This window comes from Bombina bombina, chromosome 5, assembly GCF_027579735.1.
Source record: "Bombina bombina isolate aBomBom1 chromosome 5, aBomBom1.pri, whole genome shotgun sequence".
NCBI classification, from domain to species: Eukaryota; Metazoa; Chordata; class Amphibia; order Anura; family Bombinatoridae; genus Bombina; species Bombina bombina.
The window spans coordinates 1037179515-1037251603 of NC_069503.1; positions in this window are offsets into that span (position 1 = coordinate 1037179515).

Below are 72089 nucleotides of genomic sequence, written 5' to 3' on the forward strand. Positions count from 1 at the left end.
ATCTTGAAACTCATGATACCATTTTTTTAACATTTATACAAATTAATGTTTACATTTGACCAACATGTCTAAAGTAATGCCACTGTAACAGCAAACTCATGTTTACATCTCTGCGCAATAATTTTATCGATGAGCATTGGGCAAAAATTGAAAGCGTAATTGTGCATCCATGATTATGAATTTTTTTGGATCTAGTAGTGTGATGAGTATATTTTCGCACTTTTTTTAATATGATAACAACTGTGTGTATTATGATATTCGAATATAGTGTTTGTAAATATTTAATGATGCTAAATAATATTTGCAAGTTATGTAGTTATCAATATTCAATGGTTAAAATGGTGAAGGATAGGGAGTTCATAGATGCGCACTTCCGTTTTATCTCTGTGAAGCATAATCGTGATTGCACAATAAATATCATTATTCCTATTTGATGTTTGATGAATCTAAATTCATATGTATACCATCCTAGTTAACATCTGTTGTGAATTTGAGATATGTTGAAAATATGACTGTATACATATTGCTTAAATATATACTCAAATATTAAAATATTATATGAAGTCTGATCTTTACCTTGTTCAGCCTCTATTCTGCTTTCTCCCAGGTCACCGATTGGAGGTGCACTGGCCTCCGGGTCGGGAGTTTCATGGGCAACGCTGGGGGCTGGGAGGGGGTATAGGACTTTGGTGCTGCAAATTTGCGGGGGAATTGGAGGACAAGTTTCCGTGGGGATGGGCCTGGATCCTCACCTCTCCGAAGGGCACAAGTCCACTCCTTTATGAGACAGACTTTATTCCGCAGATGCAACCTCATATCCCCGAATCACCTGCACATTTGCAATGCTGTTCTCTGGACAGCTGCCACCCCATTAAAAGAGATGGCGACAGACGCCCAGATGGCTTTTTTTACTGGCAAAGTCGTCAACCTCCTCTGAGCCCCATAAAGCTGCAGATAAAACTCCAAGACCACATACACCAGTGCAGCACTTTCCTCTCTGGTGAACCTGGGAGTAGACATCTTGCCAAACAGGCTTTAGAGAACTGACAAAAATGGATACGTGTAATGGACTTTTATATGGTTAAGTAAACATGAGATACACCATGGGACATGGTATTCGTACATCTGATTGGATAAAATAATGTAATTTTGTTAGCATGTCTGTGAGGCCATACTGACTCAAGTTATGTTTGTGTGATGAACTCTGATTGGCCATTACTTAATGTTTCATGGATTCATATCTTTGTAACTTACATACACATACCTCCTAGGGATGCTATCACTACATTTGGCATGTAGACTTTTCTTTAGAATTTATGAGAATGTAATGCGTATGTGACACATATGTAATATACGGCATCCAAATTAAGCAATTTTGTTTACATTTGACAGTTGAAATATATTTAAAATTCAGAATGTAAATATTATCCAGTCACATTAAGAAAAGTTTATTGAAATATGTCAAAGTTTAATATTGATCAATAAATGTGTAACATTGTTCAATGAATTCTACCAAATAAATATTTACTTTATTAGCCATTGCACATTTTGGCATACTCGACCCTAGATAATTGTGAACAAATTGAATTTGATAAAAATATGAGTTAACTGTCCCTTTAAATGACTCCACTAGAGTGAACACTCTCATCAATATGGCATACAAAAACCAACTCTGTCTGTGAAAATAAACTTAGCTAATAAAAATAGACTGTCACTTTAATCTAGCAAGTTCACCCTACACATTTCTTAAAAGTGACATAACAAAAGTTGTTATATAGACAACATATAATAATATGTACAGATTTAAGTTTAACTTCTAAATTATATTGCATAGCCTCGCCATTAACCCTTAATTAACATTTTCTGATTTGTACATCTCTAAATCACACAACCAAAATCCATTATATGGCTGTATCTAACTCCACCCTCACTTTGGTAAAATACAAGACTTTAACACTCATTATCTGATGGAGCTGTGTTGATATTTTAAAGTAAAATATATATAATAGCAGGCAGGTGCTTGTAGAATCAATCATATTCTTTTCTTTTTATGTCCTTCTAATATTAGAAGGTTTGTTTGTTAGTGTCTTACTTGGAGGGATAGATTATATATATATATATTATCTGATTTTAAAAGATGTATGTAAATAAAAATAAAAATGTATAGTATGTAAAGATATTTATTTAAAAAATAAAATACACTAACAATAACTACAAATTATTTTGTGAATTTAGCAAACTTGAAAATCTGTAAGAAAAAAGAATCCAAATAATTAGAATATGAAAGCAAGTATGTTATTTCATAACAGATTAATACATTTGTATCTGTAATTATAATAATTCTAAAGTCATCTTCTGTCTATGCTATAAACTTTAGTGTTTTTTCTGATATTAGAGCCAGGTTCGGACTGGATATCTATACATACATAATTTGAAAGAAATAACTTTAGACTGGCTAATAAAAAGTCGACTTACATATTAACGTTTAAAATTAGACAAATGACTGTCTAATATCCTATTTTGGGCAAATATTAATTAATTATTCAATTGTATGAGGGACATAATTGAATGTAATATTTCATGTCCCTTCAAAAACTAAAATATATAAATGTAACCTATGAAATTATTTCACATCCAATGTATCGCTTTATCTGTATGATCGGTCACAATCTGAGAACTCTATAGCACAAAGTAGGGGTAATGTATATGAAATAAACTAGAACATTGTGAAAACTAATTGTTAGACAAATTCAATTTATTTATCAATAATTCCACCATTATTCCTCCTATGATTCTTCTCAATAGCATGCATTGTGCAAACTAACCTGATGTATGATGTTTAAAAGTCGATTCTAGTCAAAATTTTAGTTTATCTGCATTATGTGTCACATTCATCACTTTCAAAATAGAGGATTGTGAAATACCATCTAAAATAAATAAATGGAAACTTAAGTGTTTCCCATAGAATGTATCCTGCCCCCCCCAGTCTTGTTCAAGACATTGTGTACACTTACCATGTGAAGATGTCTTTAGATGTTGTAGAAGTCAGCACAGTTGAAAGACAATGCTACATACATGATCACATATGTAGTCTTCACTTTCAGTCTGTAGATTAAGTAAATCTCCCTAATTGAAAATAAAGTGTAAATCAAATATCTAATAAAGTGGTACATAGTTCTGCATCTCTCCCCCTAACACTAACTATTCCTATATGTATGTAGCCTCTTTTGTGTTATGTTATAACAATCAAATGTGAAGCTGAGTCACATACATTGTGCATACTCAACCTCTGATGTATGACTTTGTCAATTTGATGTGCTTCAGAGTATCCTTTTATCTGCTATCTGTGGCATTCATCTCTTTCAGACTATCTAAAATCTAATAATGTCTAAAATGAATAATACATGTAAACTAATTGTGTGCCATATGATGGATCAGTGGCCCAAATCCCTCCCCCCTAGCCTTGGTCCATACATTGTGAAGGTCTTTAGATGTTGTAGAAGTTAGCACAGTTAAAAGACAATGCCACAGACATGATCACATTGGTATTCTTCACTTTCAGTCTGTAGATGAAGTAAATCTCCCTAATCAAAAATAATGTGTAAATCAAATATCTAATAAAGTGGTACATAGTTCTACATCCCTCCCCCTAACACTAACTATTTCTTAAATGTTTCTTAGCAATAGCTTAATAAGCATATGTAACCTCTTTTGTGTTATAGCAATCAAGCGTGAAGCTGAGTCACATACATTGTGCATACTCAACCTCGATGTGCTTCAGAGTATCCCTTTATCTGCTATCTGTGGTATTCATCCCTTTCAAAAAATCTATTAATGTCTAAAATGAATAATACATGTAAACTAATTGTGTACCATATGATGGATCAGTGGCCCAAATCACCCCCCCCCCCCGTCTTGGTTCATACATTGTATATACTTACAATCTGATGTTGTCTTTTAAAATCAGGTGGCAAAGTCATCACAGAAGCCAATGCCAGAGACATATGATGTATAATTTATCTATGATTATAAAATATATATTAGATTTTGATATAGTAATTTCTTGAACAATCCTAACATGTTCGTACGATTCTACTTTCATTTTACAAAAAGTGTTACATTTCACAATGCTCCTATATAACTTATAGTATTTACCTTCCGAAGTGGTTGTTAATTATGTTGTCACTGACATTGACCCCCTCGTCCCGGAATGGCCCCGCTACGACTTTGTTGCCCTCCTCATCTCTTTGGAGGGCTAGGGGCACCTGGATATCCTGCAGCATCCCTGCCTGTTGAGCTATGTTATGAAGCATGCTGAAGGCTATAATGATCTTTGCCACCTTCCTAGGGCTGTATTGGAGGGCTCCTCCAGACCTATCCAGACATTGAAAGCGCATTTTGAGGAGCCCAAACATCTGTTCAACTATAGCTCTAGTTTGCTTGTGCGCCCGATTGTAGCGCTCCTGTGCCTTGTCGGTGGGGTTAAGTAGAGGCGTAATTAACCAATTCTGGCTCATGTAAACCGAATCACCTATAAATAATTAACGAGTCTGCAGGGGGCGGCGTTGCTCTTGTGAGCTGCTGGTGCAATGCTGAATACGGAGAGCGTATTGCTCTCTGCATTCAGCAATGTCTGTCGGACCTGATCCGCACTGTCGGATCAGGTCCGACAGACATATGATAATTCGACCTCTATGTGTTAAATTGACAGTGAATCAAATAATACAATATTTTTATTCAAATCCTTAATTTGATTTCTATATTTTACTTCAAATGGAAGGTAGTCTCACATGTTATTTTATTATAATTTGAAGTGTGCTTCTTATGTTAAAGGGACAGTTTATTCAGAATCAATCCTTCATTAATTACATAGGGAATGTAATTGTGACATAATGTTAAGTTCACTTGTAACATCATATTGTGTTTGATCTCTTGTTATTCTTTGTTGAAAGCTAAAACAAATTCTGATCATATGCCATTATCAATATCCTTGAAATGGAAATATTTCAATGCATTTTGCACTTTTGAACAGCTAGAGGGCGTAAGTTAAGGTGTGCCATTCAGATAACATTGTGACCACGCTCATGGTTTCACAAGGGAGAGGGCACTGATTGGCTAAATGCAAGCCTGTACAAAATAAATAATTAAGGGGTTAGTCTGCAATGGCTTAATTACAAGCTAATTACAGAGTTTAAAAGTATTTTATAATAAATGTTATTTTATATATAAAACTGTATTTAGAAATAAATGGATCATGTATGTTTTCAAGAAATAATTTATGTTGTTGACTGTCCCTTTGAGTCATTTAATGTATTCTTGCATTGATATCAATTGTCAGACATGTATCTGTCATTATTTAACTTTAGATTCATGGTATAGATAATTTTATTTTTACTCTTGAAACTCATGATACCATTTTTTTAACATTTATACAAATTAATGTTTACATTTGACCAACATGTCTAAAGTAATGCCACTGTAACAGCAAACTCATGTTTACATCTCTGCGCAATAATTTTATCGATGAGCATTGGGCAAAAATTGAAAGCGTAATTGTGCATCCATGATTATGAATTTTTTTGGATCTAGTAGTGTGATGAGTATATTTTCGCACTTTTTTAATATGATAACAACTGTGTGTATTATGATATTCGAATATAGTGTTTGTAAATATTTAATGATGCTAAATAATATTTGCAAGTTATGTAGTTATCAATATTCAATGGTTAAAATGGTGAAGGATAGGGAGTTCATAGATGCGCACTTCCGTTTTATCTCTGTGAAGCATAATCGTGATTGCACAATAAATATCATTATTCCTATTTGATGTTTGATGAATCTAAATTCATATGTATACCATCCTAGTTAACATCTGTTGTGAATTTGAGATATGTTGAAAATATGACTGTATACATATTGCTTAAATATATACTCAAATATTAAAATATTATATGAAGTCTGATCTTTACCTTGTTCAGCCTCTATTCTGCTTTCTCCCAGGTCACCGATTGGAGGTGCACTGGCCTCCGGGTCGGGAGTTTCATGGGCATCAGCTGGGGGCTGGGAGGGTGTATAGGACTTTGGCGATGCAAATTTGCGGGGGAATTGGAGGACAAGTTTCCATGGGGATGGGCCTGGATCCTCACCTCTCCGAAGGGCACAAGTCCACTCCTTTATGAGACAGACTTTATTCCGCAGATGCAACCTCATATCCCCAAATCACCTGCACATTTGCAATGCTGTTCTCTGGACAGCTGCCACCCCATTAAAAGAGATGGCGACAGACACCCAGATGGCTTTTTTTACTGGCAAAGTCGTCAACCTCCTCTGAGCCCCATAAAGCTGCGGATAAAACTCCTCGACCAAATACACCAGTGCAGCACTTTCCTCTCTGGTGAACCTGGGAATAGACATCTTGCCAAACAGGCTTTAGAGAACTGACAAAAATGGATACGTGTAATGGACTTTTATATGGTTAAGTAAACATAAGATATACCATGGGACATGGTATTCGTACATCTGATTGGATAAAATAATGTAATTTTGTTAGCATGTCTGTGAGGCCATACTGACTCAAGTCATGTTTGTGTGATGAACTCTGATTGGCCATTACTTAATGTTTCATGGATTCATATCTTTGTAACTTACATACACATACCTCCTAGGGATGCTATCACTACATTTGGCATGTAGACTTTTCTTTAGAATTTATGAGAATGTAATGCGTATGTGACACATATGTAATATACGGCATCCAAATTAAGCAATTTTGTTTACATTTGACAGTTGAAATATATTTAAAATTCAGAATGTAAATATTATCCAGTCACATTAAGAAAAGTTTATTGAAATATGTCAAAGTTTAATATTGATCAATAAATGTGTAACATTGTTCAATGTATTCTACCAAATAAATATTTACTTTATTAGCCATTGCACATTTTGGCATACTCGACCCTAGATAATTGTGAACAAATTGAATTTTATAAAAATATGAGTTAACTGTCCCTTTAAATGACTCCACTAGAGTGAACACTCTCATCAATATGGCATACAAAAACCAACTCTGTCTGTGAAAATAAACTTAGCTAATAAAAATAGACTGTCACTTTAATCTAGCAAGTTCACCCAACACATTTCTTAAAAGTGACATAACAAAAGTTGTTATATAGACAACATATAATAATATGTACAGATTTAAGTTTAACTTCTAAATTATATTGCATAGCCTCACCATTAACCCTTAAATAACATTTTCTGAATTGTACATCTCTAAATCACACAACCAAAATCCATTATATGGCTGTATCTAACTCCACCCTCACTTTGGTAAAATACAAGACTTTAACACTCATTATCTGATGGAGCTGTGTTGATATTTTAAAGTAAAATATATATAATAGCAGGCAGGTGCTTGTAGAATCAATCATATTCTTTTCTTTCTATGTCCTTCTAATATTAGAAGGTTTGCTTGTTAGTGTCTTACTTGGAGGGATAGATTATATATATATATATATATATATATATATATTATCTGATTTTAAAAGATGTATGTAAATAAAAATAAAAATGTATAGTATGTAAAGATATTTATTTAAAAAATTAAATACACTAACAATAACTACAAATTATTTTGTGAATTTAGCAAACTTGAAAATCTGTAAGAAAAAAGAATCCAAATAATTAGAATATGAAAGCAAGTATGTTATTTCATAACAGATTAATACATTTGTATCTGTAATTATAATAATTCTAAAGTCATCTTCTGTCTATGCTATAAAATGTAGTGTTTTTTCTGATATTAGAGCCAGGTTCAGACTGGATATCTATACATACATAATTTGAAAGAAATAACTTTAGATTGGCTAATAAAAAGTCGACTTACATATTAACGTTTAAAATTAGACAAATGACTGTCTAATATCCTATTTTGGGCAAATATTAATTAATTATTCAATTGTATGAGGGACATAATTGAATGTAATATTTCATGTCCCTTCAAAAACTAAAATATATAAATGTCACCTATGAAATTATTTCACATGCAATGTATCCCTTTATCTGTATGATCGGTCACAATCTGAGAACTCTATAGCACAAAGTAGGGGTAATGTATATGAAATAAACTAGGACATTGTGAAAACTAATTGTTAGACACATTCAATTTATTTATCAATAATTCCACCATTATTCCTCCTATGATTCTTCTCAATAGCATGCATTGTGCAAACTAACCTGATGTATGATGTTTAAAAGTCGATTCTAGTCAAAATTTTAGTTTATCTGCATTATGTGTCACATTCATCACTTTCAAAATAGAGGATTGTGAAATACCATCTAAAATAAATAAATGGAAACTTAAGTGTTTCCCATAGAATGTATCCTGCCTCCCCCAGTCTTGTTCCAGACATTGTGTACACTTACCATGTGAAGGTGTCTTTAGATGTTGTAGAAGTCAGCACAGTTGAAAGACAATGCTACATACATGATCACATATGTAGTCTTCACTTTCAGTCTGTAGATTAAGTAAATCTCCCTAATTGAAAATAAAGTGTAAATCAAATATCTAATAAAGTGGTACATAGTTCTGCATCTCTCCCCCTAACACTAACTATTCCTATATGTATGTAGCCTCTTTTGTGTTATGTTATAACAATCAAATGTGAAGCTGAGTCACATACATTGTGCATACTCAACCTCTGATGTATGACTTTGTCAATTTGATGTGCTTCAGAGTATCCTTTTATCTGCTATCTGTGGCATTCATCTCTTTCAGACTATCTAAAATCTAATAATGTCTAAAATGAATAATACATGTAAACTAATTGTGTGCCATATGATGGATCAGTGGCCCAAATCCCTCCCCCCTAGCCTTGGTCCATACATTGTGAAGGTCTTTAGATGTTGTAGAAGTTAGCACAGTTAAAAGACAATGCCACAGACATGATCACATTGGTATTCTTCACTTTCAGTCTGTAGATGAAGTAAATCTCCCTAATCAAAAATAATGTGTAAATCAAATATCTAATAAAGTGGTACATAGTTCTACATCCCTCCCCCTAACACTAACTATTTCTTAAATGTTTCTTAGCAATAGCTTAATAAGCATATGTAACCTCTTTTGTGTTATAGCAATCAAGTGTGAAGCTGAGTCACATACATTGTGCATACTCAACCTCGATGTGCTTCAGAGTATCCCTTTATCTGCTATCTGTGGTATTCATCCCTTTCAAAAAATCTATTAATGTCTAAAATGAATAATACATGTAAACTAATTGTGTACCATATGATGGATCAGTGGCCCAAATCACCCCCCCCCGTCTTGGTTCATACATTGTATATACTTACCATCTGATGTTGTCTTTTAAAATCAGGTGGCAAAGTCATCACAGAAGCCAATGCCAGAGACATATGATGTATAATTTACCTATGATTATAAAATATATATTAGATTTTGATATAGTAATTTCTTGAACAATCCAAACATGTTCGTACGATTCTACTTTCATTTTACAAAAAGTGTTACATTTCTCAATGCTCCTATATAACTTATAGTATTTACCTTCTGAAGTGGTTGTTAATGATGTTGTCACTGACATTGACCCCCTCGTCCCGGAATGGCCCCTCTACGACTTTGTTGTCCTCCTCATCTCTTTGGAGGGCTAGGGGCACCTGGATATCCTGCAGCATCCCTGCCTGTTGAGCTATGTTATGAAGCATGCTGAAGGCTATAATGATCTTTGCCACCTTCCTAGGGCTGTATTGGAGGGTTCCTCCAGACCTATCCAGACATTGAAAGCACATTTTGAGGAGCCCAAACATCTGTTCAACTATAGCTCTAGTTTGCTTGTGCGCCCGATTGTAGCGCTCCTGTGCCTCGTCGGTGGGGTTAAGTAGAGGCGTAATTAACCAATTCTGGCTCATGTAAACCGAATCACCTATAAATAATTAACATTACAAAATGTCAATGTTATAAATATATGATAAATAATAAGATTAAAAAATACATTTAAAGAAAGAAAAAGAAAATGATACAATGCATTTGTGTATACGAAAATTTCATAAACTTATAATTAAAATGAGGGTTAAACGTTTACATAACCTAGCTAAAATGTCTATATGTAATAAACTTTAATTGCTCTGCTAGTAACTTTGAAAGACTCTGTAAAATCAGCAAACTGCTAAACTGTCGTCTACGTCAGTTATGTTTAAAGAGCTACACCGTTACTTTACAATTATTGTCAAGGCTATGACCTGCTACATATCTGTTTATATAAATCTAGACATTTGCTGAAAGAGACAAGTAAATGGTTAAACAACATTATATGGGGCCTATTTATCAAAGGCCTGTCGGACATGACCCGACATTGCGGATCATGTCCGACAGACCTCGCTGAATGCGGAGAGCAATATGCTCTCCGCATTCAGCATTGCACCAGCAGACAATCGGAATCTAAGGGACGCCATCTTGGATGACGTCATTTAAAGGAACCTTCATTCGGGAAGAAGACGTCGTAAGAAGAGGATGTTCCGTGTCGGATGGAGCAGCTCCACGACGGATGGATGAAGATAGAAGATGCCGTCTGGGTGAAGACTTCTGCGGGTTTGGATGAAGACTTCGGCCGCTTGGATGAAGACTTCTGCTGGCTTCTTGGAGAATGGATGTCGCATCTTCAAAACTGTAAGTCGATCTTCAGGGGTTAGTGTTAGTATTTTTTAAGGGTTTATTGGGTTTATTGGGTGGTTTTTAGTTTTAGATTAGGGTTTGGGCTGCAATGCCCATCCAAATGCCCTTTTCAGGGCAATGGGGAGCATAGTTTTTTTGAGTTAGGTTTTTATTTGCGGGGGTTGGTTGCGTGGGTGGTGGGTTTTACTGTTGTGGGGTATTTGTATTTTTTATTTACAGGTAAAAGAGCTGATTTCTTTGGGGCAATGCCCTTCAAAAGGCTCTTTGATAATTTATTTTTTATTTTGTGTAACTTAGATTTTGTTATTTTTTTGTAACTTAGTTGTTAGTTTTTTGTAACTTTGTAATTTTTAATTGTAGAATTAAATTTTAATTGTTAGTTTCATGTAATTTTAGTATAATAGGGTAGATTAATTATTAGTTTAATATAGTTTCATGTAATTTTAGTATAATAGGGTAGATTAATTATTAGTTTAATGTAGTTTAATTTAATATTAAAGGTAAGTTTAAATTTATTATAAAATAGGGATGAGTTAATATTTAATATAAAGTTAGCAGGTTATTAGATTTAGGGGTTAATAGGTTAATTTAGTTTATGGCGATGTGGGGGGCTGGCGGTTTAGGGGTTGATAACTTTATTTAGTTGCGTTGGGCTCCGGGAGCAGTGGGATAGGAGTTAATAACATAATGTAGATGGCGGCAGTGTAGGGGGCAGCATATTAGGGGTTAATAACATAATGTAGGTGGCGGCAGTGTAGGGGGCAGCAGATTAGGGGTTAAGAACATAATGTAGGTAGTGGTGGGCTCCAGGAGTGGCGGAATAGGGGTTAATAACTTTATTTAGTTGCAGTGGGCTCCGGGAGCAGCGGGATAGGGGTTAATAACTTTATTTTGTTGCGGCAGGATCGGGGAGCGGCAGGATAGGGGTTAAACAGTTTAGTATAGTGGCGGTGTTTAGTGACAGTATACAAATAAAGCTGTGAAAAAGCCGAAGAGCAGCGAGATCGATGACTGTTAGTTAACAACAGTCCGCTGCTCATCGCCCCATACTTGGTGCGCAGCTTTTTGACAGCTTTTTTGTTAAATATGGAGAGCATATTCAGGTCCGCGGCTGCGATGTTATGCAATGTCAGGTGAGCGTATTAGTGCCGTCGAATGCAGCACAGTTGACGGCTTGATAAGTAGGCCTCTAAATGTGGTAATAGTCTGGCAATAAAAGAATCTCTCAAATAGAAAGCTTGGTGATGACAGCTAGTGGAATTTATAAAATGATTACTATCATTCCACTAGCTGTTATCACCAAGCTTGGAAGGATAACATACCAAAAGGACAGCTAATGAGGGTAAAGAAAAATTGCAGTAAGGATGAGGATTATTCTAGCCAATCACAAATATTAAAATCTTAATTTACCGAAAGAGGCTACAACAACCTTTTTGTGGAAATTGTCAGACAAGAAGTGGGAAATATGGAAAGAAACTCCTTATTAGTTAAAAAACAAAAAGAACAGAAAATGAACCAAGTAAATGAAATTAGAGTCCTGTTAGTGACTAATTTTAATAGTAACCCATAAATTAACAGAGAAAATTGTGAGGAAACACTGGCATGTGTTAAAACAGGACAAGATTTTAGGACCGCTGATCACTACCAAAACCTCAATTTGTATATAGAAAGGCCATTAATTTGAAAATAGACTTGCACCTACTTTTCCCAAAAAAACCAAGGCAGAAATGATAAAGATCTGATGGGAAAAGAGATAAAAGGTTTTTTTTCCATGCTAATATGCAAATCTTGTAGACATTCAAGAAAAAGCAAGTACAATATTTCTAATGTGAATAAGAAAGAATTTAGAATTTATGACTGTATAGATGCACAGATAAAAATATTGTATACGTCATTCAGTGCAAATGTGGGATGCAATATGTAGGCGAATCTGAGGAGGCCACAAAGGAAGAGAATTTGTGAACATATTTTTGTCAATTGAGAATATGGACCAAGAAAGAAATAAAGATCTACCCATCCCAAAACACTTTAAACATTGTAATGGGGGTAATCTTAAGTCTTTTAACAATATGGGCATAGCCAAACCGCTGCCACACTTACGGACTACTTTCACTTGGAAGGCCAGCAGGTCTGACGTCATCCCGCTTCTGTGGGCGTGCTTAGGAGAGTATGGCTCAGTTGACATCGATCCACACATGTATTCAGAAGTAACTACTTTACAGAAGGTGTAAGGCAAACCTGGAGGAAGTATTTACTTACAAGTAAGCAGATATATAACTGAACATTATCAATTTGGAGTTTTTCGACTAATGCACTTTGGAACGGGTGTTAACTAACACCGGAGTGGAACTACACTTACTTTTGGCTTTTTGAGAGTTACAAACTCCAAATCATTATTTAAAACATCATAATTTACAGAGACTGCTAAAAGGGTGAATGTGCACAAAAAATCCTTTCCCCCAAAAAACTTGCACAACCAGCATTTTATCAAAGTTTAAGTTTATATAACTTATAGACACTACATTTTAGGTAGAATTGTGTTGTTTTTATTAAGTAGAATTGATTTTATTGGACACAAACAAACGACTGCAATATTGTCTCTATTTGAGAGATTCTTTAATTGCCAGACTATTACCACATTTAGCACTGAAATTCATATTGGTACCAATATGCATAGGTGTTTATAATTTTATCAGGCTGTTTGAGACAAGTGTTTAAAAATTTATGTACATTAAATAAACTTTCACAATCAATTCAATTTTTTTATATAATGAGCATTTATAATAATAAATTCATCTGAAGAAATATGTATTGATAGATTCATTAATATTGCCATCTTTGAGAGCTTTAGTCACTGGTGAACAGTAGGCACTGACATTTACTGTTTTTTGTATTCTAAGTTTTTCTCAGGTTTTGGGATTGCCTGTTTTTAATGTGCAGTTTGATCCAAGTCCAGCGCATAATTTTTCATATAAGTCTTTTTTAGATAATCTGATTGAGCAATGTTGCTGCAATATTGTTGCAAAAAGATAAAGTAACGGCTGACATATATAATATTATATATATAAGTGATTGGCGAGATTTCAATATTTTACGTGTACCATTGAAATAATAATGAAGATCTTCCAAACCTCTTGTCTACGTATATGTAATATTTAGTGAGAAACTGATTAAAGAGGCAGTAAAGTCCTAATGCTATACTCTGTATGGTTGAAGCGTAGAATGATGCAATCATATTAGCTACATGCCTGTCTACTTTCCAAATCTCTGTTCTCTTGTTCTACTTTATTATTGTGTGATGATTAAAAATATAAATGTGTGCTATGTTGTTGTGTGATGTGTGTTATGTACATATATGTATGTATTGTGATTCTCTCCCACATACTGTATGTTCATTTATATAAAGCAGTATAGCATTGTTGTTCCTTCCAAAAATGCAACAAATAGAATATTTTATAATGATATATTTTAATAATACAAAATTCCTAATTGTATATTATGTTTTTATCCTGATCTTAAAGGGACACTAAAGACATAATTTATCTTTCATGATTCAGACAGAGAATACAATTTTAAACAACATTCCAATGTACTTATATGATCTAAATAGCTTCATTGTTTATATATCCTTTGTTGAAGAAATAGTAATGCACATGGGTGAGCCAATCACCCAAGGCATCTATGTGCAGCCTCCAATCATCATCTACTGAGCCTATCTAGATATGCTGTTCATCAAAGGATATGAAGATAATAAATCAAATGATATAAGTAAATGAAAAAACTGCATACTCTTTCTGAATCATGAAATATAAAATGGTGTTTTATGTCCCTTTTAAATATGTGTTAATTCTTGAAAATGATTTCCTATTTGTGATGATACAATTGATTGTGATTATAGTTTCCTAAATGATTGGACCTTGTACTGATTGTCACACATGTAAAACATATTAACTACAGTGCCAAATAGTATATTTTGCAATCTATTTGTCATTGCATGACCTACGCAAGAATGAATGAATTAGTGCAAACTGTAGACCTACAGTATTACGAGTTTTAAAAGAGAAAATTATTGCGTGCGTTACTGAAAGAGGCCGATCACATGCACGAGCATGTTATTGCTTATAGAAGTCGATGGAGGTGAGAAATAGAAGGAAAAAAAATCCAACACTCTGTTAAGCGCAAGTGAATGACGTCATGTATCTGTGAAACAGGTACATGAAATCGCGATAATTTCATATTTCAAAAAAATTTGTGTACGTAATCAGCTGTATATTGTTTGTATGTAGATAATTATGTATGCATGTGATGATATTTGTACAAATATATAGCTAAATGAGTGTATGTTCATGTATGTCTATGTGAGTCAATGTAAAAGGCTTTGTATGTATTTTTTTCTAACACCCGAGATCTTGTATCTTTGATCCGTTATAATGTTTTTAAAAAATATTTTATTAAAAATGTATTTATTGTACTGTGTTTGTATGACTGTAAGTGTACTTTGTATAATATTTTTGAAGTGATTAGTGAAGATTTTTGGTTGCAATATATCAATAACTACTGCTCTTGCAAAGTGTTATGGATTTGTGCGTAGATGGGGATTTTTGTTGCGCTATGGGAAGATTTTTCAAATTTGAGTCATAATGCACAACTTGTAATCTAGCTGATAGTTTGTTAAATGGAAACCATGATGTCAATCAGACCCCTAGACTAATTTAAAAACAAAACATAGCAGTAATCAGAATGGGAAAAAAAAGAAAATTGCAAAAATTGAAGTAAATTTAAAATTACACAATAAATGTATACTTCTTCACAGAGCACCATATAAAACAAGATGAACCATATAAAGAGTAACACTGTGTTAGCCGCTTTTCTTTGCCATCTTTGGAAAAGATAGCTCAGACTAGTTAGTCCACCACGTGCTCTTTGAAGGGCAGATTTAAGCCTCTACGCTGAGGCATAGAGACAGGGACAAATTGAACTAACAACTTTTGTAGTGCCTCCTCTCAGTAGAAATACTTCTCTGGGAACCCATAGCACTGAGACAAAAGGATACCACACACTCATCACAGTGATGCTCAATAATTATTATTATTAATCGGTTATTTGTAGAGCGACAACAGATTCTGCAGCGCTATAAACATAGCGGGAGTACAACAAAACATTTATAGGGATCAAACAGGTAGAGGGCCCTGCCAAGAGTCGCACTGTTGTAGTCAGCTCTTATAATAAGTTAGACACCATTTATCATATCCTAATGACTATAATGAAAATATAGAAATAATCAGTAATAGTGATGCAAATGCAAATAAGACATTATGAGACACTACAAGTAAATATGCTTTTCTAGCTGAACAATATAACTTAAGTGCCCTGCAAGCAATTGCAGTTGATTAACATTAGCAACACAGTTTCACACTCAGGGGATGCCCTTCTACTACCTTGGTAGAGTTCTGATTGTCTTCATACTTTGGGATCCTTAATGAGGTGAGGGCAAACAGTATCTGTTAATGTGACTGCAAAAAAGGTGTCTTGCTACCTGAATCTCCAGGAAAAGTAATCGGCTGGAATCTGCCATTCTTGACTTTTCCACTCTCACTCTCATTGGAGAGGAGAAGGTAGAGTAGTACAGAATCATCCATGCACTGCAGCAGTTACGGCCTACATGACTTGCACACCCAGACGCATGGAAGCACCAGCTTCTTGGGCTTGAGTTAAACCTAACTAATCTAACTAAATCTTCAGGGATATTAAGATTTTGAAAATGCAATTTCACTTTATTTTCAAAATATCTAAGTTGCTTCCCATAAAGGTCTTTGAAAATTTTGTTTTAAAAAAAAAAATTGATGTCCTAAAATATATTTGTTATTTTGTGTTTTTTAACCAGATTATAGTGTCTACTAATATGAGCAGTTTTAATAATCTAAACTGCAGATCTTCTAATGAATTTGGAATGGATAAAAAAAGAAACCAGAACACACCCAGGCTGCATTATATATTTTTGGAGTTCTGATAGATTGAGATTGATGTGATATTTTGGACATTTATGGAATGCAGATATTTGATTCCTGCCAAAGACATTATTTAGGGAATTACAAGAATTGAGGAAGCAACAAAATTATATTTTACAGATCATTCACAAATTATTTATGTTAGTAGGTATTTTCTGCTACACTTTCTAATCAGTTAGTCTTTCTAGAAATATCTTTTGATTATACAAAACCTGAAAAATTACTATAATAGGTAGCACCTCCAGAATTTCCAACACATTCATTAGAACAGGTTCATGTCATCCATCCAACCACATTAACAAACTAATTTATTTATCATCTTTCTAGACAATCAGTTTATTCCATCACATATATTGTTCGTAACCAATAATAGCTACAAAATAAAGCTATATCAATACTTCTCGTTTATGGTAATTCATGAACATCATGTTGTGCTTGCCTATTACCTGCTGTTGTTACAAGACATTCTGACTCTCAATTCTCTCTTTCAGTGTTTATTGCATTTTCTCTCATTGAATTCCAGAACCAACAAGTCTTTATAATCCCTGATATCAGAAGCAAATTATGTATTTATTGCATTTTTAAAGATCCTGCTAATTACACATTATTATATCAAAATACTCTATTTTGGGGGCAGTTCAGACAGTAAAACAACATTCTTCTTCAAAGTGTGAAGACAATTAATAACATTAATCAAGGGTTTTAAAACTTAAAGCTGATCAAAATGCTATTTGAGCTATTTTCGTTTGAATTCTGTGATCATGTTTCTTGAGCTGTCATGGAGGTTTATAAAACTCTCATAACATACAGAAAAGCTTATATTGCCTTGATAATGTTTACCATAAAACCGCTGCTAAGTTGTACTTCATTGACTTTTAAGCATTTTATTTTGCATATAAGAAGTTGAAATTATGATGAGCTGTATATAATCAGTTTCATTATTACCTCTTAGAAATGATGTTTCCTGATATTAACTACATGAAAACCAGAAAAACTACTCTATCACCTTTAGTTGGTACAAAATGCTGCTGCAAAGCTGCTAACTGGCCAGTCAGAATTTTGTCATGTGACACAGATCCTCCACTCCCTGCACTGAATGCCAATAAAATGGTGCATATGAATCAAAATAGGCCCAATCTCCTACAAAGCCCTGCATGATTAGGGACCAAACTGTTTAAAAGAATTACTTGTGCCATATTTCCACTTGCACTTTTCAATCCAGCACATGCCTGGAAATTAAATGTGCCAAGAATTCACCAAAAAAATGTAATTTGCGATCTTTTAGTCTAATCCCTGGAACAGTGAAAGAAGTCACCTCCCTGGACATTTTTGAACAACGACTCAAGACCTACTCTTTACACGGGTCTTTCAGGAATAAAAACTGTAACTTTTAACCCTTTTACATTTATGTACTTTGTGTACAGTGCTTTACTTTACAACCCAGAGAAAAGCACTATATAAGTTGTTTTTACTATTATTGTTATCACTGATTACCAACAATATGTTGCTAAAAATAAATGAATCCCAAACATAAAATTTCAGCATGCAAAATAAAGTCCAGGAAAGAGGTTAAAATCTCCAAGCGGAAAAAATATAAATCTCTTAAATAAAATAAGTGAATACATTTAATAAAAAAGTTATAATTATAAAGTAATAAGCCTGCTTAATCATAGTTTAGTCTCAAAGGATCTATGTATATATGCCTTAGTTAAGAAAACCAGCAGGAGTCCAGCTTCACCTCTTGAAACTACATAAAATACTGTGTTTTACAGCGCAACTCCAACTCAAGCCGGCTTCTTTAAACCCCTTAAACGACCAGCGCCGTACCCTGTGGGGTGGTATTTTCTGCATGCCCCATGAGTGGGGCACTGCAGAAATAGATTTGCAGAGTTACCAATGCAAAGAGGGCCACTCTGTGGCCCTCTCTGCATCAGACAGCAGTGGTGCCGATCGTTGGTGGGTGGGAGGGTAAGGAGGGAGGGCAGGTGGGCGGGCCCATCGCTGTAGGGGGTGGGAGCAGTGGGACCGTTACACCATGCTACAGGGGATTAAAACAAAATTATTAAATAAGTGTGTCATTGAGGGGGAAGGAGGGAGCAGGGACAATGAGGTGATCCTATGTGGGATCAACAGATTAGGGGTTTAGATAGCACTCACTCTCACTTTCAAAGGTGACATTATAAAACATACATGCTTTATTTAATTAAGTAAAAAAGAAAAGGGGGATAAACCTCCCTAGAAATGGTTTAAACTACCCACACAACCTAGAACCAAAAAACAACTTTAAAAGCAAATAAACCGCTAGTCACTCCTCTGTTTCCTGGCCGGGAGCTGGAAACACCGGCATCAGGTGGCTAGAGTGACAATGCGGTATTAGACTCTAAAGTTTAAATAACAAACGCGTTTCGGCTCCGTGAGCCTTTGTCAATGTTTCACTTAGAGATTCTAAAATGAATAAGCCGAGGCTGTAGTGGTGCGCGGCTTTTTATTTGAACCTTGTACTATTGCTATCCAATCCGGAGGGTGCCACAAGACAACGCCTCATTATCTATCAATGGGCGTTCAGGTATGCTTCCACCCACTGTTAAAAGAACTAGGATTGGATATTAGTTAGGTTCTCTTCTAATGGTCTGCACTATTATTGGTGGATTTATCAGAAAAGTAAAAGTCAATCACGCTCTTTCTCTTGCATTACTTAAAAGATGACATTTATTACCATCCTATAACGGTGAATTGAAGATATATAGTTATCAATGAAAAATCATTCAATTTGGAAATTAATCCAACACCGGATATAAATCTCTTATAAAGTGTTATTATTTATCATTCATGTAAGACATCAACCTACAAAGTAAGATGCATATTAATTAGAATCCGAATTTCAATCCCTATTTGCTTATAGATAACAATTCCTTAGAAGATAGTCTATAGCTCCCCATTATTGTGTTATTCACAGAGTGTATTTCATGGTTGCCATAAATATCGCACTTGTTAAAAAGGATTGTGTTTATATTTATATAAGCTTCTTAGGTTATACATGCACAAAATTCTTATACAAAGCTCCACTATGTATCTTACAATTATAAAATAATATGACTTTGGACAGTGGGTGATTACAGATATATGTGCAGTTTTGAAAAACAAATATAATGATTCAGATTGCATCTATATCACTAGCAATCAGAGCATCTGAAGTCAGTGTGTGAGATGGTTAGGTTATAATGTAGGGTGGTGGGTCACATATGACTATAAAGGCCATTGACTTTCTTTAGCAAAAAGGATTAAACAGGACAAGAAAACGTATTATCGTCTCACTTTGGCCTTGTTTATTTATCATTTACAGAGCCCTTATGTTAGCTTGTCTATGGACTATTTGATATATGCCCCTATTCACCGTTACACATCCAATATTACGGTGGCCAAATTATTCATTAATGGGAACCACGTATCACTCTAAAATAAAGTGATATTAATTGGAAATACAAAACACATACTGACAGACAGCAATAGAGAAAGTAATCACTATTCAGATATATACCCAATAATTGTTAAACTCATTCATGCCATTGGGTATGACAGTGTTCAGATTGAAAACCCATTTGGTTTCCATCTTAACAGTCTGTTTTCCGTATTCCCCACTCTTATTCCTGTTTCTAGTTTCTCTAATCCCCAGCATTTAAAGCATTGGTTTTCCCACTATGATATTGAAGAAAGTGTTTAGCTACACCGTTATTTGTTTTTTATCTTCAATATCTTTGTGGGCTGTCCTTATATTGCTCAGATGTTCAGTTATACGTTTACCCAGACTGCGTGTAGTCATGCCAACGTAATATAAATTACAACTACAGATATGCAGTAAATTACGTGGTACTTTGACAATTAATGTGTTCTTTATTAGGTCCACGTATAATTAAATCTGTCCACTATAGATTGTTTTTTTACCATATGCTGGCATACTTTACAATGCCCACAGCCTATAGAACCCTGTAAGTTGGAGATTTCTTTGCATTCCTGTCATAGTGACTAGTTATAAGCTTGTCACTGATGTTACTTGCTCTCCTGTATGTTACTAACGGTCTCTCAGGTAGCAATGGTTTTAAAAGTGTGTCCTGGGTAAGGACTTACCAATTGTTTTCGTAAAATGCTGGTAATGTGATCACTTTGTGGTGAGAAAGTGGTAATAAACCTAAGAGGGGTATTAGATTCTTTTAATTTGGGAGTTAAAAGTTCCCGTCTATCCTTCAGTAATACTCGATTGTAAGCTTTGGCTAGTAACTTTCTAGAATAACCACGTTCAATAATCTTTCTCTCAGATCTCTCGCAGCTATCTTAAAGTTCTCAATAGTACTACAATTACGTCGTAGACGTATATATTCCCCATTGGTAGCCCCCTAATAGTGCTGGATGGTGATAACTATTAGCATCTAAAATATTATTAGTGGAGGTAGGCTTTCTGTATGCCGATGTTTCAATAGTATTATCGGTTTATATGAATATACAGAGTCCAAAAATTCCACTTTTGTCTTATTTATGGTAGATGTGAGGTATAGTCCAAAGGGATTGTCATGAGAACTGTTATAAAATTCAGTCAAAAGGTCTGGTGGTCCATTCCATACGAATAATATATCATCTATATATCTGGACCAGTGGGAGACATATTGGGTCAGATGTTTAAGGTCTTCATGAAAACCACTGTTTCCTCCCACCAGCCCAGATATATATTAGCGTATGTCGGGGCACAGGATGTGCCCATGGCGGTACCACATGTCTGTAAATAGAATTTATCGTCAAATACGAAAAAGTTGTGAGTGAGTACAAACTTTAACATATCCAAAATAAATTCTTTAACCTCTTGAGTCATATTTGTATTCTTGTTGAGGATAGTGTGTGGTTGCTCTACAACCCCACTCAGTTTTTTTGAAACATGAATTAGACAAATTACTGAAATTAATGAGGATATCAAGACTTTAAGTAAAGACTTAAACAATATGAGTTAATTGAGGATTTTCAAAAATCTTATAAGAAAATTAAAGGGGAAGTTGAGAAATTTGCACGCTTTATATCAGAGCGCAAAGAACGCAAAATAGACAGGGACCTTAAAGATTATTCCTCTGATACAAGTTATTCATGGGGGCAAAATAAAATTGTTAATTCAGATACAGAGATGTCAGACAGAGAAGGTGACAGCACGGAAGCTGAAATCTCTGAGGATGAATCAAGGCCCAAAACCATATAAAAAACACAAACAGAATTAAGCCACATAAAGTCAATATTCAGATATCCCTTTAGGCGTAGAACAAGAAGGGGGGCGCAAAAATAAAACCCAGAACAAGGAAACAAGTGAGGTTCAATTACAAACCCCAATACACCAAGAAATGAATACTCAGGAATTAAACATTATTAATCTCTCAGATGTAATTCTTACCCCTGAACAAATATCTGTCCTCAAAAAAGGCCTATCCTTTATACCCACACACAATTTTAATAAATTTGAGGCAATAAAAGATTTACACTTATTCACGCGTAAGATTCTTTTAAAAAAATACTTTCAGTACTCTGATTCAGAGAATTTGAACTCTACAGACCCAAGCAGCTATTAATGATTTGATTGCATTATTAGAAGAAACTAGCAGCTCCATAAGTAGTAGTGAAAACACTAGTTGGCGCAACATATTGAAAACAAAGTCCAAATTTGTACCCCCCGAACAGTACTTTCACATAGTGCACTCACATTTCTGAACTTAGTATGCCAGGATATTCTTAATATTCAAGGGAACACTGAAACTTCCGGTTTTAATCTAAGTAAAGAAGAGAACATGGCACTAAAACAACTATCTGAACTAAAACATGTCCAGATTAAAAGTAGTGATAAAGGGGGGAATATTGTAATTTGGCCTGACAATATGTACAGAGAGGAGGCACTACGCCAACTAAATAATCCTCTGAATTACAGAATTCTACTTTGTAATCCTATGGATATGTTCCTTAATAGTTACAATAAACTGATCAAATCAGCTCTAGCATGTGGTACTATAGATCAAAAAGAATTTAACTTTCTAGAAATTACACAACCCAAAATAGCCACTCTATATTTACTGCCTAAAATTCATAAGGATACTATTAAACCACCAGGGAGACCAATAGTCTCAGGGATCGGTTCCTTAACTGAGAAAGCTAGTAAATATATTGATGCTCGGCTCAGATACATTGTAGAATCCCTACCATCATACACGAGGGATACAATGCATCTTTTGAATAAAATCAATGATCTCCAGATTGATACAAATGCTCTGTTGGTAACTTGTGATGTGGAATCGCTCTACACTAGCATAAAAACTGAGTGGGGTTGTAGAGCAACCACACACTATCTCAACAAGAATACAAATATGACTCAAGAGGTTAAAGAATTTATTTTGGATATGTTAAAGTTTGTACTCACTCACAACTTTTTCGTATTTGACGATAAATTCTATTTACAGACATGTGGTACCGCCATGGGCACATCCTGTGCCCCGACATACGCTAATATATATCTGGGCTGGTGGGAGGAAACAGTGGTTTTCAATGAAGACCTTAAACATCTGACCCAATATGTCTCCCACTGGTCCAGATATATAGATGATATATTATTCGTATGGAATGGACCACCAGACCTTTTGACTGAATTTATAACAGTTCTCAATGACAATCCCTTTGGACTATACCTCACATCTACCATAAATAAGACAAAAGTGGAATTTTTGGACCTGTATATTCATAAAACCGATAATACTATTGAAACATCGGCATACAGAAAGCCTACCTCCACTAATAATATTTTAGATGCTAATAGTTATCACCATCCAGCAACTATTAGGGGGCTCCCAATGGGGGAATATATACGTCTACGACGTAATTGTAGTACTATTGAGAACTTTAAGATAGCTGCGAGAGATCTGAGAGAAAGATTATTGGAACGTGGTTATTCTAGAAAGTTACTAGCCAAAGCTTACAATCGAGTATTACTGAAGGATAGACGGGAACTTTTAACTCCCAAATTAAAAGAATCTAATACCCCTCTTAGGTTTATTACCACTTTCTCACCACAAAGTGATCACATTACCAGCATTTTACGAAAACATTGGTATGTCCTTACCCAGGACACACTTTTAAAACCATTGCTACCTGAGAGACCGTTAGTAACATACAGGAGAGCAAGTAACATCAGTGACAAGCTTATAACTAGTCACTATGACAGGAATGCAAAGAAATCTCCAACTTACAAGGGTTCTATAGGCTGTGGGCATTGTAAAGTATGCCAGCATATGGTAAAAAAACAATCTATAGTGGACAGATTTAATTATACGTGGACCATAAAAGAACACATTAATTGTCAAAGTACCAACGTAATTTACTGCATATCCTGTAGTTGTAATTTATATTACGTTGGCATGACTACACGCAGTCTGGGTAAACGTATAACTGAACATCTGAGCAATATAAGGACAGCCCACAAAGATATTGAAGATAAAAAACAAATAACGAGTGTAGCTAAACACTTTCTTCAATATCATAGTGGGAAAACCAATGCTTTAAAATGCTGGGGATTAGAGAAACTGAAACCAGGAATAAGAGGGGGGAATACGGAAAACAGACTGTTAAAGATGGAAACCAAATGGGTTTTCAATCTGAACACTGTCATACCCAATGGCATGAATGAGTTTAACAATTATTGGGTATATATCTGAATAGTGATTACTTTCTCTATTGCTGTCTGTCAGTATGTGTTTTGTATTTCCAATTAATATCACTTTATTTTAGAGTGATACGTGGTTCCCAATAATGAATAATTTGGCCACCGTAATAATTGGATGTGTAACGGTGAATTGGGCATATATCAAATAGTCCATAGACAAGCTAACATAAGGGCTCTGTAAATGATAAATAAACAAGGCCAAAGTGAGACGATAATACGTTTTCTTGTCCTGTTTAATCCTTTTTGCTAAAGAAAGTCAAATGGCCTTTATATGTCATATGTGACCCACCACCCTACATTATAACCTAACCATCTCACACACTGACTTCAGATGCTCTGATTGCTAGTGATATAGATGCAATAGAATCATTATATTTGTTTTTCAAAACTGCACATATATCTGTAATCACCCACTGTCCAAAGTCATATTATTTTATAATTGTAAGATACATAGTGGAGCTTTGTATAAGAATTTTGTGCATGTATAACCTAAGAAGCTTATATAAATATAAACACAATCCTTTTTAACAAGTGCGATATTTATGGCAACCATGAAATACACTCTGTGAATAACACAATAATGGGGAGCTATAGACTATCTTCTAAGGAATTGTTATCTATAAGCAAATAGGGATTGAAATTCGGATTCTAATTAATATGCATCTTACTTGTAGGTTGATGTCTTACCATGAATGATAAATAATAACACTTTATAAGAGATTTATCCGGTGTTGGATTAATTTCCAAATTGAATGATTTTTCATTGATAATATATATCTTCAATTCACCGTTATAGGATGGTAATAAATGTCATCTTTTAAGTAATGCAAGAGAAAGAGCGTGATTGACTTTTACTTTTCTGATATAATCCACCAATAATAGTGCAGACCATTAGAAGAGAACCTAACTAATATCCAATCCTAGTTCTTTTAACAGTGGGTGGAAGCATACCTGAACGCCCATTGATAGATAATGAGGCGTTGTCTTGTGGCACCCTCCGGATTGGATAGCAATAGTACAAGGTTCAAATAAAAAGCCGCGCACACTACAGCCTCGGCTTATTCATTTTAGAATCTCTAAGTGAAACATTGACAAAGGCTCACGGAGCCGAAACGCGTTTGTTATTTAAACTTTAGAGTCTAATACCGCATTGTCACTCTAGCCACCTGATGCCGGTGTTTCCAGCTCCCGGCCAGGAAACAGAGGAGTGACTAGCGGTTTATTTGCTTTTAAAAGTTGTTTTTGGTTCTAAGGTTGTGGGTAGTTTAACCATTTCTAGGGAGGTTTATCCCCCTTTTCTTTTTTACTTAATTAAATAAAGCATGTATGTTTTATAATGTCACCTTTGAAAGTGAGAGTGAGTGCTATCTAAACCCCTAATCTGTCTATCCTCTAGTGTTTAAATGTATCTTATTTAAAGGGGTAGCACCGGAATACAAATTTCTTATCTCACTTACCTACAGTGTAGTGCCAGTTTTTTTCTTTTTGTTTCCTATGTGGGATCAGTCAACCGAAAGGGATCTGGGAGGGGGAGGGGGTAGGGTATTGAGGGGGAGCAGCTACACTACAGAATAAAACAGTATTTTAATACTTTTTTTTAAAATTGCCTAATTTGCAGCAAACTGGGTACTGGCAGACAGCTGCCAGTACCTAAGATGGCAGCAAATAGGTAGAGTGGGGAGGGTTAGACAGCTGTTTGAAGGAGATCCGGAGGTAAGGGGGGTACTACCCTGCAGAAATTATTAAAAACTTTGTGCCAGATAAATATTAAAAACTTTATGCCAGATAGATAAAACAAACAATTCAGCATGCCCAGTTCAGCCAAAACATATTTATAGTAGGAGGGAACAGTGATAGGTTAAAAAGTCATTTTATTAAGAAAACATCTTTAAGATCATAAAGAGCACAGCAGAACAGACCTGCACAGCTGACACGTTTCCTACCTCTAGGGCACTTCCTCAGAGCTGCTAAACAGGTGTGTTTTACATCCATATATTCACAGGACAGGTAATCCAAGAAGCCAATCAGACTCGTTATTTGAACTACGCCCCTGTGAATATCTAATCAACATTTAAACATATGAAATGCAAACACACATACAAAAATAAAACATATATCAGACTGGAGCTCTCTGCCCTTTACCAATCCAGCCACGGGCCCATCCACCTGGCCCATCAAGACTCACTCTCATTTCATCAGTCCATAAAACCTTAGAAAAATCAGTCTTGAGATATTTCTTGGCCCAGTCTTGACGTTTCAGCTTGTGTGTCTTGTTCAGTGGTGGTCGTCTTTCAGCCTTTCTTACCTTGGCCATGTCTCTGAGTATTGCACACCTTGTGCTTTTGGGCACTCCAGTGATGTTGCAGCTCTGAAATATGGCCAAACTGGTGGCAAGTGGCATCTTGGCAGCTGCACGCTTGACTTTTCTCAGTTCATGGGCAGTTATTTTGCGCCTTGGTTTTTCCACACGCTTCTTGCGACCCTGTTGACTATTTTGAATGAAACGCTTGATTGTTCGATGATCACGCTTCAGAAGCTTTGCAATTTTAAGAGTGCTGCATCCCTCTGCAAGATATCTCACTATTTTTGACTTTTCTGAGCCTGTCAAGTCCTTCTTTTGACCCATTTTGCCAAAGGAAAGGAAGTTGCCTAATAATTATGCACACCTGATATAGGGTGTTGATGTCATTAGACCACACCCCTTCTCATTACAGAGATGCACATCACCTAATATGCTTAATTGGTAGTAGGCTTTCGAGCCTATACAGCTTGGAGTAAGACAACATGCATAAAGAGGATGATGTGGTCAAAATACTCATTTGCCTAATAATTCTGCACTCCCTGTATATATATATATATATATATATATATATATATATATATATATATATATATATATATATGTACTTATTCTAGAAATACCGGTCAATAATAATAAATTCATCTTTACATATATAACTAGAAATAAGAATAGCGATAAAGCACATGTCAATAAACAAATGGAGGAAACATATTTTGTATAGTGAGGTATGATCACTAATTCTGCTTCAGAGACTATTCAAGAACATAAAGTATAAACAAATTATCTGTTGATGTTAAATTTTTGATACATGCCATTTTTACATTTTATAAGTGATACTATTGGAGTACAAATAATCACTAGTATAAACTATAAATACATCGTCAAAATAGGATAAACTCTTAATTATGTGTACACTTAATAAGACAATTTCTACATTTTGACAATAAAATTGAATTTATGAGGGGGTACAATCCATAATGGAAACATTTATATGAAAATTAAAGTTTGCAATATTATGAAAAAAACTTTCATTATGTCTTATCAATGAAAAGTTTTACATCACTGATTTCATTAATTCCTGTCGGGGACCCTGTCTGGAGCGTATGAATGCAAAAAATGTCCTTTTTACATAGTGCTTGAAATCCTCGACCCCTCTACAGCCTATATTAACTGAATTAATGCCTTGAAAACTAAAAGCCTTCAGATCTGACTTATGTTTAAAAAAATATTTGGCTACTGGGGTTTTGGGAATATCGGCCTCCAGAGATAATAAAATGTTCCCTCACTCTGTCCTTTAGCATCCTAGAGGTGAGCCCCACGTACTGAAAATTGCAAATGTTGCAATTTATTAAATATACTGCATATGTAGAATTGCAATTAATATGTTGTCTAATGTTAAAATTTCTACCAGTATGTATCACCACATTTGCAAGATCTGCCTCTGCATTTGTAGAAGCCTAATCTCATTGTTAACCAACTCCTATTTCTGCTCAGGCCTTTTTTCCCAGTAGCAAAATCCTTTCTCACTTTGTCATTAATAGTTTTACCTTGCCGAGAAATAAATTTACATTGTCTGGATATAGTGTGTAAATCTTTATCACTTTCTAAAAGCGGTAGCCTTTTCTAATAATGTTACATATTTCTGTGAATTGTTTGCTATAAGATGTGCAGTTACATCTTAGGCGCATATATTGACCCTTGCGTATGCCTTTTTTTAAGTGATAGGGATGTGAAGAATCAGCTCTCAAGATTGTGTACCCTGAGATTTCTTTCCTGTAGACTTCTGTAGTAATACTGTTGGTATCATGACTGAGTAGTACATTCAAATAGGGCATATTTTCTCTCACATGATTATATGTGAATTTGAGATTACTCCCATTGTCATTTAGATGTGTTACAAAGTCATTTAAATCCTCAGTAGAGCCTTCCCATACAAGTAACATATTGTCTATGTAACGAGTGTATAGTTTCATCTGATCTCTGAATCTGTTATTTACACCAAAAAGGGCAAATTTTTCGTAATCTGCTAGATAAAAATTTGCATATGAAGGGGCACATTTTCCCCCCATTGCTGTGCCCCTTAGTTGAATAAAAAATTCACCATTGAAAATAAATAAAATAATTGTGAGTAAGTAAAAATGTTATAGCCTCTAGAATGTAAGAGATAAGATCAGGGTCATAGTCAGAGTACTTTTCAAGCATCCACTTAACTGAAATAATGCTCAAATTGTGGGGGATACAAGAATATAGGGAAACTACATCTATAGTGACAAAGATGTAGCTATCATTCCATTCAAAATTACTCACCAATCTTAAAAGGTGTTTTGTGTCCCTTAAGAAGCCAGGTAGTGACTGAACAACTGGTTGCAATTGAGCATCCACCCATTGACCCAGTCTTTCCCCCAGGGAGCCAATAGCTGATATAATTGGCTTCCCTGGGGGATTGACCAGGAATTTGTGTATTTTGGGCAGGAATTTGAAAAGAGGTATTCTTGGAAATTCCACAAAAATATATTCACTCAGTTTTACATTAAGAATACTACTTTCCAATTACAAAATCAAGAGATGTCTCAATTCATTTAGAAATCTTTTTGTGAAATTAAAGGTCAATTTTTTTTTATAGGTTTCCACATCATTAAGCTGACTATATGCTTCATCTAGATACTGGTGTCTGTTTAATAAGACAATAGACACACCCTTATCTGAGTCTAACACTACCAAATCAGGGTTGTTTTTAATCTTATTGAGAGCTCTTAATTAATTTTTACTAAGATTATTGAATTTATTCACATTTTTATTTTTAGACTTTTTCTCTGACAGAGTAGATATTTTCAATAATAGAATGGAACACTTCAATAGTGTCATTGCGTGCATGTACTGGATATAATGTGCTCTGATTAGCATAAGGGATTAAAGGCTTACCAGCTCCTTCCCAGAGGATCCAACCTGAACTTGAGGGAAGAAAAGGGGGGACCCCGCTTCTTAACTTAGCTAGCTTCCCCACTACCATTTCCCATAAATAAGACACAGAGACTTTATTTTGGGTAAAAACGGACCATCACTGGTACCCTTTATTAACTATATAACCACTAAACTGACAAACTTAACAAGATGGCGGCAAACGAGGCGCTAAGTCTAACCCCGGACTGAAAGAGGTTGGCGGCCCGATCTAGACTACAACAGCAAGCTGTTCGGGGTGTAGAATGCTACTAGGGGTGTAATTCGAGTTGTTCTGGCCTGCCTACCCTTAGGGGCGGGGCACTCCAGTTAACTGAAGTAATCGGCCCCGCCCCCTCAGCCTGGCCATCACTCCCCCGGTTCACATCTCCGTGCGCTCCTGGCCACGACCTCCCGCAGTTAGGGTGCAAACCTTCCAAACCTAAGGCTCCATGACCACCAGGCCGCTGTGTAATGCCGGCTAGTCAATGGATGGAGGCTATAATTTACAACTATGGACTTACGTAGACTAGAATGCCTATCCCTATCTCAGCCATAGTGCCCTGCCTATGATGCTCTCAAGCCGCCATCACAGGGAGGGGGGGGGGGCAACTTGACAGCTTCTTGTCCTGCAGCAAAAGAGGAGGAGGAACTCCAGGTTCAATAGGACATAAGGTAAGCCACTCCCTACTATGCAACATTGTTGCAGCTAACTGCAGCTACCACCCTCTATCCCACTCACTGACAGCCTTAACCCTTAAGGTGCTGCAAGCCTAATTGGCTTTACACTTTCCTAACGGATTAAAGGCTTACCAGCTCCTTCCCAGAGGATCCAACCTGAACTTGAGGGAAGAAAGGCGGGGGACCCCGCTTCTTAATTTAGCTAGCTTCCCCACTACCCTTTTCCATAAATAAGACACAGAGACTTTATTTTGGGTAAAAACGGACCATCACTGGTCCCCTTTATTAACTATATAACTACTAAACCGACAAACTTAACAAGATGGCGGCAAACGAGGCGCTAAGTTTAACCCCGGACTGAAAGAGGTCAGCGGCCCGATCTAGACTACAACAGCAAGCTGTTCGTGGTGGAGAATGCTATTAGGGGTGTAATTCGAGTTCTTCTGGCCTGCCTACCAGTAATTGGCCACGCCCCCTCAGCCTGGCCATCACTCCCCCGGTTCACATCTCCGTGCGCTCCTGGCCGCGACCTCCCGCCACAAGGGACAGCCCTCCGCTATTACTTGCCGCCTCCTAACCCACCTGACTTACAGGAAGGGAGCGAGAGCATTTTTAATATTAGCTAGGTGAACCCCGTCGGGCCTGAATAGTTCCCGTTTGTCGGCCGTAATGGCAACGTGCCTAATCATGAAGCCATGGGAACCATTAACTTTCCCGCCTACATACCTATTGAGCTTCTTCCTTACTCTATAAGCCGCGCCGGCGGAGCACATGTGCCGCCAATGGCATTGAGCTATCACATTGGACCATCCAATTGTGACCCCAGGGAGCCATGCCCTAATCCAACCCAGATCTGACTGGATAATTTTTGTAAATTCCAGAGCCGGGATTGCTCCGAAATCATTCCCTCCCAATTGAATGACAATGATGTGAGGTTTACCCCGGGAGTTGAGGCCATCACATTCCCCTCACTCCTATCCATCTAATGGAGGCTCTAGCACCCTGGAATCCTAAATTCTGCCCCCCTTCCTTAGACAGGGCCCAAATCGACGCCCAGTGAATAAAAGAGTGCCCCACGATCCACACTCTGGAGGCAGCTCTGGCCGCACCAGGAAAACAAAACATCATTAACCATAGCAATGAACACCTAACGGAAAAACAGAAGGGAGACAGAGAAAGAGCATGCAGCACGCGAGCATGCAGCCTAATTCTTATCCTTGCTGGCAACTGGGCAGATGTACAACTTATAACGATCTGATCTCCAGCGCCCTAAGAGTGAGGTGATATTCTAGCTGGATCCAAATCTACCCACTGCACCGCATTACTCAAAATTCTACGAAACTGGTATAATGACAGAGCAGACCCGTCTGCGTGTATCAGAAATTGCCCCGGGCATGCCGGTCTGCGTCTAGCAAATTCCCCTATCCCCGCTACCGGACAGCAAAGGGACTCCTTCTGAGGAGGAAGTGTGAGCCATGCTCCTCTAGCCTCCTGATCTGTCTTTGATCGAGGTATAAACAGCAATACTGAATCTGGGTACACCCTAATATGATCACACTGTATGCCTTTATTAACTTGCTTCTTACTAGGGGATAGCAGCTCACTAATTCTTAGGGTTCCCACAAAAGCCAGCATGAATGCTGCCTTAAAGAGCGACACCTCGTACATGTTAGCACATACCTCTGGCAAGATCGCTACCAGCCGCTCCAACCGGTCTAGCGTAATAGGTTCTCTGCTATCCACTATTTTTCCTTGAGATCTACCCCAACCCTTCAAAGCCTGCCTTATAAAAAAGGAACCACTGGGGTCTGGAAGACCAAGCACTTTGTAAAAGAAAGTCAGCGCGGCCATGCGTGCCTGTACTGCCCCTTTTTTAAAGCCTGCCTTGTGTAACTGCGCAAGCCATTCACACAGGGTCACCTGAGAAGCGCTTGTGGCATCCACGTCCCGATCCCTGCAGAACTGGTCCCACTCCTTCCATAACCTGACATAGGACCACCATGTTGCTGGGGCGAGAGAAGAGTGCACTAAGTGGGATAGGGACTGCCAGGATCCACCAACTGCCAGAGAAAATCGGGACAAATTAGCCCGTCTTTCACCGCAAAGGGAGCCAACTTCCTAAATGTCAGCCAGTCGAATCTAGAAAGGGCATCTGCCAAAACATTATTAACACCAGGGACATGTCTGGCCAGAAAGTGTATGTTAAACTGGAGGAATCTCAAAACCAATTGCCGCAACAGGTGAACCATGGGAGGAGAGGAGGCAGATAGTCTATTAATGGAAAATACCACACTGGCGTTGTCTGTCCAAAAAATTACTGACTGATTCTGCATGCCTCTCCCCCAAAGCTCAACTGCAACTACAATGGGAAACAACTCAAGCAGAGTGAGGTTCCTAGTGCGGCCCAATTTTTCCCATGTTCCCGGCCATGGTCCAGTGCACCATTCGCCCTGAAAGTAAGCTCCGTAGCAGAATAAGCCCGCGGCGTCGGTAAACAGATGCAAGGATTGACTAGATATAGGGCCTGAACGCCAAACACTAACTCCGTTAAACTGCACTAAAAATGCCTCCCACACTCTCAAATCTTCTAACATATCCTGAGAAATACTAATCTTGGCGGACACCCGCGGACTGCCCTTAAGCTGGCTTTCAAGCCTCCTGTTAAATACTCTACCCATTGGTATGACCCTGCACGCAAAGGGATTGTAGTTTCCGCAGCGATATAAACGGTTGTGCCATCGCTGCCCGAACTGCTACCAGCATTTCCTGGACCTTGTCTACCGGTAACCGACATACCATGTCCGCGGTATCAATTTCAATCCCCAAGAATGTGAGTCTCGTACATGGGCCTTGGGATTTATCCTCCGCGAGGGGGACCCCAAACTGGTTCATAAAACTTCTCATCTCAGACATAATGAAGGAACATCTCAAAGAGTCCCTTTCCCCTACCAGCAAAAAATGATCTAGGTAGTGGGCCACCGAGTCTGCCCCCATAACTTTAGCTATGGCCCAGTGTAAGAATGTACTAAAACATTCGAACAGGGAGCAAGAAATAGCACAACCCATAGGTAAGCAGCGATCAATGTAATAACTACCTTCAAACTTACAGCCCATAAGGGGAAATGAAACCGGGTGAAGAGGTAAAAGGCGAAAGGCCGATTCTATATCTAGTTTTGCCAATAAAGCATCTCTACCTGCCCCACGGACCAAATCAAAAGCTCCATCGAAAGATTGATAGTGCACAGAGCTTAACTCAGGATCAATAGCATCATTGACCGAGTTAACCTTGGGATAGGAGAGATGCTGAATTAAGCAAAACTTACCAGCTTCCTTTTTTGAAACTACACCTAATGGCGAGATTACTAAATTGTGAAGAGGAGGGTTAGGGAAGGGGCCCAAGATCCTTCCCATGGCAATTTCTTTTGCAAGCTTCTCCCTCACTACCCCTGGATATTGATAGGCAGACTTTAAATTACGATGTGTATGGGACCCCACCACCGGTCTGTTAACCGGTATAACGAAACCGTCCCTGAAGCCTGACAACAGGAGGTCCGCCGTCTGCCTATCTGGGTATGCCTGAAGCCACGGCTTAAGAGCGTCCACCCTCACTGGGGTGGGTGCCCTTAGCTGCAGGAGTGAACTTGGAGACAGTTCTCTCTGCGCTGGATGTCTTTTTGCTGGTACAATCCGCGCCGGCATGGTACCCTCCGCAAAATTTACATACATGTCTGAAGATACAAGAAGTGCCTTTCTCGCATCTTTTTTCCTGAAAGGCCCAACATTCTCTCCCTTGCCTTCTATTTCTACTTTGAAAATGAGCCCCCTGGCCTAAAGAGGGCGGGGGGGGGACACAGATCTTTCTGGGCCTAATCTAGACCACAAATGCATCTCCTGAAAACTGAAAGATAAGATACTACTACCCGCCATTTTTCTCCTGAACTCAGAGTCATAATCGCGCCACACTCCCTCGCTGTAGTGCTGGTAGATCCAATGAATAGTGGCTGAGTGCTTCAGAAGTGCCTGACCCTGGTCAGGATGCTTCTCTAAGTAACAAGAGGATAAGATTCTGAAGCACTTCAGCCACTCGTCAAAGGTTTCCAGCCTCTTGACTCTTTTCGGGTCTGTGCCATCCGCACTTCGCTCCTTTTGCCTGGGCGCCTCTAAGGAAAGTTAAAAAATATTGACATATCTCCCTTCCTGAATTCTCCTAACTATTTTACTTTTCAAATGCGCATGCAGGGAATAGATAGGGCAAGGAAGTGTATCCCCCGCTAATGCCGCCTTACGCGTGTCTCCTAGCACTGCTAGCTGTGTCTGTCCTGTTGCTGGGGTATCCTCGCTTGCCTTTTCTTTACCTGCGTGACTCGCCTTCATTTATTTGAGCATTTTGTACATTCTTTTCTGCCCTTTAGATTTTAAGCCTAAGGATGTATCACTGTCTAAATTTGAATCTGATGTGGAAGAGCCTGACGTGCGATCCCTAGGGTGTTTAGTAGCAAAAGACACACCGGAAGGTCCTGCAGCGGTTGCCTGAGCAGCTGACCCTGAGGATGTTCCTGCAGCAGTTGCCGAAACAGCTGGCCCTGAAGATGTTGCTGGAGCAGATGGAGAAGATGTGCCTGATGGTTCTGGAGGCAGAGGAGGATTGACTACGGTTGACACTTGCCTGGACCCTGGCTGCAATCCGGAACCAACAACCGCAGAGGAGAGCATTGGAGCGATGGGAGTGGAATCCACTGCTGAAAGGGCCTCCTGCAAAACAGATAGGATACTGCGAGCACTTTGTCCAGCAGCTAAAGAGAGCCCAGGCGTGGCCTGAGAAACCTCCCCCAATTGCTGTGCTACCCCACGCATATTTGCAGTCTCACATGGCACACTACCAACATTCATCCCCACATTCAAACCAGTTTGATTAACCTCATTATTCACTGCCTGTGCTGACTGACTGTGCATATAATTGGCTGAAGAAATTGTTTGCATCCCTGCCATGCTATGCTGGTTAACTAACTGACCTTGCAAATGCTGTCCCCCCTGACTTGCTAGTTGATGCAAAGGGTTAACTGCCTTATCCCCAGCTAACTGAGGCAACTGGTTTCCCTGCAACACACTACCAATATGATCCCTATTGAGTGGGGTTAATGCAATCTGTGCCCCTGTATTATAAGCATCCTGTGCTAAATTCTGTGCACCATTATTGAGAGGGGTTAATGCAATCTGTGCCCCTTTATTATAAGCATCTTGCCTTGATGTGAAAGACCCCCGTTGCGCTTGATTGACAGGTGCTGCAACCCCTTGCGGCCCTTCACTATAACCCCTACCAGCATGCGCCATAACTTTATTTCCACTTGCACCTTGCATGGTTCCACTGCGGCCTGTTAGTGACATACCCGCCCCCCTCCGCCCTCTACCGGAACCTCTTTGCTGATTGATGTCTCCCTAGCAGGCAACCCACCAGGCTCTCTTTGGCTACTAATCGCTTTTGGTGCTCACCTGCCGCGCGCCTGATGGTTGTCCTGCCCGTCCGCATCTGCTCCGGAGGTCCCGTGACATCACCGGAAGTGATGTCGATCAAAACCGGAAGTGAAGGAGCGGCCATTGCTGGAGCGTGCGCAGGACCAGGAGGACATTCTGGATGAGGACCGGAAGTGACGGTAAGTATTTTGCCCGAACTTGAAGTCGGAGTAGTGCGCAGGTAGTGATTGCCGGGAAGGGCTAGAATGGGCCTGAAAACTATCGACATTTTGCGCGACTAGGCCTGAAACCACCGAACCCTCCAAATTTGACAAAGCATCCATAGTGGATGCTCTTGGGGGCAAAAACGGCGGCTGCTAAGCAGGAAGCACCACCGGAATAGTTAAATGCACAGGGGGAGCCGGTAATACTGGAGTAGGAGGGGGGTTAGGGAGAGGGCCCATATTAGGATTATTCAAATTTAATGGGGGCAAAATTCCTGCTTGGCTAGGGAGGGGGCCCACATTAGTTGTTAATTCACTTGATTGAGAGGCCTGCGTGTGTCCTGAAACTACAAGCCCAGGCATGTTATATGAAACCTCAGTCCCCTGGCCTGCAGCCTGTGTAACTAACTGCCCTGTCATCAGAATATTTGGATTAGGAGTAGTACCTTGTGCCAGATGCCCCCCAGAAATAGCGGTAGCAAGGTTAGAAAGCAGGGATGCCACTGCACCTGCCGCAGGTTGAGGCAATGCAGCAAATAGCTGCACCAAGGAAGCAGAAAAATCATTAGCATTTAAATCAGACCCTGCAACTTGAGGATTTTGTTCGTGTGGTGGGGTTTCCATAACCACATTTGAAGGATTATGAATTGGGCTGTGTAAAATGCCTGTTTGGGGTTGATGAACCTCCACCACAGGAGCATTTTGGTCTTTATTAGGATGTGGGGTTGGAATGGGGTTGGAAATTTTGTTGGAGGGTGTTTGAGATGGTAAAACAATATCATCTAATTCTTGCACACTTATCTGTTGATCCAGATCCCTGCATACAGAAGGAGAACTGATGCGATCCCTGAACTTCAAAGGAAGAGCTGAAGAACACTTAGAACGCCTCATGATGAAAAGAAATTTCCAGAGCAGCCTGACAGCAACTTGACAGCTTCTTGTCCTGCAGCAAAAGAGGAGGAGGAACTCTAGGTTCAATAGGACATAAGGCAAGCCACTCCCTACCATGCAACATTGTTGCAGCTAACTGCAGCTACCACCCTCTATCCCACTCACTGACAGCCTTAACCCTTAAGGTGCTGCAAGCCTAATTGGCTTTACACTTTCCTTCTTAATAGATCTTTGTTGAGTGCCACACTATTTCTTTGTAGGTCACACAAAGACACTATGGGGCCGAATTTTTATTGTGCGAGCAGACATGATCCGATATTGTGGTTCATGTCCCCTACACATCGATAAATACCGACAGCATCTGCTCTCTGCATTTATCATTGCACCAGCAGTTCTTGTGAACTGCTGGAGCAATGCTGCCCCCTGCAGACTCACGGTCAATCGGCCGCTAGCAGGGGGTGTCAAACCCGATCATAAAGTTAAAATTAAACATAAATGTATTGCAAAACATATGACATTTTAAACAATTTTCCAATTTACTTTTATAACCAATTCTCCTTAGTTCTCTTGGTATCCTTGATTAAAGAGAGCTCACATTCAAGTGTCTTTAGCCATCTGGCAGCAATGTTATACATTGTTGCAAATACTGATGCCATAGAATGACAAATACATATGCAAACTCCTAAGCTCTGCTGACGCAGCTTTACTCTTCAGCAAAGGATACCAAGGAAATAAAGCAAATTTGCTCATTGTGACTTTACTGTCGCCTGCAGTTTAAATCCTTATGGTTGACTTTCATAGTAAAATGTAGCCTAATAGCTAAAATGTAATTTATGCCACTATCTAAAACATGTATATTTTTCAAGCTGAAATTGTAATTATCTGAATAATTCATATTATTGTGATAGCATTGAAATGCACATTTTTTTTTAACTCCAAAAAGTAAAAAAAATAAATCTTGTATAGCAACAGACATGCGATTCATGACTATTTAATGTATATATTTATTAGAAACTATCGCCTAGATTTAGAGTTCTGCATTAGCCGTCCAAACCAGCGTTAGGGGGTCCTAACGCTGGTTTTGGCCGCCAGCTGGTATTTAGAGTCAGTCAGGAAAGGGTCTAACGCTCACTTTCCAGCCACGACTTTTCCATACCGCAGATCCCCTTACGTCAATTGCGTATCCTATCATTTCAATGGGATCTTTCTAACGCTGGTATTTAGAGTCTTGGCTGAAGTGAGTGTTAGAACTCTAATGACCAAACTCCAGCCGCAGAAAAAAGCCAGGAGTTAAGAGCTTTCTGTGCTAATGCCGGTTCATAAAGCTCTTAACTACTGTGCTCTAAAGTACACTAACACCCATAAACTACCTATGTACCCCTAAACCGAGGTCCCCCCACATCACCGCCACTCTAATAAAAAAATGTAACCCCTAATCTGCCGACCGCACACCGCCGCAACCTACATTATACCTATGTACCCCAAATCTGCTGCCCCTAACCTCGCCAACCCCTATATTATATTTATTACCCCCTAATCTGCCCCCCCCAACGTCGCCGCTACCTACCTACACTTATTAACCCCTAATCTGCTGACCGGACCTCGCCGCCACTATAATAAATGTATTAACCCCTAAACCGCCTCACTCCCGCCTCAAAAACCCTATAATAAATAGTATTAACCCCTAATCTGCCCTCCCTAACATCGCCGACACCTAACTTCAAGTTAGAAAAGATCTGGAGCGCAAAAAGAAAAGGGAACTGCAATAGTGTGAGATCCAACAACACTTTTTATTAGCACGCAATTAAAATCTACTCACAAAATTTCCAAATAAGTCAAGCACATAGCATCAAACATGAAGAGTATTCCGGTGCTTCTCTCACGGCTGTATCCTTGCAAGACTCGGCGTGTGACGTCACCACCCGATCTACTGCCGCGAGATTTCAAACACACCTCTCTACTTCGTCAACTGTCAAACAGTTCAGATTCAAGCATTCGGCGCCTCAACGCGTTTCCCCGCCCCTTCTGGCGGCTTTCTCAAGAGTACCAACTGCTTACAAAAGGCTCCTATTTGTACTGATGCGATACTAGTGCCCCCTGCTGTTGATATTTGTAGGCGGAACTCTTCTTCTCCGGAACGTTTCTTCTAGTTTAGAGTAGGCTACTCTAAACTAGAAGAAACGTTCCGGAGAAGAAGAGTTCCGCCTACAAATATCAACAGCAGGGGGCACTAGTATCGCATCAGTACAAATAGGAGCCTTTTGTAAGCAGTTGGTACTCTTGAGAAAGCCGCCAGAAGGGGCGGGGAAACGCGTTGAGGCGCCGAATGCTTGAATCTGAACTGTTTGACAGTTGACGAAGTAGAGAGGTGTGTTTGAAATCTCGCGGCAGTAGATCGGGTGGTGACGTCACACGCCGAGTCTTGCAAGGATACAGCCGTGAGAGAAGCACCGGAATACTCTTCATGTTTGATGCTATGTGCTTGACTTATTTGGAAATTTTGTGAGTAGATTTTAATTGCGTGCTAATAAAAAGTGTTGTTGGATCTCACACTATTGCAGTTCCCTTTTCTTTTTGCGCTCCAGATCTTTTCTACTTTGGATTATTCTACCCGGCTGCCGGACAAACAGCCAACCCCCTGTGAGCAGCAGTTTGAAAGGTGACTGATACAAAGTGTGTAACGCTGGAGGACATTTGCTACACTTTATAACATCAAAGCTTATGGACATTACAGACATTTATATCAGTAAGAACATTGATCAATTGATTAGTTCATAAGTGTGTACTATTATTAAGATTACTGGAAATTTATTGATTCCTCCTTTTTAACTATTCATAATTTGGTTGAGACAAGCGCTTCTAGTTTCATATATCTATTGTACCTAACTTCAAGTATTAACCCCTAATCTGCCGACCGGACCTCGCCGCTACTATAATAAATGTATTAACCCCTAAATCTAAGTCTAACCCTAACCCTAACGCCTCCCTAAATTAAATATAATTTAAATCTAACGAATTAAAATAAATCTTATTAAATAAATTATTCCTATTTAAAGCTAAATACTTACCTGTAAAATAAACCCTAATATAGCTACAATATAAATAATAATTACATTATAGCTATTTTAGGATTTATATTTATTTTACAGGCATCTTTGTATTTATTTTAACTAGGTACAATAGCTATTAAATAGTTAATAACTATTTAATAGCTACCTAGTTAAAATAATTACAAAATTACCTGTAAAATAAATCCTAACCTAAGTTACAATTAAACCTAACACTACACTATCAATAAATTAATTAAATAAACTACCTACAATTACCTACAATTATCTACAATTAAATCAACTAAACTAAATTACAAAAAAAACAAACACTAAATTACAAAAAAAACACTAAATTACAAAAAATAAAAAAAAGATTACAAGAATTTTAAACTAATTACACCTACTCTAAGCCCCCTAAAAAAATAACAAAGCCACCCAAAATAAAAAATGCCGTACCCTAATCTAAAATAAAAAGTTTACAGCTCTTTTACCTTACCAGCCCTTAAAAGGGCCTTTTGCAGGGCATGCCCCAAAGAATTCAGCTCTTTTGCCTGTAAAAAAAAATACAATACCCCCCAACATTACAACCAACCACCCACATACCCCTAATCTAACCCAAACCCCCCTTAAAAAACCTAAAACTAAGCCCCTGAAGATCTCCCTACCTTATCTTCACCACGCCGGGTATCACCAATCCGTCCAGAAGAGGCTCCGAAGTCTTCATCCTATCCGGCAAGAAGAGGTCCAGAAGAGGTTCCGAAGTCTTCATCCTATCCGGCAAGAAGAGGAGATCCAGACCGGCAAACATCTTCATCCAAGCGGCATCTTCTATCTTCATCCATCCGATGAGGAGCGGCTCCATCTTCAAGACCTCCAGTGCGGAACATCCTCTTCTCCCGACGACGAATGAAGGTTCCTTTAAGGGAAGTCATCCAAGATGGCGTCCCTTGAATTCCGATTGGCTGATAGGATTCTATCAGCCAATCGGAATTAAGGTAGGAAAAATCTGATTGGCTGATTGAATCAGCCAATCAGATTCAAGTTCAATCCGATTGGCTGATCCAATCAGCCAATCAGGTTGAGCTTGCATTCTATTGGCTGATCGGAACAGCCAATAGAATGCAAGCTCAATCTGATTGGCTGATTGGATCAGCCAATCGGATTGAACTTGAATCTGATTGGCTGATTTAATCAGCCAATCAGATTTTTCCTACCTGAATTCCGATTGGCTGATAGAATCCTATCAGCCAATCGGAATTCGAGGGAGGCCATCTTGGATGACGTCCCTTAAAGGAACCTTCATTCGTCATCTAGTCGTCGGGAGAAGAGGATGTTCCGCACCGGAGGTCTTGAAGATGGAGCCGCTCCTCGTCAGATGGCTGAAGATAGAAGATGCCGCTTGGATGAAGATGTTTGCCGGTCCGGACCTCCTCTTCTTGCCGGATAGGATGAAGACTTCAGAGCCTCTTCTGGACGGATCGGTGATACCCGGCGTGGTGAAGATAAGGTAGGGAGATCTTCAGGGGCTTAGTGTTAGGTTTTTTAAGGGGGGTTTGGGTTAGATTAGGGGTATGTGGGTGGTGGGTTGTAATGTTGGGGGGGGTATTGTATGTTTTTTTACAGGCAAAAGAGCTGAATTCTTTGGGGCATGCCCCGCAGAAGGCCCCTTTAAGGGCTGGTAAGGTAAAAGAGCTGTAAACTTTTTATTTTAGATTAGGGTAGGGCATTTTTTTATTTTGGGGGGCTTTGTTATTTTTTTAGGGGGCTTAGAGTAGGTGTAATTAGTTTAAAATTCTTGTAATCTTTTTTATTTTTTTTAATTTAGTGGGTTTTTTTTTTGTAATTTAGTGTTTGTTTGTTTTTGTAATTTAGTTTAGTTGATTTAATTGTAGATAATTGTAGGTAATTTTAGGTAGTTTATTTAATTAATTTATTGATAGTGTAGTGTTATGTTTAATTGTAACTTAGGTTAGGATTTATTTTACAGGTAATTTTGTTATTATTTTAACTAGGTAGCTATTAAATAGTTATTAACTATTTAATAGCTATTGTACCTAGTTAAAATAAATACAAAGATGCCTGTAAAATAAATATAAATCCTAAAATAGCTACAATGTAATTATTATTTATATTGTAGCTATATTAGGGTTTATTTTATAAGTAAGTATTTAGCTTTAAATAGGAATAATTTATTTAATAAGATTTATTTTATTTCGTTAGATTTAAATTATATTTAGGGGCAGCAGATTAGGGGTACATAGGGATAATGTAGGTTGTGGCGGTGTACGGAGCGGCAGATTAGGGGTTAATAATAAAATGCAGGGGTCAGCGATAGCGGGGGCGGCAGATTAGGGGTTAATAAGTGTAAAGTTAGGGGTGTTTAGACTCGGGGTTCATGTTAGGGTGTTAGGTGCAGACTTAGGAAGTGTTTCCCCATAGGAAACAATGGGGCTGCGTTAGGAGCTGAACGCTGCTTTTTTGCAGGTGTTAGGTTTTTTTTCAGCTCAAAATGCCCCATTGTTTCCTATGGGGGAATCGTGCACGAGCACGTTTTTGAAACTGGCCGTGTCCATAAGCAACGCTGGTATTGAGAGTTGCAGTGGCGGCAAATTATGCTCTACGCTCCCTTTTTGGAGCCTAACGCAGCCCTTCAGAGAACTCTCAATACCAGCGTTGTTTAAAAGGTGCGGGGGGGAAAAAACACACGTAGCTAACGCACCCCTTCTAACGCAAAACTCTAAATATAGGTGTATAGATACTATAAAAATATAAATTTACACAACACCTTTGTGATTTACTTTCCATCCTTCCTGTTTGCTTCTCGTGCTTTGTATCAGTCAGTTGCTATGTTACAATGAATTTCATGTTTATGTTTAGATTTCACATTATCTGTTTCTTCAAATATGATATTTTGCAGCTTTTTTTGAGTACTGCGAATGGGATTATAGATTAGTAGGTTGAAAATATCCACACAAACATAGCTTTCATTATTAGCATAGATGTACACTTTCAATTTATATACCGGTATATATTTTTACTTAGAGTAATAACTTGTTAGTTACTTATACCTAAAATTCTTGCATTAAGGACACAATAAAAATACAACTATCGACAAGAAATTAAATCAGATATGATTTTTATTAGTTGGTAGAATTTATTATGTCACATTTTTCATAAGAGATGTAGACTCTACATAAAAAATGTATTTTGCTCATCTTGGCAAATCCTCTTGCTTAATATTTTTTATTCTGACTTTTTTTGAATAGAGAATCCCTCTAAATTCCTTTAATCCCCATGCATGAGACATGCAGATACACTTCAAACATGTCATGGCTGTTCCAAAGGGATGTCTATGTAAGATCTAAGGATAATAAGAGAAAGATTATACCTTTAGTTACTAAGGTAAGCAAGTTATACCTCAGAGGCTTACATGTAGAAAAAGCTTATTTCTAATACTTAAAAGAGAAATAATACTCATTTCATCTATAAAGTAATTAAGAATTACTGCATTAAAATATCAATAATCATAAAACAAAATTAAAATTATGTTTTAATTTGTTATTGTTTTGCTATTACATTATTTTGTTAAATAATTTTGTTTGGTCTGGTATACAACCATAATATTGTTTTAGTTTAACAATTAAAGGGACAGTAAACCTTAAAAATAATGTTATAATTCTGCACATAGTGCAGAATTATATAACATTATTTAGGTGCTATAGCCATAAAACCCTTTTTTACCTTTTAAAATGTAAAAATGACAGCGCTTTTACAGACCCGCTATCTGCTCTCTGCTGAGCGGGTCTGTAATATTTAGTCAGCGCATCGGGCCAGCTGTATAGTCACAGCCCGGCCCGATCGCGCCATAAGACTAAGTGCAGCTCGCTCCTGTGACAGGAGCGAGCTGCACTTAGTGCTATGGCGCGGTCGGGCCGGGCTGTGACTATACAGCTGGCCCGATGCGCTGACTAAATATTACAGACCCGCTCAGCAGAGAGCAGAGAGCGGGTCTGTAAAAGCGCTGTCATTTTTACATTTTAAAAGGTAAAAAAGGGTTTTATGGCTATAGCACCTAAATAATGTTATATAATTCTGCACTATGTGCAGAATTATATAACATTATTTTTAAGGTTTACTGTCCCTTTAAGTTAAAATTAATCTTTTATTTATTTTTAGATGCTAGAAAAGCAATTTTATTTGTAGTATATAGTATCAGACAAAAAAAAATCTTGTTTTTCTTGTGGATATCTCAATGGAAAAACAGTAAAGAGTAATTCAAGTTCTTACTTAAATTCCTGGTTTCAGCTCTCTGAATGAAATTTTCAAAACTTAAACTTAAATAAATGTATTCCAGTGTAAGCTACATAGAGATTAGAAGAATGGGGCAGATAAGAGCAGGATTAACATTGGGAGCAGAATTGATAAGTAGGAACCAGAGAAAAGACAGGATCATGGAACTAGGATCAAACAGGAAATACAGAAAATGTTCTGGGTCCAGGGTAGATGATAGCGAGGAGCAGAAGTTGAAGGTATGATGATATGCTGATGGGGCAACAAACATATATCTAGTGGTAAGTGATGCTCTTAAACAAAAGGTCATGTCAGGCCAGCCATCATCATTAATGGTGTTGTGAGATTGCTGTGAACTTCCACCACAGCGTGCAGGCAAGCCAACTACTGAGAGATGAGAATGAGAGGTCAGGTGTAACCCAGCACCATTTCTGGTTGTGTGATGACACTGTGGTATTCCACCTTGCAAATGCTTGAGTAGATATTATAGCAGCTGATTGCACTTTACTTCACCATCCAAGCATAAGATTTGTGTATTATTCACAATTAATAGATATTAATAGGCAACAGACGAGCAGATAGTAAAGGCCTCCAAGCTACTCAGGATGTCAATACAATTGAAAGCAAGCCTCTGGATGCCTGAGCTAGATTATCCTCTAGTCAATTACCTCCTCAAGAAATGAACAATATTATTGACAGTCATAATGCTTCTGACATCAACAAAGGTAGCCGCAACTAGAACCACATGCTGGGCTTGTGTTTGGGCTTCCGTATCGCAACTAATGAGGATAGCCAGTGCACTAGGTTATCGGATAGACCAGTCAGATAGAGAAAGTAGTCTTATAGTATAAGGAACCTTGCACTCAGGAGAAAATCCAGTGATAGTAAAACATTTTTTTATTGAAGATCAGTTAAAAGCCAAACATGTCAAACATGCAGGATGTTCAAGGACTGATCACCAATTTTCCTGTGGGAACTTACAATCTAGAATGGTAGGATGGTGAGAAACAGGAGGTGAGTGCTGCAATTGTGAGAATGATGCTAGCACAGCATTTGATGTGGGCTTCCTTGAACAAAAAAGTCTATAGGGAGGTTTAAAGTAGGACAGATTAGGGGAATTTACAACAGGGCAAGGAACTGTGTTCCAGTGGGTTGGTGCTGCACAAGAGAAATCCTGAAGTCTAACGTGGGAAGAGGTGATAATAGGAGATGCAAGAAGCAGGTCTTTGTTAGACCTCAGGGGGCGGGCAGGAGTATATTTGTTGATTAGTGAGGACAGATAATGGGGAGCAGCATTGGTAAGGGCTTTGTAGACCATTTTGAATTGAATTCTGCTGTGAATGGAGAGCCAGTAAAAGAACTCGCAGAGAGGTGCAGCAGATACAGATCAGCGGAAAATGTGGATTAGCCTGGTAGATGCATTTAAGATAGATTGTAGGAGGGAAAGGAGGGAGAGAAGAAGACCATTGAGGACCAGATTAGGAGTGGAACACTAACAGCTCCACACAAGTGAAAAGGGGTTTATCACAGGTCTTTGCGTGTCATGTTTTTTGCTTGTATTAAAAGTTTAAAGTAAACATGACCGATTAAGCCTAATTAAACGTAATGCTCATTGGGATAGCTTGTCCTCAGAGCTCTGGTTAACTGTTTTGAAAAACAAAAAGGTGTCACAAAACACATAAAAAATGTGTTACAAAGTACAGTTACATGCATAATAACACCATCTAATAAAAATTAGACTTTTCGTTGGGATAGCGCATCCTCAGAGCTTCCATTAAAAGGACAAGTTAGAGAGATAAGAGTGGACCAAGAGAGGGCAGAAGCACAGAGACCAAGAGAGCATGAGAAGGGGTAGGTCAACAGTCAAAGGCAGCTGAGAGGTCAAGTAATTTAAGTATAAAATAGTGGATATTACTTTTAGCAGTAAGAAGATTGTTAATAACCTTGCTGATGGCAGTCTTATTTGAGTGTCAGGAATGGATACCAGATTGCAGGGACTCAATCAATGTGTGGGGGTATTATGATTATTATTGTTATTATTGGTTATTTGTAGAGCACCAACAGATTCTGCAGCGCTATAAACATAGGAGGTTTACAAGATAACATTTATAGGGATCAAAAGGGTAGAGGGCCCTGCCAAGAGTCGTACTGTTGTAGTCAGCTCTTAAGAAGGTGATCTACAAACAGCTCGGCTCTTAGGCTTACATGCTAAGGGGGTCAAGGGGATAGCAATGGAGGAGAGGAACTGGTATAAAGAAAATTTAGTGTAGATTGTATGCATTGCTGAACAGTAGAGTCTTTAGGGAACACTTGAAGCTTTCAAAACTAGGGGAGAGTCTTGTGGAGCGAGGCAGAGAGTTCCACAAGATGGGAGCCAGTCTGGAAAAGTCCTGTAAATGGGAATGTGAGGAGGTAACAAGAGAGAAGAAGAGTAGGAGGTCATGAGCAGAGTGAAGGGGAGGAGGGAGAGAGAATATCTGGAAACAAGGTCTGAGATATAGGAGTGAGCAGTGCAGTTGAGGGCTTTGTATGTCAGAGTGAGAATTTTGTGATTAATCCTAGAGGCAAGAGGAAGCCAGTGAAAGGATTGGCAAGGAGGTACAGCAGATGAAGAGAAATGTGTAAGGAAGATGAGCCTGGCAGAGGCATTCATTATGGATTGTAAAGGAGCTAAGCGGCAGCTGTGGAGACCAGAGAGGAAAAAATTGCAGTAATCGAGGCGGAAAGGATGAGAGAGTGGATTAAAATCTTAGTTGTGTCTTGTGTAAAGAAATGTCTAATTTTAGAGATATTTTTAAGGTGGAAGCGGCAGGATTTAGCCAAGGACTGAATGTGAGGAGTGAAAGAAAGAACTGAGTCAAATGTGACCTCAAGACATCAGGCATGCGGGGTAGGGGCAATGATGGAGTTCTCCACAGTTATAGAGAGATTGGGGTGGAGATTTTGGAAGAAGGGGGGAAAATAAGGAGCTCAGTTTTGGAGAGATTTAGGTTGAGATAGTGAGAGGACATCCAGGAAGAGATGTGAGAAAACAGTTAGTGACATGGGTTAGCAAGGAAGGAGATAGGTCTGGTGCAGAGAAGTAGATTTGGGTGTCGTCAGCATACAAATGATATTGGAACCCATGGGACTTTATTAGGGAACCTACTGATGATGTGTAGATTCAGAAGAGAAGGGAACTGAGGACAGAACCTTGTGGTACCTCAACAGAAAGTGGTGATGGGGCAGAGGAGGCCCCAGAGAAGGCTACACTAAAGGCGTGGTTTGATAGGTAGGAAGAGAACCACTAGAGGGCTGTGTCACAAATGCCAAAGGATTGGAGGCTTTGGAGCAAAAGAAGGTGGTCAACAGTATCAAAGGCTGTGGAAAGATGATAAGCAAAGAGAAGTGGTCTTTGGATTTTGCTGTAAGTAGGTTGTTGGTATCCTTAACAATTGCCGTCTCTGGGGAGTGATGGGGATGAAATCCAGATTGCAGTGGGTCAAGGAAGGAGTTTAATGGAAGGAAATGGGATAGGCAAGCATATACTAGTTTTTCGAGAAGCTTTGAGGCAAGAGGGAGTAGGGAAATAGGGTGGAAGTTGGATGGGGAGGTTGGATCAAGAGAAGTTTTTTTGAGGATAGGTGTGACCAGTGCATGTTTGTTGCATGTTTCAGAGATGAGAAAAATATACTGGTGCTGAGGGAAAGGTAGAAGAGAGGGAGTAGTTGTGAGGGGATTGGGTCAAAGGGACAGGTAGTGAGGTCAGAGCGCAGTATATGTGCAGAAACGTCTTCCTCAGTAACAGGGGAGAAAGAGCTAAGTTTATGGCTATGTGGGTTGTGGTTGATTGCGAGTGTTTGAGGGGTGGGAGAATGGAAGTATGTTGAGAGCTGATTTAGTTTCTGATGGAGTCAATTTTGCTACTGAAGTGACTGGCACAGTCTTGAGCTGACAGAGAAGTTGTATTAGGAGGTGGGGGTTGGCGTAGAAGAGTATTAAAAGTGGAGAACAGACGTTTTGGGTTTGAAGAAAGAGTAGAGATAAGAGTAGAGAAGTAATGTTGCTTATAGAGATTAAGGGCAGAATAATAGGAGTTCAAGATGAATTTGTAATGAAGAAAATCAGCTGAACTCCGAGATTTTCTCCAGTGCCATTCAGCAGTATGGGAACATCTGCGTAGGTACTATGTCACAGGAATATGCCAGGGCTGAGGATGAGTGTATGATTTCCAAGATATTGTAAGAGGGGCCAGATTGTCAAGGACGGATGTAAGGGTGGAATTATAGTGGCAGATAGATTGATCAGGGCAGGAAAAGAGGAGATGAATGAGAGGAGAGGTTTGAGGGAATTAGCAAGCTGTTGCTGATCTAATGACATGATGCTTCTGTGAAGTTTGGTGTGAGGAGTAGAAGGAGGGAGAGTTGTAGGGAGGGATGATATGTTGCAAGTGAGGAGATGGTGGTCAGAAAGAGGAAAAAGAGAGTTTGTGAAGTTTGAAATAGTGCATCAATAGCTAAAGATCAGGTCAAGGGTGTGACCGTCTTTGTGAGTGGGAGAGTCAGTCCATTGTGACAAACTGAAAAGAGGAAGTGAGTTGCAGACATTGTTTTGCAGAGGAGGCAGTGGGATTGTCAAGAGGGATGTTGAAGTCACCAAGAATGAGGGTAGGGTTGTCTGAGGAAATACATAAGGTAGTCAGGCAGCCAAGTAATCTAGAAATTAAGTTGAGGAGCCAGAGGGGTCAGTAAGACTGCTACACATATAGAGAGGGGAGAGAATAAGCTAATCATGTGGGTTTTGAATGAGGAAAATGTGAAGGAAGAGATGGGATAAATTTGTTGAAAGGTGTAATGAGAGGAAAGTAAAATACCTATACCACCTCCTTGTCTATTACCAGACCTAGGAGTGTGGCTGAAGTGGAGACCCCCATGTGACAGAGCAGCAGTGGATGCTGTGTCTAGGGGAGAGAGCCAGGTTTCTGTTAGGACCAGAAGGTTGAGGGAGCAGGAGATAAAGAGGTCATGTTTGGAAGTAAGCTTGTTGCAAACAGAGCAAGAGTTCCAGCGTGAACAAGGGAAAGGGGTAGTGGTTTAGATGAAAGAGGAATTTGAGTAAGGTTACCAGAGTTTTGTTTTCTGAGTTTATGGAACGGTACACATGGATTTGCACGGCTAGGAAGTTGTTGAGGACCATTATTAAGGGAGATGTCACCAGCAGTTAGTATAAGCAAGAGGGAGAGTGACATGAGATGAGATACAGATTTGCAGTAATGAGACTGTTTTTGAGATGAGGTGCAGGGGGGAGAGATAATGTTTAGGTATAGGTAAAGTTCATGAGTACAAAAGTAAGGTGAGTTTAAAAGAGATCTGCTAATGAATAGTGCAGGTGGAGAGGGAGGAGGAGTAATTGAATAATGTAGTTTGTTATAGAGACAAGAGGTAGCAAAAAGGAATATGAAGATATTGAGCATTTTTACAAAAGTGGAAACCAATTAAACACATAAGACACAGTATTCCAGCAGTATTTGCATAAGGAAATAATGAGATACATAAAACACAATATTTCAAAAGTACTTGCCTTGTGTCTTGCCCCTTGTTCTATCTTTGTTCAATTCTTGTATAATTCTTATCTTAATGCCTCACTTATAAAATGTTCACTTCAGGAAGTGCGTTAAGCGGTCATAAATCATTTTTTCCAGATCTCTTTTCTTTTTCACCATTATACCTAGACTGTCATATCTAAAAGGAAAATTTACCAAGTTGCAGTCAGACACGTTCTCAAGTAGAAAACCTGTCCCCCTGCAATCACCCCTTGGCAAAATGCAAGACTGCAGAAGAGCTCTGCTGTTTATTCCGGTCCCCTGCTGTTGGGCAACCAATTGTATTAAAACAGGGCCTGTCAATCATCCCGAACAAGAGAGGTGAATTTTCTCTGCCACCTAGGATGGGAAGCAGAGACTGCCTTTGTGGTTGCAGATTCATTCTAGCAAGCCTGAACCACAAACTCTCAGAAACTGTAAATGCATTTTGATACATTTTCAAGCCCTACATTAGATCACATTAACTTGCAATAGAGCACTGGTAAGTCTTGGCCAGGGGACCAGTACAACACATATTTTGATAAGTGTATGGTGATGATTATGAACATCTATACACTAATAAATGCAACATTCTGCACTATATGATAATGCAAGGCATATATACACATGCTGCACCGTGTAACTGATGCAGAGTACATAATGTAGGCTTCACTATATAATGATGATAAGGGTTTATTCATTAAAAAAGAGCAGCACCTATGCACTAATGGTTAGCTACTTAATGATGCCGAACATTTATACACTGAAAATTAACACACTGCACTATATAATTATTATGCCAAATGTCTTTACACTTAAAAAAGACTTGTTTTGTAGTATTTCAACAGTTGGCTTGTCAGTGTTCCTACAAGTGCCCATCATCTCGAGTAGTACCCATTATTGTGGGGGTAGAGGCAATTCACATTGCTGTTAGCAGTTCCATCAACCTTTATGAAGGTTGCTAAAGTTTGGCAGGGAGCGCAGGAGCTGTGCAGTAAGATATTTCATCCAGATGCTTCCAGCTGGCTGATCTGCACTCTTTGCCTCCCTATGTTTCAGGGTAGCACCCTCACATTCTAGACATTAAGCCCTAACATATGGCTCCTAACATTAAACCTAAACTAGGCAGCTAAAAAATAAATATACACTTTAAATAAAAAAAGTCATGCACCTAATTTGTGCCCCCTAAAAGGACACCCTAAGGCAGTCACCTAGTCTGCCTCTATTGTAGCACCGGCCCTGTCCAAGGGAAATTACGTTAATAATTGACAATGTAATAGCACTTATTCTGAACGTCATATAAGAAGTAGATTTTTTTCGGACACATTTCAATGTTATGTCTGTTTCCACTCCTCCCGTATCATGTGACAGCCATCAGCCAATCACAAATGCATATATGCATATTCTATACATTCTGGTGCCTCATAAGGTGTAAATATAAAAATCATGAAAGTTGAATTTGGACTTGAGTGTCCATTTAACTGTACTGTCAGAACCTTCTAGGTTATCCCCCAGCTGGGGTCAAGTTTTGTCCATGTAGTGAGTGTAGTTACACATCTGATGCCAGGGTATCCTGTTACAGGCCTGTACTAAAGCTGCAAAAGCACATGATTTGATAATACAGTCTCCTCATATTTACTACTATATACTAACCTTCCTTTACTTTTGTTATCCTCACCCTATTTTTTTTTATATCCTATAGCCTTCCTTCCTTATCCTAATATCTTATTCTTCAGTAAGCTACCCTATAATTCCTCAGTGTAGAAGAGAGGTGAGACAGTGTTTCTGATGTGTCTGTTTGTCTTATCTGATGTAAGAAATATGAACACCAGCAGGAATCTTGTGTTTTGTGTGTATGTGTGTGTGTGTTTGTGGCATTCTGAAAAATGAACAAATGGGGTTCTGAAAGGTGTTTGGAAGTGTTAGTAAATGCATGTGCGTTGAGATGTAGAGATTTGAAAAGTGTGTGAATGGAGTTCTAACATGTGTGCGGGAATTGAAATATGAAAGGTTTGTGAATGAGGTTCTAAAAGGCGTGTGAAATATAAAATGCAGATTTCATTGCTACTTGAGACTTTATAGTAAGAGTCACTGTACCTGTCTAACGCCTAGATTACGAGTTTGTCGTTAGCCTTAAAAAGCAGCATTGATCGGTCCCAACGTTGCTTTTTAATGCCTGCTGGTATTACGAGTCAGGCAGGTACAGGTGTACCGCTCACTTTTCTTCCGCGACTCATGGCTACCACAAATCCCCTTACGTCAATTGCGTATCCTATCTTTTCAATGGGATTTGCCTAACGCCGGTATTATGAGTCTTGGAAGAAGTGAGTGGTACACCCTCTCCTGTCCAGACTCCTACCGCATTTAAAAGTCAGTAGTTAAGAGTTTTATGGGCTAACGCTGGAACATAATGCTGTTAACTAAAGTGCTAAAAAGTACACCAACACCCATAAACTACCTATTAACCCCTAAACCGAGGCCCCCCCCCCACATCGCAAACACTAAAATATTTTTTAACCCCTAATCTGCCGACCGGACATCGCCGCTACTTTAATAAATGTATTAACCCCTAAACTGCCACACTCCCGCCTCGCAAACACTAGATACATTTTATTAACCCCTAATCTGCCATCCCTAAACCTCACCGGACACCTATCTACATTTATTAACCCCTAATCTGCCACCCCCAACATCGCGCTACTATAATACATTTATTAACCCCTAAACCTAAGTCTAACCTAAGTCTAACCCCCCCCTAACTTTAAATATAATTTAAATTAAATAAATTATTCCTATTAAAACTAACTACTTACGGATAAAAATAAACCACTAAGCTAGCTACAATGCAACTAATAGTTACATTGTAGCTAGCTTAGGGTTTATATTTATTTTACAGCCAACTTTGTATTTATTTTAAACTAGGTACAGTAGTTATTAAATAGTTATTAACTATTTAATAACTACCTAGCTAAAATAAGCTAACAAAATTACCTGTAAAATAAATCCTAACCTAAGTTACAATTACCACCTAACACTACACTATCATTAAACTAATCTACATAAATACCTACAATTAATTACAATTTAAATAAAATAAACTAAATTACGAAAAAAACAAACACTAAATATACTGAAATTAAAAAAAATAATTACAAAAATTTTAAACTAATTACACCTAATATACTTATATACTAAATTACAAATAGCCCCCTTAAAAGGGCCCTTTTGCGGGGCATTGCCCCAAAGTAATCAGCTCCTTCTCACCTGTAAAAAAAAATACAATACCCCCCAACATTACAACCCACACCCAAAAACCACACCCCTACCTCTAAAACCCTTGAAGATCACCCTACCCTTGAGCCATCTTCACCCAGCCGGGCACAGTGGTCCTCCTGAGGGTCCGAAGTACTTCATCCGATCGGGGGCAGGAGAGGTCCTCCAGGCAGCATCTTCTATGTTTATCCTTCCGGGAGCGGAGCAGGTCCATCTTCAATCCAGCGACACAAAGCCATCCTCTTCAAACAATAGTACCTAACGAAGAATGAAGTTTCCTTTAAATGACGTCATCCAAGATGGGTCCCTTAAATTCCAATTGGCTGATAGAATCCTATCAGCCAATCGGAATTAAGGTAGGAAAAATCCTATTGGCTGATGTAATCAGCAATCGGATTGAAGTTCAATCCGATTGGCTGATCCAATCAGCCAATAGGATTGACCTTGCATTCTATTGGCTGATTGGAACAGCCAATAGAATGCAAGCTCAGTCCGATTGGCTGATTACAGGGGGATTGGGTGGGTATTGTATTCTTTTTTTTACAGGGTATATGAGCTGATTACTTTGGGGCAATGCCCCACAAAAGGCCCTTTTAAGGGCTATTTGTAATTTAGTATAGGGTAGGGAACTTTTATTATTTTGGGGGGCTTTTCTATTTTACTAGGGGGATTAGATTAGATGTATTAGCTTTAAAATTCATTGTAATTTTTTTTCTGTAATTTAGTGGGGGTTTTTCTTCGTAATTTAGTTTATTTATTTAATTGTAATTAATTGTAGGTAGTTTAGGTAATTAGTTTAATGCTAGTGTAGTGTTAGGTGTAATTGTAATTTAGGTTAGGATTTATTTTACACTTAATTTTGTACTTATTTTAGCTAGGTAGTTATTAAGTAGTTAATAAACTATTTAATAAACTATTGTCACTAGTTAAAATAAATATAAAGTTGCCTGGAAAATAAATATAATCCTAAAATAGCTACAATGTAACTATTAGTTATATTGTAGACTAGCTTATGGTTTATTTTATCGGTAAGTATTTAGTTTTAAATAGGGATTAATTTATTTATTATGTTTAAATTAATGTTGTTTAATTTAAATTATATTTAAGTTGGGGGGGTTTAGGTTTAGGGTTAGACTTAGGTTTAGTGGTTATAAGTTTATTATAGTGGTGGGTGACGATGGCGGCAGCAGATTAGCGGTTAATACATTTAATATAGTTGCGGCGACATTGGGGGGGCAGATTAGGGGGTTAATAACTATAATGTAGATGTCGGCGATGTTGGTGGCAGCTGATTAGGGGTTTATAGGTATAATGTAGGTGGCGGCTGGTGTCCGGAGCGGCAGATTAGGGGTTATTAATATAATGCAGGTGTCAGCGATGTCAGGGGCAGGCAGATTAGGGTTAATAAATGTAAGATTATGGTGTTTGACTCGGCGTTCCATGTTAAGGTGTTAGGTGTAGACATATTTTTTATTTTCCCATAGGAAACAATGGGGCTCCGTTAGGAGCTGAACGCTGCTTTTTTGCAGGTGTTAGGGTTTTTTTACAGGCCAGCCAGCTCAGCCCATTGTTTCCTATGGGGAAATAAAAAATATGTCTAACATATTTTGCCCAACTTACGCTACCGTAAGCACCGCTTGTATCGAGGTGAGATGTGGAGCTAAATTTTTGCTAAATGCTCACTTTCTGAGGCTAACGCCGGCTTGCAGAAAACTCGTAATACCAGCGTTGTTTAAAGGGAGCGGTAAGAAAAAAAGGGAGCGTTAGTCCCGCAAGCCTTACTACCGACAAAAACTTGTGATATAGCCCATAAGGAATTGCAATAAGGACTTGAATATTTTTTCAGAGAGAAACAGTTCAATAATCTTACTTTGCTTAGTCTTTTTGTACAAATTATGTTTTTTTCTATGGGATTTCCATAGCGCAAGCCATTACGAGTTTGCGGTGAGGCTAAAAACCTTGCGTTTAAATTAAAAGGATATATAGTCTACAAACTAATAATCAGTGCTACACCCGAGAATGACAACTATACTCCTCAAAAGATAGTTTTAGTAATGTAAGTAGGTTAAAGTGGGGGTGGCGCTATAGGACTGGTATATATAGAACTAAAATTAGGAGAATACTTTATAAAATTTAAAATGTTAGTATTTAAAATTTATTGCACAATACCATACATACATAATTAGAGACCGGTGTCTACTAGTATACCAAAATAATAATGTAAAAACTAAATTAAAAACACAATATTTATAAAATAGTATAATTATCTTGTTCCTTAACTTAATAAAGACTGCACTGTTAAAAAACTAAAGTGATGAATATTTTTTCAGTCTTCAGATTCGTAGGTTTGAAAAAATGTGAACAAAATTTCAAACAGCAGATATCGTTCGGTTTGAGGAGCCAATGAAGGGACTCGCAGAGAGGTGCAGCAGATACAGAGCGACAGGAAATGTGGATCAGCCTGGCAGAGGCATTTAGGATGGATTGAAGGGGGGAGAGGCGGAGAAAGAGGAAGGACATTAAGTAGGTTATTGCAGTCGTCAAGTCGGGGAAATAACAAGGGAGTGGATTATTTGCTTTGTGGTCATTAGCGCACAGAAAGTTTGAATCTTGGAAATGTTGCGTAGATGGTTGCGGCAGGATGTAGAAAGCGATTGAATATGAGGGGCGAAGGATAGATTTGAGTCAAGTGCTAACTCTGAGGCAGTGGACTTGGGGCGATGAGGAAATGGTGATGCCGTCAACAAGGATAGAGAAGTCAAAAGTCGGCGTAGAGCTTGAGGGGGGATAAGAAGGAACCTCAGTCTTGGACATGTTAATCTTTAGTGGTGAGAGGCCATCCAGGAAGAAATACCAGATAAGCAGTCAGTGAATGAGAAAGGACAGAGGGAAAGAGAGCAGGGGTGGAGAGGTAGATCTGGTGTCATCAGCATAGAGGTGATATTTGAAGCCATAACTGTTCATAAGTTTACCCAGGGAAGAAGTATAAATGGAGATGAGTAGAGGACCCAGAACAGATCCTTGAGGTACTCCAACATACAGAGGCATTGGAGAGGAGGAGTCGCCCTGCAAATGACACAGAAAAAGACCTGTGGGAAAGATGAAGTGAATCAGAAAAGAGCAGAGGCCAAAGAGCTACGGGTCTCTAGGAGGGAATTCTACAGTTCCTAACGCCCTAGATTTAGAGTTCTGCATTAGCCGTCAAAACCAGCATCTAGGGGGTCCTAACGCTGGTTTTGGGCCTACCGCTGGTATTTAGAGTCTTGTACGGCAAGGCGTCTAACATCTCACTTTCCATCTGCGGACTTTTCCATACCGCAGATCCCCACTTACGTCAATTGCGTATCCTATCATTTCAATGGGATCCTTTCTAACGCCGGTTATTTAGAGTCTTGGCTGAACGTGAGCGTTAGAACTCTAACGACAAGACTCCAGCCGCAGGAAAAAGTCAGGAGTTAAGAGCTTTCTGGGCTAACGCCGGTTCATAAAGCTCTTAACTACTGTGCTCTAAAGTACACTAACACCCATAAACTACCTATGTACCCCTAAACCGAGGCCCCCCCACATCGCCGCCACTCTATTAAAATTTTTTAACCCCTAATCTGCCGACCGCACACCACCGCACCCTACATTATCCCTATGTACCCCTAATCTGCTGCCCCTAACATCGCCGACACCTACATAATATTTATTAACCCCTAATCTGCCTCCCCCAATGTCGCCGCTACCTACCTACACTTTTTAACCGCTAATCTGCCGACCGGACCTCACTGCTACTATAATAAATGTATTAACCCCTAATCCGCCTCACTCCTGACTCAAAAACCCTATAATAAATTTATTAACCCCTAATCTTCCCTCCCTAACATGGCCAACACCTAACTTCAAGTATTAACTCCTAATCTGCCAACCGGACCTCGCCCTCTACTCTAATAAATGTATTAACCCCCTAAAGCTAAGTCTAACCCTAACACTAACACCCCCCTAAGTTAAATATAATTTAAATCTAACAAAATAAAAAAAATATTATTAAATAAATTAGTCCTATTTAAAACTAAATACCTTTACCTGTAAAATAAACCCTAATATAGCTACAATATAAATAATAATTATATTGTAGCTATTTTAGGATTTATATTTATTTTACAGGCAACTTTGTATTTATTTTAATTAGGTACAATAGCTATTAAATAATTATTAACTATTTAATAGCTACCTAGTTAAAATAATTACAAAAATACCTGTAAAATAAATCCTAACCTAAGTTACAATTAAACCTAACACTACACTACTCAATAAATTAATTAAATAAACTACCTACAATTATCTACAATTAAATCAACTAAACTAAATTGCAAAAAAACAACAAACACTAAATTACAAAATCCCCCACTAAATTACAAAAAATAAAAAAAGATTACATGAATTTTTAAACTAATTACACCAACTCTAAGCCCCCTAAAAAAATTACAAAAGCCCCCCAAAATAAAAAAAATGCCCCTACCCTATTCTAAATTAAAAATTTAACAGCTCTTTTACTTACCAGCCCTTAAAAGGGCCTTTTGCGGGGCATGCCCCAAAGAAAACAGCTCTTTTGCATTTAAATAAACATACAATACCCCCCCCTCAACATTACATCCCACCACCCCACATACCCCCTAATCTAACCCAAACCCCCTTAAAAAACCTAATCACCTAAGCCCCTGAAGATATTCCTACATTATCTTCACCACGCTGGGTATCCCACGATCCGTCCAGAAGAGACTCCGAAAGTCTTCACTCCTATCCGGCAAGAAGAGGTCCGAAGAGGGTCCCAAAGTCTTCATCTATTCAGCAAGAAGAGGTCCAGAAAGAGGGTCCGAAGTCTTCCATCCTATCCGGCAAGAAGAGGGCATCCGAAACGGTAGACATCTTCATCCAGGCGAGCGGAGCGGGACCATCTTGAAGCAGCCGAAATCCTATCAGCAATCGCGAATTCGAGGGACGCCATCTTGGATGACATCACTTAAAGGAACCTTCATTCCGTCGGGAGTCGCCGGAAGAAGAGGATGGATCCGCTCCGTGCCAGATCGGAAGAAGATAGAAGATGCCGCCTGGATGAAGATGTCTACCCGGTCCGGATGCCCCTCTTCTTGCCGGATAGGATGAAGACTTCGGACACCTCTTCGGGACCTCTTCTTGCCGGATAGGATGAAGACTTCAGACCCTCTTCTGTAGACCTCTTCCTTGCCGGACTAGGATGTAGACTTCGGAGCCTCTTTGGACGGATCGGTGATACCCGGCCGTGGTGAAGATAAGGTAGGAAGATCTTCAGGGGCTTAGTGTTAGGTTTTTTAAGGGGGGGTTTGGGTTAGATTAGGGGTATGTGGGTGGTGGGTTGTAATGTTCGGGGGTATCTGTATGTTTATTTAAATGCAAAAGAGCTGTTTTCTTTGGGACCCTCTTCTGGACCCTCTTCTTGCCGGATAGGATGAAGACTTCGGAGCCTCTTCTGGATGGTTCGGTGATACCGGCGTGTTGAAGATAAGGTAGGAAGATCTTCAGGGGCTTAATGTTAGGTTTTTTGAAGGGGGGTTTGGGTTAGATTAGGGGTATGTGGGTGGTGGGTTGTAATATTGGGGGGTATTGTAGTTTTATTTAAATGCAAAAGAGCTGTTTTCTTTGGGACCCTCTTCTGGACCTCTTCTTGCCGGATAGGCAAAAAAAGGCCCTTTTAAGGGCTGGTAAGGTAAAAGAGCTGTTACATTTTTATTTTAGAATAGGGTACGGGCAATTTTTTATTTTGGGGGGGCTTGGTTATTTTTTTTAGGGGGCTTAGAGTAGAGTGTAATTAGTTTAAAATTCATGTAATCTTTTTTTTTTGTAATTAAGTGGTTTTTTTTTTTTGTAATTTAGTTTAGTTGATTTAATTGTAGATATTGTAGGTAGTTTATTTAATTAATTTATTGATAGTGTAGTGTTAGGTTTTAATTGCTAACTTAGGTTAGGATTTATTTTACAGGTAATTTTGTAATTATTCTTAACTAGGTAGACTATTAATTAGTTAATAACTATTTAATAGATATTTGTTCCCTAATTGAAATAAATACAAAGTTGCCTGTAAAATATAATATAATACCTAAATAGGACAATATGAATTATTATTTATATTGTAGCTATATTAGGGTTTATTTTACAGGTAGTATTTAGCTTTAAATAGGATTAATTTATTTAATAAGATTTATTTTATTTGTGTAGATTTAAATTATATTTAACTTAGGGGGGTGTTAGTGTTATGGGTTAGACTTAGTTTTAGGGGTTAATACATTTATTAGAGTAGTGGCGAGGTACGGTCGGCAGATTAGGGGTCAATACTTGAAGTTAAGTGTCCAGCGATGTGTAGGGAGGGCAGATTAGGGGTTAATAAAAATTTATTATAGGGTTTTTGAGTCGAGAGTGAGGCGGATTAGGGGTTAATTACATTTATTATAGTAGCGGTGAGGTAACGGTCGGCAGATTAAGGGCTTAAAAGTGTAGGTAAGGTAGCGGCGACATGGGGGGGGCAGATTAGGTTTAATAAATATAATATAGGGGTCGGCGATGTTAGGGGCAGCAGATTAGGGGTTATATAGGGATAATGCTAGGTTGCGGCGGTGTACGGAGCGGCAGATTAGGGGTAATAATATTATGCAGGGGTCAGCGATAGCGGGGTCGGCTGATTAGGGGTTAATAAGTGTAAGGTTAGGGGTGTTTAGACTCGGGGTTAATGTTAGGGTGTTAGGAGTGCAGACTTAGAAGTGTTTCCCCATAGGAAACGATGGGGCTGCGTTAGGAGCTGAACGCTGCTTTTTTGCAGGTGTTAGGTTTTTTTTTCAGCTCAAACTGCCCCCCCTTGTTTGCTATGGGGAAATCGTGCACAAGAGCCGTTTTTGATAGCTGGCCGCATCCGTAAGCAACGCTGGTTATTGGGAGTTGAAGTGGCAGGTAAATATGCCTGTATCGCTCCCTTTAGGAGCCTAACGCAAGCCCTTCGAAAAACTCTAAATACCAGCGTTGTTTTAAAAGGTGCAGGGGAAAAAAAACAGTAGCTAACGCAACCCCTTCTAACGCAAAACTCTAAATCTAGGCGTAAGTTTGTTAATTTGTAAAGACTATAAGGTTCGTGATAACAAACAAATAATTAGTGATTTATTTAGTGATACTATATTTTATTTAGTGATACTCTATTTTAAATGTCTATGTGATAGTGATAAATTCTTTAATGTTTCTATAAAAAATGTGTTTTATATTAATTCTCCATTGTTTTACCTTTGTCAGGAAACAGTCTAATTACCATTTTAAGTTAGTAGTTATTTAAAAATGCTTATAAGATCTGATGTAGGTTCTCGTTCAGTGTTCAGTGTTCAGTGTCTTAAAGGTATAAATCAATTCTGCCTTCAGATTTTTAGAAGTTCTCTTTCAATATTTCCTCATCTAGAATTATTGTATATTTTCTTAATACCCCAATATTTTAAATGCTGTTGTATCCTTATAATGATGACTCCTTAAAATGTTTATAAAGCTATAGTATTATCAGCACCATGCTCTATGCTTAGAAAATGTTCTCTAATTCTTGTTCCAAGAAGTCCTGCTTGTTTTGGCCTAAATACTGCAAACTTGCATTTGCATTAGATTAAATAAATCACATTTTTTATCTGAGCACTCTGATGCTGTCCTTTAATGTCAAGAGTTCTTCAAGTATTGGTTGATAAAAACTTTTTATATTTTGCCATCTTAATCCTTATCTTGTAATTTATATTCATTTTTTCTCTTAAATTCACTGGGGGCCAATATACTTTTAAACATTTTTGGCTTTTCTGAAAATTATCTCAGTGCTCTTACTTATTCTTCTGTCCTAAGACTGGGTCCCTTTCTTTATCAGGTGCCAGTGTCTAGAGATGATACGTCTAATGTGTGGGTGTTGAAATTGGTTATGAATGGGATATTTATTTCAGTGTTTTTATCATTTCTAGGATCTCTTTCTGGTTTGGGCATCAATAATTCTTTTCTATCTAATTCTCCTCACTGTCCAGTCTGGAGTCTTGTATCTTTTATTCATCATAGCCTCTTTCAACAAATTTGTGTTGATAGTCTCTCAGATTGTAGATCATAATCTTCAATCGTTAAACAAATTTCTTTTAAGCCTTAGGAATTGTCCCTTCGGGATATTGTTTTTCCAACCCTTGTGGTAGGCAACTTTGACTATGGACTATAATAGTTAGAATCAACTTTTTTTTTTAAAATGTTTTCGTGTAGATGGTGTTTCTATCTATCTGGACTCCTATGTCTAGAAAAATAAATGTATCTTAGTAGTATTATATTCATGAGTGAAAGATAGACCTAGTGTATTTTTATTTAAATCTTTAAAAAATATCTTCAATAGTTCTAAGTCTCCTCTCCATATTATAAACATATTGTCATATATATCTCTATAATACTATACACCGAGATTTGAGACCCAGGGGGATTTTTTCAGATATTCTGCCTCAAAGTAACGCCAATAAAAAGGTTGGCATAACTGGGTTGCAAATCTCGTGCCCATAGCCATCCCTTTAATCTGTAAAAAGAATTTTAGAAGAGTAAGGAGAAGAGTATTCTCCTAATTTTAGTTCTATATATACCACTTTAGCCTACTTTAAAAACCTGCGTTCCAGCCTATAACGACATGATTTGTACCGCCATCTGAGACCAGTAGTTATGAGTTTTACGCAACCAAAACTGTTACATAAAACTCATAACTAAAAGTGTTACAAGTGCACTAACACCCCTAAACTACCTATTAACCCTAAACCGAGGCCCTCCCCGCATCGCAAAACACTACATTAAATTTATTAACCCCTAATCCGCCGCTCCTGGACATCGCCGCCATTAATTAAACTTATTAACCCCTATTCCGTCGCTTCCCGACATTGTCACCAATATAATAAAGTTATTAACCACCTAAACCACCTGCCTCCCCCGCATCGCAAACCACTATTTAAATATTATTAACCCCTATTCTGCTGCTCCCCGACTCCGTCGCCACTATAATAAATCTATTAGACCCCTGAACTGCAAGCCCCCCACAACGAAATATACACTAAATAAAACTATTAACCCCCTTTAACCGATAAGCCCCCCCCACATCGCAATAAACTAATTTTAACCCCCTAAACCTAACGCCCCCCCTAACTTTAGATTAAAATTACAATTTCCCCTATTTTAAATTAAATTAAACCCTTACCTGTAAAATTTAAAAATCTAAGTTTAAATTAACAATTAAAACTAATATAATTGTTAAACTAAAATTCAACTAACTACCAATTAAATGAAAACCTAAAATACATATTAAAAAAATCCTAACTCTACTATAAAAAGTATCTAATGTACAAAAAATAAAAAATACTAAATTATGAAAAATAACATTCGGCCAGATTACGTGTTTTGCGTAGATGAGCGGCTCGGAAATAACTTGCAAGTTATTTCCACCGCTACCTTTAATAGCGCTGCTATTATATGTTTTCCCAAAAACCTGGTTTAATGGGCAATATGGTTGCATGTAGCACCCATACCGCACACAAATACCAGCGCTGCTTTAAGCTGGTTTCACGTGCCTTGTGCCATGATTTCCCCAATAGACATCAATGAGGAAAGTCGGCTAAAAAAAGACTAACACTGCAATAAAGGAGAGTTAAAGCTCCGTACCGCAGGCCCACATTGATTCCTTTGGGGAAAGAAAATTTATGTTTTACACCTAACCACCCTAACATAAACCCTGAGTACTAAACACCCCTAATCTGCTGCCCCTGACATCGCCAACACCTACATCTACATTATTAACCCTAATCTGCTGCCCCCCGACATCACCGCTACCATACATTACTCCTTATATTAACCCATAATCTGCTGCCCCCAATTGTCGTTGCTACCTACATTACACTTTTTAACCACTAATCTGCCACCCCCCAATGTCGCCGCCCCCTACATACATTTACTTAAACCCCCTAATCTGCCACCCCAATGTTGCCACTCGCCACTATACTAAAGTTATTAACCCCTAAACCTAACACTAAGTCTAACCCTAACCCTAACACCCCCTAACTTAAATATAATTAAAATAAATCAAAATAACAATTATTATCATTACTAACTAATTCCTATTTAAAACTAAATATTTACCTATAAAATAAACCCCTAAGCCAGATACAATATAACTAATAGTTTACATTGTAGCTATCTTAGGTTTTATTCTTGATTTCACAGCTAAGTTTGTATTTATTTTATCTAGGTAGATTAGTTAGTAAATAGTTATTAACTATTTACCTAACTACCTAGGGTAAAATAAATACAAAATTTACATGTAAAATAAAACCTAACCTGTCCTTACACTAACACCTAACACTAACTAAAATTAATAAATTGCATTAATAAAATACAATTAAACTAAATTACAAAAAAAAATAAACACTAAATTACAAAAAAGAAAAAGAAATGATCAAATATTTAAACTAATTACACCTAATCTAATAGCCCCTATCAAAATAAAAAAGCCCCCCCAAAATAAAAAAAAACCCTAGCCTAAACTAAACTGCCAATAGCCCTTAAAAGGGCCTTTTGCGGGGCATTGACCCAAAGTAATCTGCTCTTTTACCTGTAAAAAAAAACAAACAACTCCCCAACAGTATAACCCCACCACCCACACAAACAAACCCCCCCAAAAAAACCTACCTAAAATAAACCTACGCTCCCCATTGCCCTGAAAAGGGCATCATAGATGGGCATTGCCCTTAAAGTCCTAAGCTAAAAATTAAACCCACCCAAGAAACCCTTTAAACCTAACACTAACCCCCGAAGACTCTCACTTACAGTTTTTGAAGTGGCCGGACATCCAACCTCATCCAAGTGGGCAGAAAGTCCCTCCTTCAAAGTGGCAAGAAGTCCTCAACAAAGCCGGGAGAAGTCTTCATCCAAGCGGCAGAAGTCATCCTCAAGGCAGGCAGAAGTCTTTATTCAGACGGCCATCTTCATATCTTACTCCTTCGTTGCGGAGCAGCTCCATCTTCAAGACATCTAGCAATGAAGCATCCTCTTCATTCTGTCCCAGCCATACAATGAAGGTTCCTTTAAATTACGTATTCCAAGACTGGCGTCCTTCAATTCTGATTGGTTGATAGAATTCTATCAAGCCAATCGGAATTAAAGGGTAAAAAATCCTATTGGCTGATGCAATCAGCTAATAGGATTGAGCTTGCATTCTAATGGCTGTTCAATCATCTTATAGAATGCAAGCTCAATCCTATATGGCTGATGGGATCCAGCCAATAGGATTGAAGTTTCAATCCTATTGGCTGATTGCATCAGCCATAGGATTTTTTACCCTTTAATTCCGATTGGCTGATCAATTCTATCAACTAATTGGAATTCAAGGGATGCCATCTAGGATGACGTCTTTTAAAGGAACCCTTCAGTCGTATGACTGGGACCGTATTGAAGAGGATGCTCTGCGCCAAGTTGTCTTGAAGATGGAGCCGGTTTGCAATCAGAAGGAGAAGATAGAAGATGCCGTCTGATGAAGACCTGCCCGCCTTGAGGACGACTTCTTGCTGCTTCAATGAGGACTTTTGCCTGGATGAGGATGGATGTCCGCTCTTCAAAAACTGTAAGTGGATATTCGGGGGTTAGTGTTAGTTTTTTTTTTAAGGGTTTCTTGGGTTGGTTTTATTTTTAGCTTAGGGACTTTGGGCACCGAAAAAGAGCTAAATGCCCTTTTGAGGGCAATTCCCATCCAAATTCCCTTTTCAGGGGAATGGGGAGCTTAGGTTTTTTAGGTAGTTTTTTTTGGCGGGGGAGTTGGTTGTGTGGGTGGTGGGTTTTACTGTTGGGGGGTTGTTTGTATTTTTTTTTTTACAGGTAAAAGATCTAATTCAAATCAGCCAATAGAATGAGAGCTGCTTAAATCCTATTAGCTGATTTAAACAGCCAATAGGATTTTAGCAGCCCTAATTCCTATTGGCTGATTAATTTTTTTCAGCCAATAGGAATGCAATGGTACCTCCAGTATAAAAGGGGTACCTTGTATTACAATCCTCAGTCGTGCGGCAGACAATCTCAAGAAGAGGACCTCCACGTTGGATCGATGGACTTACGCCTTGGACTTTCACCTGGACCTCCGCCTTGGACTTTCGCCTAGACCTCCGCCCTTCATGCATCGACTGTTCCGCCTCCGCAGGGATGAAGAAGATGCCGGGTCCTGTGATGGATGAAGATGAAGCCTTCTGGATGAAGATGCCCGCAGGGATGTAGATGGAGCCGCCGGGATGAGATTGTTCAAACAGGACTTCAAAACTGTGAGTACCTAAAGATGGGTTAGTGTTAGGTTTTTAAAGGTTTTTTTGGGGTGGGTTTTTTTTTTTAGATTAGGGTGGGCACTCTTAAAAGAGCTGAATGCTCTAATGCTCTGAATGCTGTAATGTTAGTGGGGTCTTTGTATATTTTTTTAGAAAAGAGCTGATATCTTTAGGGCAATGCCCTACAAAAGGCCCCTTTAAGGGCTATTGGTAGTTTATTCTAGATTAGGTTTCTTTTATTTTGGGGTGTTTTTTTTTTTTAAATGGGTATGTAGAATAGGAATCATTTTTATTATTTTGGATAATTCTTTTGTTATTTTGGCTAATGATTTTTTTTTTCATTTTGGGATGGGTTTTTATTTTAGATTAGGGGTTGGGCATTTCTTAAAGAGCTGAATGCCCTTGAAGGGGCACGAAAAAAAAGCTGAATGCCCTTTTAAAGGCAATGGGTAGATTCGGTTTTACTTTATTTTGTGGGTTTGGGGGGTGGGGGTTCTATATACTGTTAGGGGTGTTTGTTTTTCTTTTGTAGGAAAAGAGATGTTATCTTTAGGGCAATGCCCTACAACAGGCCCTTTTAAGTGCCCACAAAAGGCCATTTTAAGGGCCCTTAGTAGTTGTTTATAGATTAGGCTTTTTTATTTTGGGGGTGTTTTTTTTTTTTTTAAAACAGGGTATTAGAATAGGAATGCTTTATATTGTTTTAGGATCATTTCTTTTGTTATTTTTTTGTAATGGTTAAGGTTTTTTTTTATTTTTTGTAATGGTAGTTTTTTTATTTTTTGTTAATGTCTAGGTTTTAGTGTAAAGGCAAGCTAGGTTTTATTTTTATTTCACAGGTAAGTTTGTTTTCTATTTTAACTAGGTTATTTTAACTAGGTAGTTAGTAAATAGTTACTAAACTATTTACTAACTAGTCTACCTAGTAAAAATAAATACAAACTTACCTGTGAAATAAAATTAAAACCTAAGCTAGTTACAATACTAACTATTAGTTATATTGTAGCTCTAGCTTAGGTTTTATTTCACAGGTAAGTATGTATTTAGTTTCAAATAGGTATTATTTAGTTAATAATTGTAACTTTATTTAGCTCTATTTAAATTTTGATAAAGTTAGGGGGTGTAAGGATTAGGGTTAGGTTTAGGGTTATGTTTAGGGTGTTAATAGTTTAATTTAGGTTGTTGTGATGTGGGGGCTTTCGGGGGTTTAGGGGTTAATAGGTTTATTTAGTGGTAGTGATGTTGGAGGCCACACTTTATTATAGTGTGGCCGATGTTAGGTGTGGGGGAAATAGGAGTAATAACTTTAGTATAGTGGCAGGGATTATTGTGTGTGGCAGATTAGGGGTTAAAAGATTTATTTTGGTGATGGCGATATCATGAGCGGCAGATTAGGGGTTAATACATTTATTTAGGGGTGTTTTCGATGTGGAGTTTATGGTAGGGTGTTAGGTTTAAACGTTACTTTTTTTCCCATAGACATCAATAGGGCTGAGTTACAGAGCTTTTCATTCCGCGATCGCAGGTGTTAGTTTTTTTTCTAACCAGTTCTCCCCATTGATGTCTATAGGGTAAGCATGCACAAGCACGTCAAAACAGCGATTGTATTTTGTGCCGGTATGGAGCTCAATGCAACCATATCGCACGCACAAGCCGGCTGTTTCAAAACTTGTAATGGCAGCGATTTGGAGGGGAAATAAGCATAACTCTTAATATACCTGTGTGTGAGTTATCAATGGTTTACATTTATACATTCAGTATGGGGAATGTTCTGGTTTAAATTACACATAAACAAATGAAAAGCAACAAAGTACAAATTGGGTGCACAGAGTGAAAAATTTGAACAGTTATTACAGTATTAAAATTGGTAATATCAAAAATGCAAAAATTACATTTTCAATAAATGGAAAGTTTGACAGGAAACCTGACCTTCAATAAATAAATCAAGCTGGGAAATTGCAGTAGTCAATATGGATCTTGAACAAATTAATATATTGAATACCATATTCTTGGAAGGGGTCATCCCTAATTATGTGATTTCTTTGAAGATGTTTCTGAAGTCTTTGTGGGTGTAGTTAAACATACAGTTTACATTTAAAGCAATCTGCTGAGAAGCATTTGAAAAACATCTCCAGTTTCTTTGAATTATCTATGATGACGTGAGTCGACCAATTGTTCTTTTTCCCAGGAGAGCATGGAAACCTTAGGAGATTATTTAATATCTTGAATGTATCAGTTTATATAAAATAAAAATCTATATGATCATTTTTTTAGCATAACATAATTAAAGGGACAGTAAAGCAAAATTAAACATTCATGCTAGAGATAGACTATGCCAAATTAATACAACTTTTAATTTACTTCCATTAATCTATTTTGTTCATGCTATCCTTTGTTGTAATACATACTTAGGTATGCTCAGGAGCAACAATGCACTACTGGGAACTGCTGATTGCTGGCTACACTACTGTATATGCCTTTTGCTCATTGGCTCACCCAATGTGCTCAGCTAGCTTCCAAAATAACATTACTGCACCTTTAACTGAAAGATACCAAAATAGCAAAAAGTCATAACAAAAGTCAATTGGAAAGTTGTTTTAAAAACATAAGTTGTAAATCTATAAAGGAAACTTTTTGAGTTTCATGTCCTTTTAATTAATAGTGTAGTACAATAACTTGTTATGTTTTGCCTCCAATTTAATACTTTAAAATATTTCTTTAAGACCACTGCATCAGAAAGAACTTTAACATCTTACTTAAATAATAATAATTTAACATTATCAATACATATTTTTCCACAAGGAGATTCAAAGTTCTTAAGTGCACAAACTCAGTTAATTAGTAAAAACTGATAAATAATAGCTGTACATTTTTGAATTGATGCTATTTAAATGATTGACTTCAGAAGGATAAAGGGTGGAGTTTAATCTTCCTTGATTAGAACCTGTATAACACAAGTTTAAATAGATGCTACAGTGTGCCAATTAACCATGGCTTTAAACTGTTGCAAAACAATTACTGCCAGATTACTAGTTTTGCGTTAGCTCTTAAAAGCAGCGTTAAGGGGTCCTAACGCTGCTTTTTATCTAACGCTGGTATTACAAGTTTGGCAGGTACAGGTCTACCGCTCACTTTTATATATATATATATATATAACCATTCCAGTTTACTGCCCCTTTATGCAAGGACTTTCCAGATGCAAGGAGGCATTTTAGCTAAGATTTTTACATCTGCATAAAATGTTATACTCTCAGACTAAGATTGCTCAGTGTTTGAGATGAGACAGGTTAACTTAAAACTGTTCAGTTTACACTACAGCTGACTTAATTTTGAAATACATACCAACAAGCCTAAATCCTAAATTTAACCAGATCTAATGGTATGAGTACCACAGCTTATGGTTCCACCAAGACCATATAGAGTACAGCATTTTCAAAATCCATAAGTACAGCTTATGTCAACCTTTTTAAAAGTACTTTTCTTCATCTAGCCATCTACCCAGATCATTAATGTACGATTTTGAATTCACAGAATTATTTTTGTTTGCACATTTACAAATATGATTCTTTAAAACGTGATCTCTTAATTTCTGCATTTTTTATCATGCATGTCACACACTGTTGATTTAGGGGATGCAAGGTGCATAAATGTTTCCTCCTGTGAATGTATCTGTGGGTGTCTGTGTTTATGTCTTTGTGCTTTGGTTTTTGTCTCTATGATTGTGTATGTATTTTTTTCTGTGGGTCTCTCTGTGAGGGTGGGTGTGTATGTCTTTGTGCATTTTCTGTGGATGTCTGTGAGGGTGTGTGCATATGTCTTTGAGCTTTTTCTATGGGTGTCTTTGTGAGGGTGTGTGTATGTTTGTATTTGTGTATTTTCTCTGGATTCCTCTGTTAGGGTGGGTGTGTATGTCTGTGTTTTCTGTGGATGTCTCTGTGAGGGTGTGTGTGTATGTATGTATGTCTGTGTTTTCTGTGGGTGTCTCTGTGAGGGTGTGTGGATGTTTGTATTTGTGTATTTTCTCTGGATGCCTCTGTGAGGGTGTGTGTGTATGTCTGTGTTTTCTGTGGATGTCTCTGTGAGGGTGTGTGGGTATGTATGTATGGCTGTGTTTTCTGTGGGTGTCTCTGTGAGGGTGTGTGTATATCTTTGTGTGTTTTCTGTGGATGTCTCAGTGAGGGTGTTTGTATGCATGTCTTTCTGTGTTTTATGTGGTTGTCTCTCTGTGTGTGTATGTCTTTGTGTGTTTTCTAAGGCTGTCTCTGTCGGTGTTTCCTTGGGTGTAAGTTTGAGTTTGTGTGTGTGTGTGTCCATTGTCTGTTCCTTTTTAGGACATTTTGACCTTACTACTGATTATTCACATCTTTCTACAGACTTTGAGTCTAACGAGACCTTTCCGGAAGTCACCAATCCACCATTTAACCTTTAAATTATTGTTTAGGCAGTTCAGGGCCCTTCCTTTCAGCCACTGCATGCTGTTGTCATAATTTAGTTGGCATCTTCCTTTACAAAATGATAATCAGAACTCCATATTTTATTTTCTAAATCTCCTTTTTTTTTTTTACAAAACTGTAGTTTACCTCATTACTTGTCAGGTCAATGTAAACAAATACTGAGTGTCTGTTTGGCTGTCTGTGTCTGAGTGTGTTTGGGTGTTTCTTTGCGTGTCTGCTAGAGGTCTATATGTGAATCTTTATGTGTGAGTGTGTGTGTTTCAGTGTATGAGTGTGTCTGTGTGTGTGTATGTTACTACCTTTACAACATTTCCAAGTTTAAATAGACACTTAAGAATAAAGTGCATATATGTTTTAGTCACTTGGTCAAAAATTGCACATGCCAAGGGAGGGGGGGGGCTGATTATGGTTAAGTCAGGGGCCCCAAAATTTCTAGTGACGGCCCTGTTGAGGATTGAAGTGGAGCTAGATTTGGCTCAACGCTCACAAAATCGTAACAAAATCATTCCCCAGAAATTATATTTTAGCAAAAATGTAATGTTTGCATGTAAATTAAACAGGCATAAACCATATTTAATATGTATAACATAAATTGTTATTTAATTACACTGGATGTGCAAAAAACACAAAGAAATTCATAGTTATAAGCATAAAATAAAAAGCGTAATTGCTGGGTTTTCTTCCAAAAAATGGGCTAAACATGGACCTTCCACGGGCGTATATGAAATTTCTATAAAATCTCAGTCTAATTCTATGAACATTTTCTATCTTTTTTTTCTGGCCAGATAAAAAGTGAGTTTTTTTTCACCAAAATACTCAAAACACTAATTACTCTGAAAGGAAAACCTATGCATAAAAAAATTACAGCAAATTTAAAGTACTAAATTGCTTTGTATTAAGCGTAATATTCAAGTTTTAAAACTTGCGGGTTTCACTGTGCCTCACCCTCCAATGAGAACTTTTACCCAGTAGAGAGCTCTCATTATTTGTAGGGAAGGCATTTCGCCACTCGCAGGTACAGACTCTTGTTTTATAGGATCCTATGAGGGCTGCCCCTGCGAGTGTTAGCATGGAAAACCACATCTAGACCTGCAAATTTTATAGAGTCAGTCCCATAGAAGCACTGGTTTGCCTCTCTTGTGAGAAACAGACAACCCGTTTAGGCACACGAAAAACATCACACACAGAAGTGAGCAACTCTTTAATACAATACATCGGGCCTGTTCTATAAAGTTCTCTAGGCTTGAGAAATTCTATAAGAAATCTTGACAGTACTATGAAACGAGCCTGATTCCTGCAATGTAACAAGCAGCGATCATTAGACCACTTCCTCTTACACTCTTCACCACTTCTGAGGTAGTGAAATCATCCTCAACTCGCTCAGGGTGATTGACAGATCCTTCTCTCAAGTGATTCGCAATGCAAGCGAAAGCACGGGCATTACACACTCATCAGCTTGTGTAATGATGCATATGGGCCAGCGGACGCACAGATTCGTTGCCAGGATTCATTGAAGGCGTGCAAAGAACTTCTCAAGTTGAGAAACTTGTTTGCACACTGCTTAAAACATGGGGCCCCCCGTCTCAATTCTATAAAGTCCGTTTTTACCTTGGGAACTGTGTGTTTCCCTAAGGGATTTCATTGCTTTAATTATGTGAAGGTGATGCATTCTTGTTTAAAAGTCATATATAATTAATACATTAAATAATGAAATAAAAATATACTGTAAAATTGCATTGTTATCACATTAAAAATTGTAATGACATTTTTCTGCAAATATATCATAAAAAATAAATATTTGTATAGAAATTGTGCAGGAAGGGAATGATTTAAGGTGCACAGTAATAAAAAAACCACTGTAAAATTAATTTATAATATGAAATTCAAACATTATTATTTTCCTTATTGTAAAATAAGTTTCCACGACTTTGCTAATGCACTGAAAAAGGATATTCGATGGGCACAGATGAAATTTGTCTGCTATATCTGACATATTCTGTAAACATTTCCTTTTATGATTGAGATAGAGAATACATTTGTAAATAGCTTTTCAATTTACTTCTATTATACATTTTGCTTCATTCTCTTGGTATCCTTTCTTGAAGAAGCAGCAATGCACTACTGAGAGGTAGCTGAACACTTTGGTAAGCCAATCACAATTGTTGAGAAGCATACCTAGGTAGGCTCAGAAGCTGGGAGCTA